This window comes from Alexandromys fortis, unplaced genomic scaffold (genome assembly GCF_014885135.2).
Source record: "Alexandromys fortis isolate MF-2015 unplaced genomic scaffold, M_Fortis_MF-2015_v1.1 scaffold_94, whole genome shotgun sequence".
In the NCBI taxonomy this organism is placed as follows: Eukaryota; Metazoa; Chordata; class Mammalia; order Rodentia; family Cricetidae; genus Alexandromys; species Alexandromys fortis.
Window position 1 is genome coordinate 5,410,701 of NW_026067979.1, and position 72,089 is coordinate 5,482,789.

The window sequence follows — 72,089 nt, forward strand, 5'->3', positions numbered from 1 at the left end:
CAGCAGTCTCATGCATCGTACATTAAATGCATCTCCTAACCATGTCAAGAAGCCAGGTTGAGTAGTTGCCTTCTGCATATTCAAGTTTGATTTGTGTAAACACACTTCATTATGTTGGCACAGTGATGAACTAGGTGAAGGTGCATTTCTCAGAATGTAGTCCCTAAATTAAGCAACATCTGACTCTGTTTTCCTTTATGTTGACTTATGTTTTCCCTTATAATAGCTTTCAAGATAAAGTCGTGGGTTTTGATGTTTGATAACCTGTATTTAAACGCTGGCTTTGCCAACTGCTTGGGAGAAATTACTCTCAATGCTTTGAAATGGTGGCATAACAGACTAACTAACGATGTATAAAATTAATGCTACCTCTCACAGTTGTCACAAAGGTTCACTGAAGTAATGAACAATGTTCTTATAATACAATGCTTGCTATAGTTACCACTTAATTAACTATAGCTACTATTAATACATACTCCACGCCTTCACCTTCTCTGATTTGGTCCTAAAGACTTAGGTGAGGTAGACCAAAGAGTAGACCAATGCCAACACTACATATTTGAGAAGTGTTTCCATTGACACCCATGTCTTCTTTTAAGACAACGTATATTTTCAAATTTAATTTTTATGAGAATTTCTTGCATTGCTGCTGTATTTATACCACTTCTATCCATCCAGCTCCTCTTGTGACCCTTCCATCCCCTCTCCACAAATTCATGACCTCTTCTTTAAGAATATTATATCCTGTTGAGTCCATTAGGTGTTGCTCATGTGTATGTGTGTTTAGGACTAACCACAGGATTAGACAACTCATCAGGAGGTTCATCCCCGAAGAAGACCGATTCCCCCATTCTAAGTAGCTTACGTTAATTGTCTGTAGTTCATTATCTAGGGATAGGGCCTCATGAAATTTTTCTCCATTCACACTGGAAAGTCAACTTGTGGGGGTTTTATTATGTTTACATTGAAATGTCGTGGGTGTTCTTCCCTGTCATATATAGAAGACACAAGCTCCCAGCAAATGTTCCAGTCCTTGGGCTCTTCTGACATCTGCTCCCTCTTCTGAGATACTCACTGAGCAGCTGTATTGCAGATGTACCGTATTGCATCTACCCCACAGTCAGTTCTTCTTTTCATTTTGGCCAGCTGTGGATTTCTGTAGTGGCTCCTATCGGCTGCTAAAAGAAGCTTCTTTGGGGAGCAATCTGTGTGTGCAAGGATAAGTGTTAAAATGACGTTAGAAATTCTCCTGGTTTGTAAAAGTAGCAGTGGTACATTCCCCTCCAGGTCCCAGGTCCTCTCCCACCATTGGTAGTTGGCTGGCTTACATTACCATGCATGAATTCCTTCCGATTGAGTCAGCCTTCAGTCCAGCTGGACTTCTGCTGATTACTCCCAAGAAATGTGCCTCTGTTGTATCCTTATGGGTATCGTCCCATGCTGGTTATTGTGGTTCGTAGGTTTTGCAGCTAGATAGGGCTGTTGACTTCTTTTCCACCTTGGCAGTATGAATAGCACTTTAGATACTAAGAGAGCTAGTCCTCAGGGAAGGTAGCTTCTAGATTAAATAAGAAAAAAAAAAAGAAGTCAACTTATCTTTATTTGTAGATGATATTACATTTTATATATAAAAGAACTTGTTATCTAAAAAGCCACACCAGAAAACTTCTAGAAATGATCAACACTTTCAGTAAAGTGATAGGATACAAGCCAGCTTACAAAAATCAGTAACTTTCCTACATACCAGTGATAAACACACTGACAAAGATATCCTGAAAACATTCCTATCACAATAGCCTCCAAACTTTCAAGTACCAAATTATAGCTAAATTATCCATTTATCTCTCCCAAACTAAAAAAAATTAGCAAACTTCATAAACTACTATTAAAGGGAGAAAATTGACCTTCATCCGAATGGTGATTGCAGCACAAACACCCGCGAGCACACACACACACACACACAAACACACATAAAAAAACACACACAAACACATGTGCGCATATGCATGTGCAGTGTGTGCAGTGTGGGGAGTACCATGGTTAATTTTCGTCTTCTAGAATATGAATTTTTATCAAAAGAAGCAAATTCAATCACGTAAGTTAATTCCACACTAGATGTCAGCTAACAAATAGAACACACGCAGCTAGAAGAGCACAATAAAAGGAAAACATTCTAGCTGATAATTTTATTTCAAGTTTGTTCATAACAAAATTATAGCAACAGTTCATTTGCCAGAATCGAAAACCTAGTCCTTATTTTTCCAAGGTTTGAAGAAAAGCACGGAGCAGCGTGATAACCCGAGGAGGTCTACAGAGCTGCTACATAAGAGGTCTGAGCACTTTGGGCAAGGGATGGGGACAGCACTAAACATTCAGCTGGGCACTAGGGACACAGCAACGAAAGGTCCCAGCAGCAGGACAGAGAGGAGAGCAGAACCCAGAACTATAATTCTATTTATTAAAATGTTGTGTAGAAACAGCTTTAAAGATAAGAAAAAGAAAGGGAAATAGACAGTGGAGGAGAAAAGTGAGCAAAAAAAAAATGCCTATAAAATCCAACATTTAATAAACAAAGCTCTCTAAGTGGCCATGAGAGACATTTCTAAAAAAACTAAAGAAAGCCCTGATTAAAGAAGTAAAGGGACAATGGTGACAGTGTTATACCAAACAGAAAACCCAGTATCAGTAAAGATCCAGAAATTAGCTTTTAAAGAACCAGATGGAACTTTGATAATTAAAGGTACAATAATAGAAATAAAATTTTTACTAGAGGAATTCATCAGTAAATTTGAACTGGCAAAGAAAACGTTGTCCTGGGCCAAGAGACATCGCTCAGCTGATAAGAGCACTTGGTGCTCTCTCACAGGGCCAGAATTCAGTTCCCAGCACCCACACAGGGCAGCTCAGAACTACCTATAACTCTATCTAATACCCTCTTCGGAGCCATGTGAGCACCTGCGAACACTTAGCAACACACAGATTAAAAAAAAATCTCAATGAAGAGATAGCTCTATTGAGGTCATAGAATCCTAAAAGCAGACAGGAAAAGGAATGGATAGAGAACCAGACCTCAGAAAAACCTAGGATAGAATTATGCAACAGCATTCCCCCGGGCTAAGTGGTATAAATGTAGAGTCCTCTAATCTATCATTGTACAAATGTCGAAAGCTAAAGAAAGAAGGGAATCTTGAGTGACGAGAGAAAATGGCTTATCACTTGAATAGCGATGCAAATAAGGTGTCTTCTTATGAGATCAAAAATTATGAGAAGACAATGGAATGATAACCTGTTCAAAGAAAAGAAAAAGATCTGCCAGTCAAAAATTCCATGTCCAGAGAAATGATATTTTAAAAAATCAAAGCGAGACAAAAAAATTTCCAGATTCCTATACACTGAGTAAAACTGTTATTTCCTATCATTTTGTAAGCATCAAACATTCTCAAGACTCGGGGCATGCAGGCTCTGAATGTAATGTGATTAAAAATAAAAGAGTATCAATAAAGCTGACTATGTACCTGAGACAATATAAACATATTCCTTCTCCTTTCCTATTTTTATTGATTTAAGAAGCAGCTGCATTGAACAACATTGCAGTTTATATTATTAGGCCTATTAATAGAGAAATGAGATGCAGTCACAAAGAGGCACAAAGGACCTAGATGGGATTAAGTTGTATCCAAACAGGAAACAACTCTACATGCTAAGTTGAACTCAGACGAACAGAAGACCTGCAGAAATGATGAAGGGGAAGGTTACCATGACAACGCCTGTGGCTATGCACACGCCGCCATTCTTCTGCCAGCGTATTCAAAGGGCATTAAGCTATATAACCAAATAACTACAAAAGTGTTTTACTGAGAATGCCACATCCATAGACATAAAACCTGCAAAAGTAATATCATAAGACAAAGGTTAGCTAGAAGTAACATTTCTACATTATACCTGAATTAAATTGTTTTTACATACAAAGTTGGTTTTAATCAGCTATACTATATGTAAGAGCTAATGCTACTTAAAATATTCCTTTAATCCAAAAGAAGTCAGTGAAGAAAGTGGAAAATAAAGACATGAGAACAAGAAGATAGAAGAAAAACTGACAGATATATTCCAACCACATTGATATGAAATTAATATAGGCTTTAACAGAATGAATGAACAAAACAAGCCCCAGGATGTGCTGCCTGCAGGAGACATACTTCAGACTTTAAGCCAGTGGTTCTCAACCTTCCTAATGCTGTCCCCCTGTAATACAGCTCCTCATGCTACGGTGACTCACGGCCATAAAATTATTTTCATTGCTACTTCATAACTGTGACTTTACTACAGTTACAAATCATAATGCAAATATCTTATACGCAGGATATCTGATTGAGAATCACTCCTTTAGACCAAATGCTTTCATTCTAAATTTTGCAAAGAGTATGCTGTTAGCATCTCTTCAACTTTTTTTTTTTTAGAAAGTAATGTTTAAATGAGCAGAGGCAGGATGATCTCTGAGCATGCAAGGCCAGCCTTGTCTACATAGAGAGTTCAGGACAGACAGGACTATGCAGAAAGACCCGGTCTCAAAAACAAGAAAAAGAAAAAAAAAAGTGATGTCTGAGCAATTAGACAAGAGAAGAAAGCAAAAACATCTCCAGGTTGATAAAGAGGCATCAGTTGCCTTTAGTCACAGTGTGACTTCGTATATAAAGCCTAGGGAGGCCATATAAAAACAATTAAAACTAATGCAAAATTCAGCAAATTTGAGGGTATAGGTTTAGCACAGAAAAACGCACAATTTATTTCTATACATTTGTCATTAACAACCAAAAACTAAAATTTAGAGAGTTCAATTTTCAACAGTATCAAAAGGAATACTAAATAAATTTAAGAAAATACATAAACTTTTGGCCTTGAAAATCATAAGCATCATCAAAACAAAATCTAAATGAATTATAAACCCTTGATGCTTATAAATCAAAATACTCAATTTTTATTTGCATGACTTTTAATCCTAAAAGTATTTTTGAATCATATCTTAGTATGTAACATACAGTTGTAACATAGATAGTTTATGTAGATTTGCAATGCTGTTTAATATTCCTCTTACTGTAACATTGTTATTAAGTCCTTGAGAATTGAATACTTACATACAATGTGTTTTGGTCACATTTACCGTCTACTCCTTCCTCCTAACTCCTAGTTCCCCCCTCACCCTTAATCCCTTGCCATCTCGATGTCTTTGGTATCTTTTTGTTTTTGGTCTCCAAGTCCAATCTGTGTTGCCCATACACTCAGGTCTGGTGCCACCCACTGGAGTATGGCTGCCTTTCCAGAGGATGCACTCTTTAAAAAAACCAAATCCCTCTCCCTTAGCAACCAATCTCAGCTAGGGATGTGGACTCCCAAGCTCCTCCCCCATTCCATGCTAGAATGTTTACCGAGGTCTTGTGCAGCCATCACCGTTTCTGTGAGTTCGAGTGCATCAGTTTTACCATGGCAGAAGACCTTGTCACCCCAGTCTGTCCTACCTCTGGCTCCTACACCTGTCTGCCTCCTCTTCCTCAACATTTCCTGAGCTTTGGAGGCAAGCAAAAACACTCAATATTCAAGATAGCAATACTCACCAAGCTGATTTACAGATTTGGTAGACTCCTTGTGTGAACCTCACCTAATTTCTCTATGTAGTTTTCCAGTTACTTCTAAAATTAATGCATAATTTTTATAGGTGCAGAAAATTCAAAACAATATTGAAAAAGATGAAGTATTTAGAAAGACTAATACACCCTCATTTAAATACTACAAAACAATGGTGCCTAAGATCAATAGAGTAAAACTGATAGGATTAGAAATAAACTTGTTTCTGTGGCCAAATTATGTTAAATATGAACACAAAGATCACCTTCTGTAAGAAAGAATAGCATTTTCAACAAGAGGTACTGGGACAACCCGCTAGACAAATGCAAAGAAATGAAGTTGGATTCTGACTTTATATCACATAAACATTAGCTCAAAATGGATCAAATCTAAATTTAAAAGCTAAAACTGTAAAATGGAGAGAAAAGAGTGAATCTTTATGAGCTTCAGTTAAAAAAAATGGATTTCAAAAACATTTATCTTCCTCATTTTTAAACATGTGTCTATGTGTTTGTATATGTATGTGTACATACACACATACATACATATACATGTACATGCATGTGAGTATAGGTGACCAAGAAGGCTAGAGGAACCAGATTCCTCTGGAGCTGGAGTTATAGGCAATTGTGAGCCACCCAACACAGATTCAGGTTCTCTGCAAGAATAATGACTAAGATTAAGGGACAGAGCACGCACAAGAAAAGCATGTGATACACAAATATGGGAGGGGTGGGTGCTATGTAACTGGCCTATAACGGGTTGTCATTCATGAACACAAGACTTTTGTGCTTTGAACCCAACACCAGCTATTTAGCCCACATCCAATCACAGGAATGCCCTTCTTTTTCTTATAAACTGTCTCTATTTCTATCACCATCCTTGTATTCCTAGTCCAATTCCCTATCCCAGAAATTGTACCTGGAAATCTCAGTGGGAGCCCTCTGGACTCTCACTCATGCCTATAACAGTGAGAAAAGTAAGTGGGAATAGATAAGAATTATGGGGTTTCTTTGTGAGGTGACATAATTGCTCTAAAATTGACAATAATGATGATGACTACATGTATTATGAATGTACTGAAAACCAGCTGGATTCACTTCCTGTGACTTTCACAAATGAATACCACAAACAGACTAGGTGGTTTGGTATCTTTTTTTTTTTTTCATTTTTTTTTTATTTTATTGAGAATAAGAAAAAAAAAGTTTCCGCCTCCTCCCAGCCTCCCATTTCCCTCCCCCACCCCCCACACTTCTCCCCACCCCCCACTCTACTCCCCCACCCCCCACTCCTCTCCCCCTCCCTCTCCTATCCAAAGAGCAGTCATGGTTCCCTGCCCTGTGGAAAGTCCAAGGTCCTCCCCCCTCCGTCCATGTCTAGGAAGGTGAACATCCAAACTGGCTAGGCTCCCACCAAGCCAGAACATGAAGTAGGATCAAAACCCCTTGCCATTGACCTTGGCTTCTCATCAGTCCTCATTGTTCGCCATGATCAGAGAGTCCGGTTTTATCCCATGCTGTTTCAGTCACAGTCCAGCTGGCTTTGGTGAGCTCCCAATAGATCAGCCCCACTGTCTCAGTGGGTGGGTGCACCCCCCGTGGTCCTGACATCCTTGCTTAAATAATAGGGATCTTGGAAGGATCCCCAAGGCCAAGGTCAAGCTGGTAAGAGCTGGCTTTCTCTTTCTGACTTGCACGAGGCTATCCTCTGGCTGTTTCGCCTTCCCATGGCCACTGTTCTCTGTAAACACAGAAAACTCTTCTCAGAACACATTAATGATACTGGATCAGGGCCCAGCCCTCCTGGCCTCATTTGAACACAATCACTTCTCTAAAGACCTGCACCCAAATACATGTTGAGGTCCTGGCATAAATTTGGGGAGATACACGATACCCCATGATATCATCAGCTCATGATACACTAGAACTGTAAACTCTAAACTGAGCAGATTGTATTATGTATATCTCATTAAATATGTTTTCAAGTAGCATATGAAAGCTCTAACATGATAAAACGTTTTCTCAGAGTCACAATTAAATACATTAGAGAAACGTCAGTCTGTTTCTTTGAAAGCCAACCCCGGGTATTATGGGGTATTTATAATGAGATGTGCAGGTGATGGTACATGGAGCTCCTTTATCCCCCCAGAGAGGAAGGAAGAGGCCCTGCCATGGTACTGCAATTGGGCGTCAGCATATCACCTGAAATCACCATTTTGTTTCATAGGTCAATTGACACTTTCGCTGTTGCCATTTTATTTCACTGTAAGTTTTTACTATTTGAGAATTTCATGTGTGTCTAGACACATGGTCACATTCACCCCTGATTTGCTTCCTCAAATTCCTCTCCTCATAAGCACATGCCCCAACTACGTCATGTCTTCCTTTTCATCATTCTTTTATTTGTTAATAAATAAAATAAATAGTAAGTCCACTTAGGACTGTCTATATGTGAATGGAGGTGGGGCTCTCCGCTAAAGTGCAGGATGCTTACACCCTCAATGAAGAATGACTCTCCCGCCTCCAGCTGCTATCAACTGCCAATAACAACTCCAACTGCCTCAGTAAGGGGTAAGCTGCTCCTCTAATGCCCCAGGGGAAAGAACCTATGTGAGCTACATAAAGAACAGTGAAGACAGATGAGAGAGGGCAGTGAGATTAACCCCAGCATAGAGAGCAGAGGAGAGGGCTAGGAAAAACACTATAAAGACTTGGGTTCTGAGTAGGCTGAAGACCCTTTGCAAATTCATGAGAATAGTGGCAAAGTCCTTTTTTACTTTCCAGGTGCCCTCTGGCTGATGCTCTGAACTGGGAAAGGGTGGAGCATGTCCACTAGTGAAGGAAAAGCTGGTGAAGATTGGATCTGGATTTTATTTCTAAATGATTTAACAGCATATATGTGTATAATGTGTATGGGTCAAATCTATCCCCCATTCCCTCCCTGCCAATTCCTATCTCCCTACCGACTTTCCCTCCCAACAACTTTCATTTTTAAAATAGGAATAAACCGGTGTGCATAGTAAGGCATGAGGAGGAAACAAGATTGGTATAATATAGCAGAACCACAGCCTATCATACCAAGGCATTGGGAAGAGAATACTTCAAATTAATAACTAATGATAAAACAATCAAATCATAATGCTTAGAAATTCTAAGCTAATCTAACAAGAGGTAGACAAAGTATTTTAAAGTGATTGTCACCAGAGCGATTAGGGATAAGAGGAAGACATTTCCCGTTAGGAACTCCCTCACTTTGCTTTTTAAGTCACGTGAATGTCTTGCATCCATAGGCTTGTTTGTTGTTGCTTTGAAAGGATCCACGCAGGTGACACTTACCTCTGGATTTATTGTTGAGTTGGGGAGTTATTCAAATGCAGTAAATTATGAGGGAAGAAGAGCAATCCACCTGTTGGGGAAGTCCAAGTAAAGTACTTTCAGATGGCGAAGGGCCTAGTTAAATGAAGAGTCAACTAGAAGGGGCATTTAAAGAAACTCGATGGGTTAGTATAATGTCCTGTTTATTAAATGTTTCTCTTGAGTGCAGTAGAGTTGTCTTGGCTACTAGACACACTGCGCTAACTTCAGCCCTTGGCTATAGTGAATTATTGATGCCCAGAGCCTTACACTGTAAATGCTAAAGCTGAAACGACCACTAAGTCAGATTCTTCCACAGCAAAAAGATTAGAGAAGAATGACCAGCTACACTTGTGTGAAGAACCAAGTTGGAGGTCAGTAAGGGTCTGTGGTAGCAGGAACTGAGGGAGGTTTGCCTGGTGCCAATGGGGTGGAAATATTGGAAAGAGGAAGAACAGAGACCCAGGAAATGTGGCGGATGTGTGCACTGACTGCAAACGACACGACAATTGAGAAGCTTGGGGGGGGAGTGACAAATTATAGGGAGGTGGGAGAGGAGATGTTAGGGGACAGCGGAAGGAAGGAAGGGTTCAGCACGGATAAACTCAAATAACCACAGGCTGCAGGAGGGTAATATGAAAGAATGGACTGGAAAGACAAGGGAACCCAGAACTTCTATTCTGGAAAGACAATGGTCCTCTTAGAAGGAGCTGCCCTTCCACACCTCCAGCAATCAGTGCCACATGGTGCCCAGTGTTCTCATACCTGATGGCTTCCGGGAAGGACCCGGATATGTACTGGGATGTGTGAGTATGAATTTAACACATATAACACATACGCCTTAAAGTCATAATCAAATCTATTGTATACACATCATCCTCCCCCCCAAAAAAAATAATGTCTGGTTTCAAGGTAATAGCTATTATTTTCCATTTCATATTCCTATAAATCAAATTACATCCAATAACAAACAAATCATATTACACATCATCATAAACTTCCGTTTTCTGGCCTTCAGTAGTGTAGTATATTCTGCTCATTTCAATTACCAGATTCTACAAGAACCAAATAGATTAATTTGTGGCAGTACCACACGTGAAGACGCACTTTGTTATAAAGTTGTCTTTGAGAGATTTTCACTAAAATCAATGGCATGTCACATACACAAGAATACGTATTATAGCTCACTACATAGTGGATATACTTGGCAGTGCATTCTACATATATCCATGTGGCTGTCAGTCAATGGCAGCTCAAGAATGGATGGTATGGAGGGTGTTAATCAAGGCATGTAGTTTAGGCAGCTGCTAAATTTCTTTCTGTCCCTTATTTTGTATGCTTGCAAACAGTTTTGACTTATCATAGTCGGCCCAGGCTGGGTGAGTGGTGATCTAGATCTCCCTATCGGGAACAAAGGAAGCATGTTAATCTGTACTGTCTCTGTGGCTTTAAGGACTCCCTGGAAACAGTTACATTTCAGATGTTTCAGATAGGGACCACAGTGTGGGGTCATCTACTGGTCTGAAACAGTGTAAACGGCATTCCTGAAACCCAGAAGGATCAACCAAAGATGGGATTAATGGAAGTTAGTAGAAACTGGGATTAAAGCCAGATAATGGTCTCCAGGAATTTGAAAGGGGACAGAAATAAATCTTGTGCAAAAATTTCCTTATGGAATATACCCACAACTCTTCATGCAGTCCGCAGTCTCATTTCCAGGAAGTCGTGCTTTGAGCTTAATGGATCTTATGGTAGAGTTTCACACACAGCACACAGAGCTGTCTCAAATATGAGTTTATTATTATTTGTTTGCTGTAGTTCGTTTATAGGGTACAGAGCAGCGGTAGTGACTCAAGGTTCAGAAGAAAAAGGGTCAAAGACCAGTTGAGAAAAGGTTTTGGAGGCTACATTAGTTGAAGGACAAATGAAAGGATTTTAATAAATAATATTAACAATCTACGTTAACTATGGCATGTAATCTCACTGTCTCTGTGCAATCACATAGTGAGCAACACAAAGCTGGGACCCATAGATTCATTTTTCGTTCATTCCAGTGTGAGAATTTATACACCTGGTAGAGTCTTTGGAATCTGCTTTTAATTAATGATCTATGTTCCCCAGGAAGGAAGGGAATCTAAGTTCTGCATGTCACTGCTTCTGAACCTTGCACATGGATGGTTTCTTTGAGACAACATCAGCCAAGGCAAGGACAAGGAGACTTCCCTGGGAAAGTGACATCTCCTCAATACGCAACCATAAACTCCTAGACAGACACCACCAGTGAAGCCAAGGGTATGAGCTCTACTTTGTGCACCCTGAAAACAACAGCTGATGCCTGATGCGGGCAGGAGAGGTCTGGAAGTGGGTGTGGGGGGATAAGGGAGCTGCATTTTTGCTAGTGGGAATATTCTCTGAGTGAGGCACAGATACCCACAAATAATATATGATTGGTCCCCCAAAAGCACAGGGAAGTTCTTTTAAGCTTTGGTAAGAAATGGAACTCAGTAACTTTGATTCTAATTTTCTAATTATTTCTGGATGACAGCGCAAAAAAAAAAAAAGTCCTAGTTAGCTTAGATGAAATCTCCTTTGTGAGTCTGCCTCCTTGAAAATTCTTAAGCTTTTCACCTCAGAATCACAAAGTACAAAGAAAGCTAGCATTAAATGAACACATGCCAATCTGCTATGTACTGGGCATTTTGTTTGTATTGAGCTCACAATTGTTCATGATTTCCTTGCCCACCTCTTTTCCTATTACATTGCCCTCTCAGTCAATCTTTATCCCCATAAGCCAGAAACATTTAAAAGATATCAATAGCCAGACAGTTGCACAATGAGTGTTTTGAGTTCTTATCATTGTTATTGTTCCAAGTTTAGAGCTTCATGATGGCCTCCTGAAGCTCACGTTGGGGTTACATCTAACACATGAAACAACTCATGGTCACAGAAATTCTAGTAAATATCTTAGAGGAAACAGAAATCCAAGTAGAAGGGGTCCTGGACAAGAAGCCCCAGCTTTTTGCTTCCAGAGTATTTACAAGTGAACCTACTAGCAAGAATCTAGGAACATGAGGGCTGCATCTCAGCCTGCTAAAGAATTCTAAAGGCCTTTCTCTTTGCATCTATTTTTAATGATCACTGCTGAGTACCACATGGCAAATAAGGATCTTAATAGTCTCCCAGATGAAGGGATCTATGTGCTCTCCTAAGCAGCCCAAGACGGAGGGAGGGTACTTGGCAGCCTAAGGCACAATGTAAGGATTGATGATGGTTATTTATGAAGATGAGAAAATGCTTTTTAAAAAATACTTGCATCTTCACTGAAACTTAACTGTAGCATTCCTAGAGCATAATATGGTATTACTGTGCATGTTCCCATTGAGCAAGGTCAAAAGTGGGGCTCTCTATCCTCAAAACGGACCACAAAGGAAGAGAATAGAACAGTGGCTACCAGAAATTAGAGTGGGTGGAATAGAGGGAGGAATATAGAAGAGAGGCACAGAAATACAGCTAGATGAGATTAAGTTCTATTGTTATGTAACAGAATAATTAGCATTTAAAGATCTTTACTTAGAATATACTGTCAAAATGTGGTGTGACAGAAACTGGTAATGGCCTACTTCTCATCCTTTGTTCCTTTGTCTTCAAGCAAAAGAGAGATTCAGCTCAGCTGAGGGCATCACTAAACACTGATTTAATGCGATTTTCTGGAGTCACCTTAAAATAAGGGTGTCCAAGTAACTAACTTCCAAGTAAGGCCTTCATGGTCATTCAGTCAGCTCCTTTCCTTTTTTCTCTTTATGCCTTCTCTTCCTGTCAGGAATGTAGACATGATAACGGGTTAGAATAGCTATCTTGCACCTTGAAGATTAGGTCACATGTTCTTGATGGTAATACCTGTGTCTAGGACCTAAGTGACACCACAGAACAGCTGTAACAACGGCAGGAAGTCGACCCCCAGAATGACTGCACTTGAGAGAAAAGCCTTCCATGCTGTTATACCTTCCTTCAGATGTCTGTTGTGCACGCCTAAACGTCATCTCTGTTTATCCTCTGTAAGAAAGGATAAACAAAAGCAGGACAAAAGTGTTTTATCAAGGTGTGAAACAAAGAACATAGCATGTAAAATCTATGACTATCAGAGCAGACCAGGTACATTGTGGGGGTTGGAGGGACAGGGTCTAGGAGGGGACTGTGGGAGATCTATGATTCCTGAGTTGACTGGGAAGACTTCTTACTATAGGAAGCTGAAAAAAATCCAGTAAATTACCACTGTACTTCCAAATACTTTGTGCTCAAGGTAATTATTAAACAGCATTATTTATCAATATGATTTTCTAAATCTGGGGGTAAAACAATTGCCCCTTGTCAAGAGTTCGTAGGTAGTTTCTGAATCTACGTCATAAGAAGTGACTTGAAACCGAAGGACAGGCTCCTGCAAGGAGCAGGGAGGGAACTGAAATGGTTTTCAAAGAGCTTGGCTCTGCCCTCCTAATTATTCTTAATCCACTAAAGAGCTGGAAACATCTTACACATGCTAATTAATTAAGCCCCCTACCAGTCCGTTGATGAGTCCAGGAAGTGGCCCCAGTGTTCCATGTTAGGACCGCTAAAGAGCAGCGCAGGGGGCTGAAATACAGGCCCCTCTAGCTGGGTGAAGAGAAAACTCCAGAAAGGTCAGCAAGGCAGCAAGATGCACGAAGGGAGCTCTAAGGACAGCGGGGAGTTGAAGATGCCAAGAACACGGTCTGCACGAAGTCTGAAACCATACTATGTTATCCTAAGTGCCATTTCCATCTCTCCCTCACAGTGGAGAGATGCCCGCCATTGCGCCTTCCTCTCGAAACTCCTTATCTGCCAGGCTTCTTCCGAGTTTGACCTGTGTGGTTTTCCGTTACCTCTTAACACATCCACTTAACAGAGATGATCATCTCATGCTTTGCGTTCTGGTTTCTTGCCTCCCACATTACAATCGGCCGCATCATTTGAACTGGCCTAAGCGATTTTGACTGCAAATAAAAGACAGCTCAGCTGACGTGGTTTGAAGGGGATTTGTTGTGTCTGGTTCACTTATCTGAAGAGTTTAAAGACAGTTCCACTTTGGGCATTGTTTTAGAGTACTGTCTATAGTTATTTGGCTGCTGTCCTCATTTATTTATTTGCTCTTTTCTATGGCAGATTCATATCATAATAACCAAGTGTCACTGTATCCATGGGGTGTGTGGGAGAAGCTGCAGATAAATCACAGCACCAAGAGAGTCAGTGTGTCTTCACCCGGAAGTCTGTTAACAAGAGTTCCCGGAAACCGTCTGCAAAGACTGGTTGGTTAGAACTAATTTGAGTGGAGACGTTGAAATGCCACAGCCCAGAAGTTAATTATGACTCATCTTGGTCTAGCTTTAGCCACCTCAACAGCCATTCTTTCCCACCTCTGTGTCTGAACTAACATCCTGTGACTAATAGATAAAAAAAAAAAAAAAAAAAAAAAAAAAAAAAACCTTTTGGAATCTTGGAATCTACCATCTTAGCAAGCCACTAGCTTCCGCCAGCCCCAAAAGCTAAGAATGCCATCAGACAGCATCAGAACCGCGTCTCTGATGTACCCACTGATGTATTTTTAAATTTGCCTTGATTTCTTGGTTCTGTAAAGCTAGAAAACTCCCTGAAACTATTTCCACACTAGAACATGGAATTCGAGGTAAACTAGATCTACATTTCCAGACCATGACCTCTCAAAATTGAATAAACTATCTCTTACTTCCCATGGAGATAATAGTCGTGTGTGTGCACGCATGCCTGTTTCATTAAAAGTCAAATGTCCTGAGCTTCATAGTGAAAGGAAACTAGGTTAAAACCTTTGTCCTGTTAGTGGTGCTGACTTCAAACACAGTGTCATGCAGTGACAGAAGTTTATCCGTTTATGTGTGTGTGTGTGTGCATATATACATATATATATCTATGTATATGCATACATGGACACAAGAAAATTAACATTTTTTTTTATTTAAAGAACACATAACGCCGGGCGGTGGTGGCGCACGCCTTTAATCCCAGCACTTGGGAGGCAGAGGCAGGTGGATCTCTGTGAGTTCGAGACCAGCCTGGTCTACAAGAGCTAGTTCCAGAACAGGCTCCAAAAACCACAGAGAAACCCTGTCTCGGAAAAAAAAAAAAAAAAAAAAAAAAAAGAACACATAACTAGGAATTTTCGGCAGAAACATTTTCTTTTTGGATGTCAGTGATACACATTTTTTTTTTATTTTGGTATCACTAAAGTGTATCCTCTACATCAGAAGTTTAACTTGCCAGCTAAAACTCTATTCCTATCAAGACTGAACAGAAGAACAGCTCCTTTCTAATACCTTTAGAGCAGTGGCAAAGGACAATGGGAAACATTCATATTGGTGCTGAAACTCCCACTTGAAAATGACACTCGGAGGTTTCACGCACAGCTTAACGTGCCGAGAAATCCATCGCCTAACCTCGTCAGTAAGATAAGAAGTAAAATCCTGCTGTAGGAAAACCCAGATGGAATGAGTGCGAAGTTTCATCAGCAGAGAATAACCTGCTTCAAATGCCATGTGCTGAATGCCATAATCTGGCAGGCACATCCCTGGATTAGAGATGGGAGACAGGATTCGACACTCTTGGGTATTTTTCAATCAAGCCAACCTCTCTAAGTGAGAATGGGATGAGTCACGCCAACACCACATGCTGGCGCTCACCTACTTACACATGGGGTGGGCTATAGTCTCATTTGACAGATGCTGAAAAGTATCTTACCACTTAAAGGGTAGTACCTGTTCAACTCCACTGGGGCCAAATTGGAAGGCAAGCCCTGTAAACTGATTCTGAATCATTGTACAGACTTTGAAGTTGGTGTCCTCCCATCTAAAAATAATTTCCTCACCTACCTCATTTGACCAACGATCTTAACTAACATAGGTGAAGACTCACTGTTCGTAGGCACTGATCAACCATAAAGTAACTCCCAGGTTTAAAATGTGAAAAGCAGGGCAGGAAAAGCACACTTTATCTGGAGAAATCATCCACTCTCCTACAAGTCTCCCCCGGACGCACACTATAAAAACATCCTGAATATTAGTCTGTGTACCGACAAAAGGATCTAATTGTGTTCATAGACGAACCAAGAAACTCACAAATTTATCTCGTGTGAAAACCCATGGATGAATAGAAAATAAAGACAAACTGCAAAGAGGCCGGAGAGAGGCTCAAAGGTTTTGTATATACACTGTTCCTGCAGAGGATCTGGGTACAATTGCCAGCACCCACATCAGGTGGCTCACCTCCTGCCTGTAACTCCAATTCCAGAAGATCTAATGCCCTCTGACCTCCACAGGTACCTGCACTACATGCACGCAGTCACACACATACATACAATTTTTAATCTAAAAATTAAAATATCAAATTAAGCTGTAAAGATGTCTTAATAAACCAGAAATTTGTTACTTTAAGTATTTTTTATTTTTAAGATTATAATGTAATTTTATCCTTTCTCCCTTCCCTTTCCTCCCTCCAAACCCTCCCATGTTCCCCCTCCTTGATCTCTTTCAAACGCATTGTATATTTTTTCATTAATTGTTTAATATATATACACATATATTACATATTTACATTCTCTGTGTGTTACTTGTGTAAATATATGCTTTCTGGGCTGATCCTTTGTTACTAAATAACCAATCGGTATGCTCCTCCCTTCCTTGGTGGCCTCAAGTTCTTTGTCTAGGCTAAGACCTTAAAAACTTACCTCTTACCACACTAGCCTGTTTACTGACGTCATCATTCGGGGGAGTCTTTTTAGGCAGCCATACTGGTGAGACTTCATTGATATATCTTCTGATATTTCTAGGAGACTCAAACTCATTTTTTAAGAAATTTAAGTATCAAAAAATATGCTAAGTAAACCAGATTTACAACATATATTTACCAAAAGAACTAAAGAATTATAAATATCATGCCTGGATGTTTAATTACATATTTTATTGTGGTCTAGTAAACTATTAAGCATTATATATGTAATATTCTTCCTTTTATATATGTGGGAATAAAGAAGATTTGGGTTTTTATTTGTTTTTTTTTAATCTATGCTTATGATATTGCCTACTTTTCTGCATCATGTATATATTTTATACTAAGAGACGAAGCATTAAAATTCTGTTTTTTAGAGAAATAACCCTCCCAAACTCAAGGCAGAGAAGCAACAGATGACGTTGCCATCTGCAGATGTAATAAACTCATGAGTGTTCTGCCCATTAGACGTGGCTGTCTTTGTATATGATTAAATTCACATGTTATGATGGAGGTGGGTCTTGTATCTTATCTGTTGATTTCATTGGTTAATAATAAAGAAACTGCCTCGGCCCTCATAGGACAGAAAATTAGGTAGGCGGAGTAGACAGAGGAGAATGCTGGGAAAAAGAAGCTGAGTCAACAGAGTCGCCATGATTCTCCCGCTCCAGACAGACGCAGGTTAAGATCCTCCCTGGTAAGCCAGCTCGTGGGCTACACAGAATATTAGAAATGGGTTAGAACAATATGTAAGAGCTAGCCAAGAAGAAGCTGGACCTAGCCGGGCCAGGCAGTGTTTGAAAGAATACAGTTTCCGTGTAATTATTTCGGGCATAAGCTAGCCATGCGGGCGGCCGGGTGCCGGGGACGCAGCCCCGCCGCTCCTATTTCAACAATGTTACCCAAGCCATAGTGGTTTGTGGGAACCAAGCAATAATTACAACAAAAAGTGTCTAAAGAACTGAAAACTTCTACTTAAGAATGGTCAGTGCGACTCTAATTCAGCCCATTAAGAAGGATTTAACTTTAGTCAATCTTATTAGAGTAAAGAAGAATTTTACCCAGACAGAAGATGCTCATTTATCAAAATGTTCCAGCGTGGTGCTCAAAATGCCAGATTCTTTTCATTTTGATCCTACATGGTTCTAGATACCGTCTGTCTGAGTTATCCCTTTTGTCAAGAAGCAATGCCCCATGCCAATGCCATGTGCCACTTTTATTGACTGGTGATGTTCTCACTGAACGTGATGAGGTCAATATTCTGGTTTCTAAACCCAGTGTGTGGGGGGGGGGGCGGGGAATTTAATCAGTGCCATTTAATTTGCTAAACTGATTCCAAGCAAGTCCCAATTCACCCCATGATGTAGAGGGTAGGGAAATGGCTCCTTTTCTCCTTGTTATGGCTTCCACTTCATCTCCACCTGCAGTTTCTCAGTCCCAACAGATGTGCTATCCAACACCTGTGAAATTTCATGCTTGACTCTCCTAAGTCTATGTTCAGTGGAGCCTGTGTCTAGTATCTTCCCTAAAACGCTTGACTTAGCACTGGAGGCAGAACTGTAGGAACAGGCCTCCTCCACAGTGTGGCCATGCTTTGCCCTGTTTCAGTGATAAATCCCTTCACGTATGAATATCCTCGGCACATCTTTCACTCTACACGTTGTTCCTGCCTGTAGCTATTGTTTCTGAAAATGAGGAATGCAAACTGCAAAAAAAAAAAAAAAATCACTGCAACTTTACTTTTCTAATTCTCTTTTCACAAGACTGAGTACTTACTGAGTGCAGAAGAAAAATTTTTGTCTGAATTTCTCATGGGTGTGGTTTGTGGTACATGTTACATGCACATTTAACTTTTTATGTGAATTATTTTCCTATGTATACCTAAATAACAGATACAACCCAGGTAACCTAATGTTTTTTATTGTTTTTCTATATCCAATAATGAAAATATCGAACAATTCAAAACAAAATTTTATATAAACCAAAAATAAAGTGATCTCAAATAAAATCAGACTTGAATCCTGAATGCCAAACTCATCACTGAAAAGATGAAACTCTCACCAGCTTCCTATCCTGGTCTAATTTAATGAATCTATTTAAGAAACATCCTTAAATGTCACTTGGAAAATTGAATCTGTGACTAAGACTTCTTGCTGAAGCATACACCGATATCAGAAATGAGACCTGGACTTCTCAACATTTGTCCAGATGCCAAATCCTCAGCTGTCTGTGAGGATAGCTGAGCTTGCTGCAGCTTTCTCCCCCAAGAAATGTACAAAAAAAAAAAAAAATGTGGCAGCGAAAAGCACCAAGGCCCTGAGAATGCTTACTCAAAAATGCCTTTTTAAGAAAACATGAAGTGAATAAAAAAAAAAAAAACAAGTCTGAAATGTAGATACCTCCACATGAGTGGCAAAAGAAATCCGGGCCTCACAGCACTTCTGACGAAATTTCAGTCTGCTCTTCCTACCTGGTACACAGAAGCGTATTTTTCCTTATTTCATTACTTGTTTGAAATTTTTATACAGTGTGTTTTGAACATACTCACTCCAGTCTTCACTTCCCTGCCCACCTAGCGTTGTGTCAGCTAATGTCTGTGTGTGTGTGTGTGTGTGTGTGTGTGTGTGTGTGTGTGTGTGTTATTCGGGTGCTCATATGCTCTTAGATGTATGGCGTTCTACTGGAGCAGGGTAGATCTACCAGAGGCCATAACCTTAAGCTTTCCGACTCTCCTTCTCTTAGCAGCTCCTCTTGCTGTCCAGTAACTTCTCAGATGGGGCAGAACTTCATGCTCACCTCCCCCTCCGTGCTGGGCTAGCATCTGGCTTCAACTTATGCATGTCTCCTGTATGCTTTCACAATCCCCGTGAATTCACATCTATAACTGCCCTGTGGTGTCCAGAAAACACTGTTTTAGGACCATCCACTATCTTTTCTTCTTCCAATGGTTCTGACCACTCTTCCTGAAAGATCTATGAGCCTCAGCAAAAGGGGTATGGTATAGATGTTCCATTTAGGGCTGAGCCTTCCATAGTGTCTCATTCTCTACACCTTGACTAGCTGTGGATCTCTGTTAGTCACCATCTACTGCAAAGAGACATTTCTCTGCTGGGAGCTGAGAGGTACACTAATCCATAGATAGAACTATTAGTCATTAGGAGTCAATTTCATACTATGACCATTTAGTAAAATAAAAGTTAGTAGTGGTTATTTCCTAGGCCTATGATCTTTCTACCACAGGCTTCTGACTCCTATAATGGTGCTGAGTATGACTTTCAACTTGTAGAGTGGGCCTGAAATCCAATAAGAAAGTAGTTGGTCATGCCACTATTGGCCAGTAAGCATGTCTTGCCAGACCAGTCTTTACTGTACCTCACAATGTTTGTAGCTCAGTGACACTGATGATTCCTTTGCTCCTCTGGTAACATGATAACACCATTCAGCACTAGAAAACTAACCACTAGTGATAAACTTCTAGGTTGATTTTTGGGTTTTGTTCATGTTCTGACTCAATTATGTAGCTTTTTTTTTTCAACAGGAAAACCTTACCATCAAGTTCTGGAGGATAGCCAAGTGCATTGACAATTGTCTGAAAAGTTTGGCTTCCTATGGGACCTCACTGGCTAACAACTCCAAAAGAGATAACCTATTCCTGGCACTGAGAGCTTTGTAAGACTAATAAGTAAGTGTGAAATTAAAATGCACATTTGTATTTCCACAAATAATGACAGAATCTCATAGCTGTGAAAATACCATAAGAAATTTGAACTTGGATCTGGAGAACAAGAAACATACCACTACAAATATCCACAAAGAGGAACATTGTGGGACAATAAGGAGTTAGTTCTCCACAGTGGGCTAAAGGTTTTTAGCTATCTGGTACAGTCCATGAAGGCTAGATCTCAATGGGGACTGATAGAATGTCAGGCACTATAACAGATGTCAGTGTATAGGGACTTTCCATTGTCCCATAAAGAGTCCAAGTAGGTCTATTAAACTCCAATAGAATAAAACAAACCAAATACAGACGAGGTTAGGGCCTCAGATATTAGGATATTAGAATTCACTGGCAGCTCTGAATATGATAGACACTGTAATAAGCCTAGAAAACTAAGGCACAGATGCACTGAACACTTGAAAATCCTGGCCAGTGTACACAAACAATGGCCATTCACATAGCTCCGTTTCATGCTACAAAGTATTTTCACTGAATTCCTGCTACAGTGAAAGGCTAGCTCTGAACAGGGCAGACACAGCTGGGAGCAGATCCTAGAAGGAGGGAAGGCTCTACTAACAACATCTACTGCATGAGAGAGGCTTACAATGTGCCAGGGTTTGCACTGGGCCTTCATGTCCATCGTCCTTCATTGCCAACATTATTTACTGAGAACATATTATGTTCTCTATATGTGTTTGTCCTGGATGTATTTTTGCCTTATGTTACTCCTCAAAATATCTGTGTGTGATATGTACTTTAAATTCCTATTATTAGATTACAATCTGTGAATTGATGTGGGATTCCCCTCTGTACGCTATGAATATGTTTACCATTGGTTATTAAGCTGTTTCGGCCGATGGCTTAGTAGAGAAAAGCCAGGCAGGAAATCCAAACAGAGATATAGAAAGAAAGTAGGTGGAGTCAAGGAGATGCCTTGTAGCTGCCTAAGGAGAAAGATGCCAGGTGCCATCCAGAACCTTAGTGATAGGCCACAGCCTTGTGGTAATTTGTAGATTAATAGAAATGGGTTAATTTAAGATACAAGAGTTAGCTAGAAATATTCATAAACTATTGGCCAAACAGTGTTGTAATTAATATAGTTTCTGTGTGATTATTTGTGTCCAGGCAACTGAGGAAACAAATAACCAGTCTCCCGTTACAGTGACTAACTTAGCCTATCCACAATTCAGTAACTTGCTCCCAGGTCACACTGAAAGTAGCTGTCAGAGCTAGGAATGCTATCCTTATTTCTCAAGTCTAAAACCTTAATCACTGCCTCATGATCTCATTTAACTCATAGGAGTAGCTCTTGCTACAATTTACAGCTGATTTAGTAGACTCATAGTGGTTTCTTGGCGTGCAGCTCCTTCTAGCCTCTTTATCTTATTGGCCCAGTAAATCTGGCCCTGGGTGAACTATTAGCAAGTGGCCACAGCACATGAGAGATGTGATTCCACAACATGAGTGTCAAAAAGTGAGTTATTGTTTGGGAGTTCCTTATGTACTGTCCCATGGCTCTCCATCTTTCCCCTGGCTACTTCTTTCTTTTGCTGATGGAGAGTTACATCTAGAACACTGCTTTTTTTTTTCCTTCTAACATCTGATGTTGCCTTTTCATTGCTGGACACTGAATAGCAAAAGAAATAAGTCTGGATACAGAGAGATGTCCCAGGCACTCAGAGGTTTTTGGGAATTAGATGCAGCAAATGAACCTCTCAATCCAGGTAGTAACCGAACAGTCCCTATGTCTGCTCCTCCATTGCTGTCTTGAGTCACTTCAACAACGCAGAGAAAGTCCTTTGCTGGCACAAGTCCTCACAGCAGCTATTAGAGATGCTCACTCTAAGCCACAGTAAGCTACTGGCCTGCTGTGTAGAAGAGTTAAGGTTTAACCAGGGAAATGAAAAGGGTAGATTGTAGTGAGCCATCACCAACCCATGACACCCTCAACTGGACTTTATGTGAAGGAAGGCAAGAAGGAAGGGGTGCAAGAGTTAAAGGGCAAAGAGTTACTGCCGTCTTCAGAATGAATAAATGCTGGACTGCTCACTGAGGCTACTATGTCAGCTCACTTTGTCATTTCTCAATGTACCCAATGTCAGACAAAGCACAAACCCTATGGGCTGTTCAAGGTCTTGCAGTAGAAATAATGGCAGCGCCATTTTACAGGGACTCTAGGGCATGGCACAGATGAAACATTTATGGCCTCATTTCATTCTACACAGGGTGCTACCTAACAATGGTATAAGAGGTGACCCACTGACAAGAACCATAGTCATTCTATCTAGGTAGCCTACTCCTATGTGGGTAGCCACTTTGGTTTACCTGTTTATCCTTTCTTTCTCTTTTGTTTGTGTTAGTTTAAATTTTTTTTGCAAAATTGTGTATTCTCTTTCAGCATGTGCCCTATATACAAAGAAACAGAGCTTCAGAAAAATTGCCTACTTCTTCCCTGCCATGGTTTTAGCCAGCTGAAGAATCTACCTCAGAAGTAATTTTGGCTGTCAGCTATAGTTTGAAGTTCAACACGCATGCAACAGTGGGTCATTGTAGCGTCTAGACTCAGGACTTGGTGGAGCTGAGTTAACATATGTGAAAAATTTCCTGAACCTTGCAGGTAGAAGGAAGGACATTCCCCTAATGCATGTACCACCCATGCCTGAATATGGAGGTTTTCATAGAGAATTCAGTAGGTTTTCTTAATTGCTTCTAGGAAAAGGAGGATCTGAAACACGTACTTGTAGAAATGTTGTCAGATAAAACACAAGATCCCAACTGAATTCTTTCTCCACACAATGAAGATATTTTATTGTGGGCATGTCCTCCAGGCTATTTAGTTGTGTGACCCATATTGTTTGACTCTTATTATTATTATTAGCTAAGTCATAGGGAGTTGTTGAACTATGACCCCTTGTCTTATGAAGAGAAGTTGCCCTTGGACCTGAGAGGTTCCTGTACTAATATATATTCAAATAATAATGTTGACCTATAGCTTTCATAGTAGGGTGGACAGTTCCTTGAACCTTTTTTTTAACTTAGCAAATATAAAATATCAGTGTTCTTTTACCTTTCAATGTTTTGATTGATTTATAATATTCTCTTATGGGTTTCCACATTATTCATTTTTCCTTCACATAAAACATTTTAACTATTTGTATTTAGTTTAATTAGGACCATCAGTGCGACCATTGGATTGGGGCTATGCACTGAAGTCTGATAGGACCAGTAGTGGATATCAAACTGAATTTAATGGTGCCCTCTTTCCCTGTCTATCCATAGGCAACAGTTCAGTAGTGAGGAGTGGAGCTCCCTGGACAGCCTCCTCCATCCATGGCTAGCAGTCAAAAAAGTCACTTTTGTGTGGGTCCAGTGAAATCACATGCAGTTATTTAAAATGTGTGATTACTATGGTGATATATTGCCCAGTAAACGCCATTTCACAGCCCTTCTTTTCTTCGGACTCTTACATTCTTTCTGTTCTCTCTTTCACGCTATTTCCCGGGGCCTAGGATAGCATGGTATACATGTCTTATTTAGGGCTGAGCACTCAACCATCACTTATCCTCAGGACCTTTTGCAGCCCTGAGTTTGTATTCATTGCAGGTCACTGGAAAGAGAAACTTCTCTGATTAAGGCCAGGAGTGGTAATTGTCTATTAATAGAAGCCATCATGTTTAGTGAGTCATTGGATGCTCTATCAATTTAGCTACACAACCACATTAAGTTCCTACCTAGGATCCATAAGCTCCCCTGCATGGACTGTTGAATGATTTTACACTACAAGTGTGGATTCCCTCCCATGAATTGGGCCTTCCATCTAAGGGGAAAACAGTTGTTGTTTACCCTACCAACTGTCCTCTGTCATGCCACTATTGCACAACTTGCTTGGTGGGCTGCAACTGCATTTCAAGTGTTCACAGCTGGGTAAGGCCAAGACTTGTTCACCGGGACAATCAGCATAGGCATTTGACACTGTGAAAACTTCTTGGCAGGGAGGAGCCTTACAGCTTGATTCCAGTTTTATTTTTCTATATCACGTGACTTAGTTATGGCTTCCATAACTGTGATAAAACAGCATGGCCAACAGCAATTATGGGGAGAAGAGTCAGCCTGAAGTGGGTAAAGCCTTGAGTGAGTGTGCATTTGAATGTGGGCGTGTCCACGTCAAGGACACTCACAGCCTCTGACCCACAGGACAACTGACAAGGTTGTTATCCATATAGCTCAAGCTCCATGGGAGTGGCAAGGCTTTTCTTGGGTGTCCAAGTATGAGTGTTTATGAACAGCTGATCACTTGTCCAAAGACCATCAACTGTGACTTCCTTCTCCCAGATGTTTATAGCCTGAACCCGCTGGACTGCGGAGACCTCATACCAGGACTAGCTAGCTCTTCCCACTGTGCCCTGACTAATAAACCCTCTGAGGTTCCAGATTGTAGCATTAAGAGAACCCCACCTGATCCCAGATCCACTGCACATGTGTCTAAGTGTCTGTTCTTCCTTCACTCAATCCCACCATTACTAGGCATGGTTCTGGGACCAAGCTGCGCAGGAAATAGCAGGCAACTTGGGGAGGAAAGAATTTATTTCAGTTCACAACTCAAAGGTCACACTCCATCACTGAAGGATGGCCAAGCAGGAGAGTGAAGCAGGAACCTGAAGGCCGAAACTGAAGCAGAAGCAATGGAGACGTGCTGCTTACTGACTTGGCCAGCTCAGTTCACATTCTTGTACCGTCCAGGACCACCTGCCCAGGGGTGTCAGGGGCCCAGCTGGACCCTCCTACATCAATCATTAATCAAAAACATGCCCAATAGACTTGGCTACAGGACAGTTTCATGGATGCATTTTATCAAGCAAGATCACTTCTTCTCAAATGTGTCTAGATTGGTGCCAAGCTGACAAAACCAGGACATTATGCAGCTACGATATGTGGTATCTCAGCAATAGGTGCTCATCACCTAATTCCAGTGGACAACCAAGGGCAAAGGCAAGCACTTGCATTGTTTGGGAGGACTCCAGTGACTCTCTTGACCAATAAGAACTTGTGAGGATCTATCACATAGCTTTCACTGTAGGTTTTTTTTTTTTTTACCATTACTTCAAGAGAAGTTTTTTCCAACCATGAAAATATATTCTTTCCAAATTAGTTGTGTTACAATATAGTAGGCTGCAAGTGTTCTTTCTATACTACCTTAATTTTCCTTAACCCTCCTCCCTGTCTGTCACATTGCTTCCCCTTTGCCACCACCTCTCCTTATGACACATAGACCTACCCACCCCCATTGTCACCGCCATTCCCCCTCTCTTCCTTCACATTACCTACACTTTACTATCCCCCTTCCTGAAGACACCAAATATAGCCAATGTCTAGATTTATGGTGCCCATGAGAATTCTTAAGTTGAATGTACAAAATCAGAAATTTAAAGCTAGGATGCACACACGAGAGAGAACATGTAATTTTTTTTTTTAGATCTCAGTTACTTCATTCAGTACATCTTGTCTAGTTTTGTAAACGTACCTGTAAATTTTCTAATTTCATTTTTGCTTTAAATTTTTCATACATGAGTAGTGTAGTTATCCCCTTCTATCCTCCAAATCCTTCTGTGCCCCCAAACTCCTTCTCAAATCATTACTTCTTTTTCTGTAATTATTGTTACATACATATGTGCATATATATACACACATATACACATATTCATATATATGCTTATATATGAACAGAGCAGCAATAAATATAAATGATAAGTATCTCAGTAGTAGGCTATAAAGCCTTCTGGATGCATTCCGAGAGGGAAATGGCTGGATCATCAGTTGGTTCTATTTGAGGAATTTATTTGATTTCCACAGTGACTATACTAGTTTGCACATTTCAATCCTTTCATCCCTACATCCTTTCAATATTTGTTATCATATGATTTCTTGATGCCAGCCATTTTTTTGTCTAGGGTGGATGAAATTTCAAAGTAATTTGATTTTCACCTCCTTAATGGCTAACAATGTTGAACATTTTTTAAATGTTTATTGGCTGTTACGATTTCTTTCGTTCAGATTTGATGCCCATTTTAGGACTGGGTTGTTTGTTTTCATGATGTCTTGTGTTTCAAACTCTTCGTATTTTTCCTAGACTTTAATCCTCTGTTTATTAAACAGCTGGTGTCAATTTTCTGTCATTCTGAAGGCTGCCTCTTCACCATTTGACAGAAGCTTTCACTTTCAGGAGGTGCCGTTTGTCAATTGTTTGTATTATTTCCTGAGCAACCAGAGTCCTATTTATAAAACCCTTGCCTACATGTATGTCCTGCAACATGTTCCCGACATTCTCTTCTACCACTTTCAAAGTTTCAGATTTTGCATTGAGTGGACTGTTGTGTTTCTGATTACATTGGGATTTCTTCAGTTTTAGCATGATGTGTATCATTGTTTTGTCTTATATATCCTTTATTATATGAGGTATGTTCCCTCTACCTCTATTCTCTTCATGGCTTTTGTCAGGAAGGGATGCTGGGTTTTGAAACAGAACTTTTCTGTGTCTATTGGGATTGTCATGTGATTTTTGTTTCCAAATCCATATTTATTGATTTGTACACATTGGAGCATCCCTCTATCTTTATTTTTATCCCTGTAACTTCATCATATTAGGCTTCAAGTATTGTGTTGAGAATTTTTAGATCTACATTTAACAGGAATATGTCCTTATGAAATGCTCTTTGTCATTGTGTCTTTATCTGCTTGGTCAGTAAAGGAACACTAGCTTTACAGAAATAATTTGTAAGTGCTCCTTCTAGTTCTATTTATTGTAAAGATTTGAGGAACATTGACTGAAAGTCTTCTTTAAACTTCTGGTGGATTCTGATGTGAATCTAAGCAGACACAGAGTTTTTCAGTATTGAGAATTTGCATTGCTGTTTTAATATCATTGCTCATTATAGATTTTATTAATTACTGACCATCTTGGTTGTTCTGACCATCTTGGATCATATGTATCCTGAAATTCACTAATTTCATCTAGGTTTTCCCATTTAGTGGAATGTAGATGTTTAAAACCTCTATTTATATTCTGGGTTTCTTTTACATCTGTTGTGATATTTCTCTGCTTAGACCAATTTTATTAATTTAGGTCTTCCCTCTTACTTAGTTAGTTGGCTAAGGTTTTATTAATCTTCTTTCAATTTTTAAAGAAGCACTGTTTGTTTCATTAGTTCCTTGCATTGTTTTGCCTGATCGGTTGGTTCTTGTTTGCTTCCAATTCATTAATTCCTTCCCAGTTTTACTTCTTTCCCTCTGTTGCTTTTAGATGTGGCTTGTTCTTATTTTCCCAAATTCATGTTGTGAATCATTAAATTATTTATTTGGGCTTTTTCTGATTTTTAAATGTAGGCACTGAAAGCTTTACATTTTTTTTCTAGGACTCCTTCCACTGTATCTCAGAGGTTTGTGTATATTGTGTTTTTATTTTTAGTTAGTTTCAAGAATGTTTTAAACATTGTTTAACTTTTTTAAAAAGTATTTTATTTTTATGGGTGTTTTGGCTCCATGTACATCTTTGCACCAAGGGCACGTCTGGTGGCTGAGCCTCTGAAATTACAGACAAATAGGTCCTGGGAATCAAACCTGCGTCCTCTGGAAAAACTGCCAGTGCTCTTAACAGCTGAGCCATCTCTGTAGCCCTATATTTAATTCCAATAGTTTTTATTTTCTCTTTATTTCTTCGGGAATCCATTAATCAATCAAAAATATGTTCCTCAATCTCTATGAGTCTGTGTATTTCCTAGAATTTCTTTTGTTATTAAGTTCAAATACACATGAATGCAGAGATCTTTCCCAAAAAGGAAGATAAAATTTGGTACTACAAGAAGAAAGATGAGATTCTCAGTGGATTAAAAGTGACCATGTAGTATAGCATGGTAGAAAGATATGGTTCTAAGTAAATGTTTCACCCAAATAGCATTCCTATTATTTCTAATATTATTTATGCATTCATTAAACCCCCTCATGTTAAATAATTTACTTAAACATAGGCTGCATTCTACACCCAGCTGCTTTCACACTGAGATTTGTATTTTCAACCTGTTAAACTAGAACTCGGCTATAATATTGAATTTGACTCCTATTTTACATAAGGAGTTTGGGGGTTATAAGGAGACAGCACAATGTAAGGAGGATGTGGATGGGAACAGGATGAAGCCTCCCTCACTATAGCAATGGTACCACCATCGCTAAGACCCAGTCTGAGAGACAAAACGCCACACCGCTGCCCGCAACAGCAAGTTTATAGAGTATGTGTTGGAACAATTCTTATTCTGAGACGAAAACAGACTCTGTCCAGAATAATTATCCAAAATGTCACTGGCCCAGAGGGAGAACTTTCATGATTCCTTGCTGTCAGCTGTGGCCTAGGTCCTGCAAACACAATGCGAGCAGTAAGAACTCCGTGACCTGGAAAGAGGTCTGGGAAGGCGCAGGAGCCATCTAGTGGCGGCTCCATCCTGCGTCTTTACCACTAAGGAGCAGGGCAGCGGAAACTCCTAGCAAATTCACCTTACCGTTTGGTCTCCAGCTGGAAAACATAACACGGATAAAACTGAGGGTTTGAGTTGACTTTAACCGTTTCCAGATATTGACAAAAGTTACCTCTTAACTGGGCGGACTCAGAAGGCGAGAGAAGAAAGAAATGTGAGACCCTCTAAGGAAAGAGCAGTCTCTGCTGGCCATTTAACCAGAGCTTATTCCCGTTGGGGGCTGTAGCCTCCTTACTCTTTGCAGAGAGGTAACTGAGCTCCTGGAAGATGGACGGCTGTGACTGATTTTATAAAATTAGTAAGATCTGCCCTCTATTGGCTTGGAAACTACACTGCCCCTAATTCAATTCGATTGTTCTTGCATTTTGTTTGCTTCCAATGGTTGAGATGCCTCCCCGTCCCCCAATAAAACCCCACTGTCCCACAGCCTAACGTCAGAATGCAATGATAAGAGAGAAATTTGAAAAATCACCTGGTCTGTCTTTTTTTCATAACTCAGACCTTCAGACGCTGTACCAGACTCTAGTGTCGATGCTTAACCTCCATGTAAGGACAGAAGAGAACATCGAAATCACAAAAACTTCTTCCCGTGACTGATAAAACAGCCCCTTTAAAAGGCAAGTTATCAGGGGCAACCACAGAAGAAAGGGGCAAAATTTGAGCCAAAATCTTTTAGAATGGATAACTATGAAAAGAAAGAGACTCTAGTATGATTAATGTGGCCTGTTATGCCAGCTCCATATCTCAACAGCAGAGCCTAGCAACAAAATACCGAGAATTCAAAAATAATTTTAATAATAAAGACTATAAAAAGGCATACTCAGTTGCCAACTCAGCATCTTGATAAAGGAAAGGGAAAATGGGTCCAGAAAGGGGAGGTGGGGTGTGACCAGGTAGAACCACTACACCCTTACTGAGATGCTGAGCAGGGCTACTCCTTGTTACACGAGAGCAACATGGAAAGAAATGATATAGAAGTTTGCAAACCGGCTACTGCAAACATGGTGACTTAGCAGCTAGAAGAAGGAAGGGACTGGGGAAGCTCTCAGGAAGCAAAGAGAACCCAAGTGTGAAACTCAGTTTCTTTTAAACATATTAATAACAGAGAAAAATTTATTAAAATGTGAATCTAGGGCTGAAGAGATGCTCCGTGGCTAAAATCACTTCTTGTTCTTGAAAGGACCTAAGTTCAGGTCCCAGGACCCAATGGTGGTTCACAACCATCATTGTAACTCCATTCTAGGGGATTCAGCATCCTCTTCTGACCTCTGTAGAAAGCAGGCATTCAGTGAGGTGCATGCATACATGTATAAAAGTATGAATCTAAGCAAGACCTCTAGGAAGATTATAAAACATTGACTTCCATGAGGAGACTGCCAGTTTAAGAGACTAGATTGAAACACACACACACACACACACACACACAAAATGGTTTCAAGTAACAAGTGATAAATGGCAAAGAAACGAAAGGTGAATCTGAAAGTACCAGGGACAATGACAGTAAGTACAGAAAAAAAAAAGCCAGAGGAACTAGCGTCAAGATAAAAGATGCAAAGAAAAAAAATGTATAAGGCCCCTTGGCATGCTTAGTAGAATGTAAGGAAAGTCAAGAGGGAATTTAAAGACATAAGCTAAGGAAACAATCCTGGAAAGAAGAATGGGGTTCACAGATGTCCATGCATCTGTATCTAAGTGATAGCATGCTTTCCTCAATCCTCAATAATGAAAAACACAAACGCAAAAGACGCTACACCTGATAACAACAGCAGCCATCAAACTGACACTGAATGATCACAGCTGAGCGATTTCCTGGCTAAACAATTAGTGTTGGGCATCAAGATTCAAACGAGTGCTGGGAACTGCAGCAATCAACTGCTTGAAAAAGAAACCAAAAACACACACTGGAGGAAAGACAGCATCTTCGACAAACAGCGCTGGGAAAATGGAAAGGCCACATGTAGAAGAATGAAATTAGATCCATATCTAATCACCCCGCCTTGCATGGAAGTCAGCTCTAAGTGGGTCAAAGTCTTCAGTGGGAAACCACTAGAAGAAAATATTGAGATGCTTATAAGATATTGGTGTAGGAAAGGAGTTTCTGAATGAACTCTATGTGCTCACGAATTAATTCTGACATTTAACAAATGGAAATTCATAATGAAATGATTCTGCCCAGCTAAGGAAACACTCAGTTAACTAAAGAGGAAGCCCACAGAGTGGGGGAGATTTTTACTAGCTGCACATCTGACAGACTATTAATATCCAGAATACCATAAATAAATAAATAAATAAATAAATAAATAAATAATCAAGAAACAACCCTACAAAAAAGGAATAAGTGGGCTATGAATCGGAACAGAGTTCTGAAAAGAAGTAATGAAAATGGGCAAGAAATATATTTTAAAAAACACTCAATGTCCATAGCAATTAGGGAAATGCAAATCAAAACTACTTTGAGATTTCTTCTTATCCCAGCTAGAAAGGTTAAGATCAAGAAAAATGTCATACTTAGGTTTCTCTTGCTGTAATAAAGCATCATGAACATAGGCAGTGGAGAAGCCTTGATGAGTGAAGTCCTGATTGAACGTGTATTTTAACATGGGCACAGCCATGTCTAAGATGTCCAAGACCTCAGGCCCAGAGGACAATTGGGAAAAGTCATTACTTCTATGGCTCAGACTAAAAAGAAAAACGGCAAGGGTTTTGGTCAGTACCCAATCCCCTAGAATTGATAGGAGAAGTGGACACAGCCCCCATCCCTAACCCAGTTTTCTCCAAATTATTCTTAACGGTAGGCCCTATGCCTAGCAATAGATGGCAAACAGAAATGAACTCAGTGGTTTCTTTGGAGGTTCCTTGTCCATAATATTGTCAGGGATTTTATTTATTTATTTTTAAATTTTATCTTTTTTTCCTCTCTATTTACCCTGCAGGTTCTTTTGCATATATATCATGGCTCCCAGTTTAGTATTTTTTTATGGGATACCTGAGTGTGCAAACGAGTAGGCTTTGGTGTCTGTATCTCTTGTGTCTTGGGTTCTTTTCCTTCTGTTTGTTTGTTTTGTCCCATTCTGGTGTGTTAGTTTGGGTTTTGTCTTACCTTATTCTACTTTATTTTCCTTTACAAGTCTGTTTTCTAATGAGAGACAGAAAGAGGTGGGTGGTTCTGGTTGGGAGGGGAGGTAGGAAGGAACTGGGAGAAGAGGGAGAGGAAACTGTCATCGGGATATATTATGTGAGAAAAAGTCTGTTTTTAATAAAAGGGAAGAAGGAAGGAAGGAAAAGAAAGGAAAGGGAGAAAGAGGAAAGGAAGGAGGGAGGGAAGGGAGGGAGGAAAAAGAAGAATCAAGATAAAACTTTAGACATGGGTACCAAAAACACAAATCAGCCACTAGAGGGAGAAGCCAGGCATTTTCAAATAGCTGCCTTGGCTTTGGCGATGCCCAGAGACAAGGCAGAGAGGCTCCAGGCTGGGAGAATCAGAGTGACAGTGAATACTATGTCACTCAAAGGTGTCATTGAGAACAGAGATAAAAGGCTGCTTCCTGACATGAGGGCACTTGGGAAATATATTCCCATGAACTCTTTTAAAAACCAAGGCAAGGTAAAACTACCTGACAATTCTATTTGAGAAAACCGAGCAAGACTGTGTGCCTTTAATATCACAGCTGAGGGGAATCCTGAAGGGACATAATAGTCACATCCACAAATCCTAACAAAGTGAAAATAATAGAACACAATGTGGAGCGAGAAAACTCCCGGCAGCTCTCCTGTATCCGTGCCTAGGTCAGTACACTGCAAGCTGTGGTCCAAAGCTCACCCATCACCCCTTCCTGACAACTAAATTCTGGACTACAGCGCTGGTCCATTGATGCTCTATCTCTAATGCTTTCACCCTGCAAGGGCAGAGAAGCATGGCTGTGAGCAAGATATTTTATTCCACAGAACTGTAAACCTTTGCTAACCTGTGTTTTATAGCGCTGACACAATTCATACATTTAAAATCAAAACAACTTTTAAATTATCTTAGCAATGTTAGTAACATTTTAACTACAGAGGGATTCACACTGTGTTTTATATGATGCATGTATGTAGGGTCTCTGGCATCATGCCTTAACACACGCTCTTCAACTTAAAAAGTAAGACTTGGAATGGTTTTTATTAATGCTTTTTTTCTCTTAAGTATTTCCTTAATATTGGTTTGTTGGGAAGCACTTTTTTTTTCCTCTTGTGTATTTCCTGAATAGTGTTCTCATTAGAAGCACGTATAAGCTTTCAGAAAAAAAAATACCCTTAGAGACCGTTTTATGTCATCTTAAACCTTCTTTCTAGAGAATACTTACTCAGCTGGCAGAACGCTCCCTTGTGCCCCTTTCTTTCATCAAGAAAAATACCCGTAAGTATTTGAAAACCTGATTGGAGGATCTCAGCACTTCCTTTTGCCATGGGGTTGAATGGGGACATATACAGAGTGTCAGTGGGAATGTAAATTAGTCAGTGGGAATGGACATGAGATAGAGAGCCCTCGCATTAAATACAATTGATATGTCATCCAGCTATCCCATACCAAAGACCATCTAAATCAGCGTTCTATACTTATTACTATACTATTACTAATAGACTAGACATGCAGTCAGCTTAGCTGTCCATTGACTGACTGCGGGATAAAGAAAATGGATATATATATATATATATATACATATATATATATATATATATAATGGAGTTTCATTCAGTCATAAAGAAGAAAGAAATTATGTTAGATGGACAAAACTGGAGACCATGTTAAGTGAACTAAGCCAGATTTAAAAAGACAAACACATGCAGAATTCAGAATTTAAGTGTGTGTGTGTATGTGTGTATGTGTGTGTGTGTGTGTGTAACACGAAAGTCAAAAAGAACTATTTAGAAAGGTAGAAGGGAGCAGTGACACACAAGGGTGACCACGAATCCTGACATTACATGATACGTACATATAAAAGCATCATAAAGGCAGAGTGAGGTGGCTGGTAAAAAGTACTTGTTTCGCAAACCTGGCGAGTTGAGTTCAAGTCCCTGAAAACACTGTGGAAAGAAAGAACTGTCCAAAGTTGTTCTGACCTTCCCACGCACACACATAAACTATTTTAAACATCACAGTAAGATCCATGATTTTGCACAATAGACATATGATTGAGGTAAATGGAACCAAGTGGGGAGAAGAGGGGAAGAGAAGAGAGGGAAGGATGGGGAGAAGCCCTGGGAAGATACATCTACTCTCCCTTTAGGTCATCAAATGCGAGTTTAAAAGGACATGGCCAGCAGGGGGCACCCTCCCCAGTGTTTATGACCTCCTATGCCTAGCCAGTCCTGCAGATACAAGTGCAGGAATGACAGAAAACAATGGCACTCTGGTTCTCCATCCCTTCCTGCTCTCTGCCAATCTGTCAGATCACTGCCTTCAGTGGCTTCCCATCACATTCAGAACGGATTCTAAAAGCCGGGAGGACCCTGCATGACCTTGCTCCTGCCTATTTCATTCCATATTCTACATAGAACTATGCACGACTGTTTCGTGACCATGTAGCCACCGCCAGCAGCACGCTGAGACTGGGACCACATCTGAGTCTTTTCCCTTGCTACTTCCTGTTCTGACCTCTCTGTGCTAAGAAATCTTGCTCACCGCATCATCCAGGTTTACTGCATCTCTTCAGAGACAGCTTCCCTGACAACCCCATTCAAAACATTACCCACTTACTTTACTATCAGAGCCCTGTGTCTTATTATTCTTGTACTTCTCATAGTCTGCAATTGTTTTATTTGCTTAATTGTTTTTACCCCTATCTCTCCCGGTAGGGCCTAAATCCCCGTGGTGGCAGGAATCCACCCGTATTCTCTAGCATCTCATCTCCAGTATCTATCCCAGCAATTGGCGTTTAGTAGGTGCTCAGCAAATATTTATCAGTGAATGAGTGGACTTACAAAAATATGAGTACTGGATATTACATCAAGACCACCACAGAAAGAGTGGGGATATAAGGCCTTGTTGGGAGCTAAATTCTACCTGTATTATTTGTTGAAGCTTTAGCATGGCTGTGTTTGAAGATTAATGTAATTAAGATATAAAGAAGTTAGGTTCGTAAGATACAAGTCTTACGAAGGGGAAAAAGGAATGTATACACACAGGAATGGATGCCAATGTACGCAGGGTCCATGTACGCACCTAGCAACACACGCAGGTCTGAAAATTCAGGGATGAGCTCATGAAGACACGAAGAACTTTGACACCTCTATCTTCCAGAATCATGAAGAAATACATTCCGCTTATGTAAGCCACTTGCTCAGGCTGCTAAAATATATTGTCATGGCAGACCAAACAAACTAATATAGCTCTTGATAAATTAAAACTATTAATCAAAACAACGTCATATGTGAAGGAAATATCGTTAGGCAGTGAGGTGACTCAAAATGGCCAGAGTGTTGAAAACAACCCTACTGAAATAGGAGAATTTGAGAAGTTAAATGCTAAGATATTAAAAACAGGGATGCTAACATAATTTGTGGGGCCCAGTACAAAAATCAAAATACAGTTCTCTTATAGGGGAGAATATGCTAAAGTGCCGCTAATTATAAAACGTGAATCTTTGTCTTCCATTCTCCATGGCTCCTTAGTTATCCTGGTGTTTGTTTATGCTGTCTGATGTTGATCTCCAAAAAGTTAAAAATTGAGATTATCAAGATGAATTTTATCATTCATCCTTGTACCTCTTGGGAACTCCCCCTACTTCTCAGGTAAAATCCACGTGCACCCAGGACGCCTAAGAGGTCGTTTCACAGGGGAGAGACCAGTTGGGCACTTTGAAGAAGTGATTAGGGAGGAAGGTGGAGGCAACAGAGGGATCACTGAGCCCAATCGGAAGCTTGGATTCAAATGATCAACTCTGATAGGAAGTGAGCTGAAACTCGTTCTGAAACACCGAGTCTCCTTGCCCTTTCCTGAAACAAGGGGATTGGGTGTGATGATTCCCAAGGGTTCACACTCTTCTAAAAATAACCAGCACAAACAAAACTCTGGCCGGGGTGGTAGAAACAGAGCTCTGGAGTCATGTGGGATTGTCTAGCCGTGAATAAGAAACCAAAGCCTCTCTGACAGCACTCCGGGGGTTGGTCAGCTTTGCACACAGGTTTTTAATGTCCCCTCTCTCAAGCTAAAGTGAGGGAGAGGAAGGAGCAGGGACCACGAACATCATTCTATTCCTTACCTTCCCCACCGGCTGGCGTGAGTGACATCTCTTCCCTTATTCCTGTCTAGTTCAGTTTGGGCTGATCAAAGGTAATAATGCCAGAGCACGATCTTGGATGATTTGAGGCCTCTCTGAGTTTTTAATCACTGCTGTTGTTTTTGACTCCTTTCTGGCCTCTGACCATCTTAAGTCTCTGGAACATTTATGGGAACAGACGGGCTGTAGTGATTGCGTGTCAGAGACAGTAAGTTGGCGGCGGGAGCAGCCAACACTGAACTAGGGCTCAGATGCTGACAAACCATGTGACTTCCAGGCCCTTCTTCCTGAAGTTATTGGGCTGAGTCTTTTATCTCAGGTATCAGCAGCAACCTGTTGTTCAAACAGACAAACTTCACCTCTATTGGGAAATCCTACTGTTGACTTGGAATCAGCCCTTTCTGCTAGTCTTACCAGTCCCAATATTGTTGGCCGTACCTATCCCTCCAACACAGTGATGGGTCAGCTCTAAGAACAGGAATAAGTCAAGCTGCTGAGAAGGCCTGAGACATATAATAGGGCTTCTCAGAGAGAAAGGTTGCCTGGTTGTTTGGAAGGTGGGGTTATGTGAGGCTTGTCATTTTATGAAAATGAGGCTGAGTCGGCCTTAGAGAAGGCAGCAAGCACTGGGGAAAGCAGGATGAGTAGAAGACAGAGGCCCCAGAACCCTGCCTCTGTGATGTAGAAGACAGAGGCCCCAGAACCCTGCCTCTGTGATGTAGAAGACAGAGGCCCCAGAACCCTGCCTCTGTGATGTTCTCTGACCCTTCGGAGCAAACTCTGTCTGAAGCTGAAAATCACTCCTTGACTTTAACCAAAGACTTTCTTCATTTAGCTTAGTTTAAACTGGGCTTTTTGTCATGTGCAAGGATAATAATTCTACCATATTTTGTCTTTGTTGTCTTCAGTTTTCACCACTGTAAGATGAATATCTAGTGCATCCCAATTATCTTGTGTCTGTATAACTACCTGGAATGAGTGGACATCATTCCAGGACGAAGGAAGACACTTCTCCAAATGCTAAGGATGACGTTCTTTATCCGGTGAGCATCAGATTTCACATGTGATATATGTCTTACTGATCTTCAATACAGTAATAATCGTTATTTGTATGTTCCAATTCTATGTTTCTAGCTGAGGTCTCTGCTGAAGCTCAGGTTAAACCCTGGCAACTTCCAAGTAGGTTCTCTGCAGTCATTAACATAGTGCACCCCAAACTGAACCTGGGTCTTTTGCCTTCAACCCTTTGTCATGTTCCCTGTTGAAAGAGGTCCACCCTTCACCAGTGTCTCTAAGTTGCCCCTCCTTTACCTCCCTGTTTCTTCACAGCCCATACCATCTTCTAGCCCAGTCAGGCCTGTGAGCCAAACCTCTCTCCTATTTGTGTGTTCCTCTCTGACTCTGCTGCACTTCTGCACTAGGGCTCCCATCACTCGACCATATCTAAACATTATTGCCTGTTCTGAATGTAGTTCCCTCCTGTTGAAATAAGAGCGGCGGGGCTGCGTCCCCAACACCCCGGCCGCTTGGCTAGCTCATGCCCGAAATAACAACACACAAACTATATTCATTTAAGAACTGCTTGGCCCATGAACTCTAACCCTTACAGGCTAATTCTCGCACCTGGACTAGCCCATTTCTAATAATGTGTGTAAGCACCCCAAGGTGCGCTTACCGGGAAGATTCTAGCCTCCGTCCATCCTGGGAGAGTGGAGCATGGTGTCTGTGTTCCGGAGAGCAGAGTCTCTCCAGGAGCAGAGCAGAGTCTGACCTCACTTCCTCTTCCGCCCAGAATTCTATTCTGTTTATTCCACCCACCTATGCTTTAACCTATGAGGCCAAGCAGTGTGTTTATTACTTAACCAATGAAATCAACAGATTGATATATGACACTCCCACATCACCCTCCCCTTGTCCATTAGGACCTAGAAGGGGTAGTAGCTCTGCTGTTACAGCCCCCTGAGTAACCATAGGTCCCTTTGTTATTTCCCCTTTGAAATAAGCCTTTTCTAACCTACTTCAATGTGCTAACCCCAGCCCAGGCTCACTTCTCCCCAAAGCAGACTCCTGTATTAGCTCCTTCCTTGTCTCGCCTTCATCCCTGGACTTCTGTTCATGTAACTAGAGAGGGCATAAATGAGAACTGGCAAGTCCATTGGGAGGAGGGAGCATGCCCAGAGTTGTAAGAAGACCTAAAAATTAGAGATACAAGTATTTCAGATCATTTTAAATATGAGGGCCATCTCCTCTTTGTCTGTGGTTTTGAGGCCTACTTGTCCAGGGTAGAGTAATAGGAAAACCATCTGTTAGGGACCAAGTCAGACACCTACAAATACACACCTAAGCCGGCCCAGCTAGAGGTGGGTTTCTCTGCCTGAGATGTCACGTTGCATAACACATTACAACTGAGCATGGGCTTTCGTCCCCTAGGGGCCTGACAGATGTTGAGCAATCAATACATGTTTCAGAAAAGATTGATCTACAATTTTCTCCTCTTCAAAGGCAGTGAAGTAGGCAGCCCAGAGTTTTTCATCTTTACATTACAAGAAAGGAAACCAGGGCCCAAAGAAGAAGGTTTCCTGGTTCAAATGCCCAGTGACTGTGGATGCTCAAACCAGAATCCAGGTGTGTTGAACACCAACACCTTCAAGGGGAAGCTGACAACTGTGTCAGAAAAGAAAGAGAGCTTCGTGGGGGCATTTGGGGTTGGAGCTTGCATTTAAGTACCTTTTCAGCCTCTAGGATCCTACCCTAGCTTTCCATGATCACTCAGGACATGGTGAGAGCTGAGCTGCCAGTGGAGAAAGGTAGGTGGAAGTTCAGGCTGCTGACCAGCAGGGAATTGAGCAAAGGGAACAAGAGAAAGGCTTTCCGGTGCCAGGACTCTAGGGACATGTTTGTTGACTTTTTGCTCCACATTAACGACATCCAACTAGGCTTTGAAGCTAACTCTTGGATTGAAAGGTTCCAGGGGGTGGGTTGAGAAGTTCACGACCTGGTTGCTGAGCATACCCAAACAACAGAAAAAATCCACAACAGCCCTAGGAAAATGCCAGAATTACACAGAAAGTGGGGAGGGAACTATAGAGAAAACAGAACTGTGAGGGAAATAGGAAAAGAGCAACATGAATTTAAAAGAAAAACAACAACAACAAGAGAGGCTGCCCAGTAGGCAGCAGCAGCAATAGCAATGGCATCAACAAGCCTTGAAGGTGTTGAAGGCACCTTCACAACACCCTACCAGACCAACCAGGCGAAGACCAAAGGAACCAATTCCCAACAGCATCTCTGAAAACATGGTTCTGAGTCTTTGCCGCCTTGTTCATAGGCAGCGGTTGCTCCTTGCCTGTCTGCTCTGCTCCCCAACAGAGTCCTTAGCGCTGGTGGATATCTTGCTCTAACCCAATAATTCTTCTGATTTTGTCTGATATCAGTATGTTTCTCCTTACCCTCTGGCTAAACTCTAAGACTTAAAACTTTTCTCCAGAGAAAGCCTTCTGACCCTGTTTGCACCCCAGGATCGGGTCCTATGCCCCTCACGTATGTGCCCATAGTAACATAGACCTTTTCCAGTGCTCACCACTTGCTCCGCAAAGGGCATGTGCAGAGCATCCTCAGCTACACTGACACGAAGCACGAAGCAGAGAGTCCAGCATTGACAATGTGTCAGTTAGGTATCTATTGGACAAATAAAACAGAGAACTGGTCAAAGTCTCAAAAATAGCTTTCTCACTCACCAAACAAAGGAGAGGAAGGAAAATAATCACATATGGGGAATTTGAGTAAAGATATTATTTTAAGAGAAAAAGAAACCCAGGGAAACAAATAGCTTTCCATCTAAGGGTCATCAAGACATAGATTACCCCCTTGGTAATTGTGCGGTTATAATTGTCACTGCTGAGCCTTTTGGGAAAAGGATTAGAGAGATTTCCTTCCTTAAAAATAAACAAAGAAAGCCAAAAGCTACCAAACACTTATATACCTCCCAAGCACTCAAGCTCAACTGACTGTCTAAACAGAACAGAGGGCTGATGGAGTGGGACAGCGTGATCTAAAGGGACAACTTTTTGTCACCCAAATGAGTAGCTGAAATGCAAGAGTGCAGGTTACTTGTGTCGGTGTCCCAGAAGATTCCCAAGTCCACGTAGGAGTATTTGGGTTTGTGAAGTCTTCTAATTAAATATCCCCAGTTGCTTAGCACTTTTTGTAGACACCGATGAATCGAAAGAGCAGCTGTATGTGACCCAGAGAGCCAGTAATGAACTGTTGCACCCGGAAACCTGACTTCCTGGATGTCCGTTAGGTATACACATGTCAACATCAACCTGCACTCCAAGGTCTCCAAACAGTGTGATTTGCCCACAAAAAGTGATCGATATATTGATCACTACATGACTAGCCAGCGACATGAGGAGCAATTATTGACACTCAACTCTAGAGGAGGACCCATTAACTATGCAATATATGTCTGCAGTTCTACATTTCTGCCACGAGATGGCGATGTTTGTTTTATTCTGCCACGGTAAACATGGAACCATGCAATCTCACATTAAGAGTTTTATAGACACTTAAACTTAGGTGCCCCATAAATATGAGTGCTGTGCCTCCTTTCACACTGTCCTTTCTATCTCTCCTCACTTCTTACCCTTGCCAACTCTGGATACAACTAAAGTCATCAGAAGGGCATGCTTTCCCTTAATGTGAGAAAAACTTTATTAAGAAAAGCTTGGATGAACACTGTGGGGAATAATGGCAGATATCCAGACAGCTAGTGGCAAATGGCCCTTTAACCCAAATACAACCTCATATATTTGCTTCTATACTAAGGCACAGAGATAATGACTTTGGACACAATGGTTATGGAAGGCACTGGGGTCTTCTAAGAGCAATTCATGAACCCAATGAACATTGAAGCGTGCGTCAGAATTCATGGCAGATAAAGGCAGTAAGCACTCATTCATCCAACAACCGTTTGCCTGGACCCAAGCACGAGTGCACTGTCCATCACCTGAGATACACTAGTGAGTGGAACGCTGCCCCGAAGAGTTCCAAACAGGGGACGCGATAGATGATTAAAAAGTGCGCTGAAATTCCCAGTTTTTGGTGAGCAGGAAGGAAAGCTATCTGCTGAGATCTGTGCTGTTGTGTTGAAAAAGAGGGACCGCACTTCCGGCTCAGAGGGTGGTCTAGGTGGTCCTCCGTGAGGAGGCAGCATTACAACCAATGGAAGGGTGAGAAGAAGCCAGACCCACAAGGGAGACTGGGAAAGAAAGGGATGAGCCAGGAGTGAGAGCCAAAGAGTTCCCTCGCAGAACTACATCCCCACTCCAAGAACAGAACAAGACCTCACATTTACAAAGCTGCTGCTGCGGGAGGTTGGGAAACCTCCCAGGACATTTGAATTATAACACTTTCTTCTTATATCACGATAACATGACAGGAAAACAGAAAAAAAAAGTGATTAAGCAACTGGGCTTCGAAGATGCCTCCGCTGCCTACAGAAGCCCCAGCCAGCCTGCTTAACCCTTCGTGTGCTGCAGCGTCGTTGGTGAAGGCAAACACTTGGGCTTCATCTGCTTTGAGGCATTCACCCGCAAAGCTCCAAAGACAAGAGAAAGAAGTGTTTGTGTCCTGAGCGACAGAGAGAACAGATGTGAGCATGAGGGGCCCCTCCAGATCCCATAGCTGTGCTCTCACGTGCCCTAAACACGGTAGCAGCAAGTCCGTGTGTAGAGATTGGAAAGTTGATGGCGAGACTTTCGTCTTGGAGTACACAGATCCTGGCATCTTGCCAACAGTAGCTGCTGAAGAGAATCATAATGACCAAGGCTTGAGTGGCTTGCTGGCAAGCGTGTGGTCTTAGAGACTGAAACGGTATGGATGTGATGGATGCCGTGGAGCATTTTGACTTTAGAAATGACAAAAGTTACATGACCACCCTTGTCCTCTGAGGACAATGACTATTTTTATCTCAGCCATCAGACCTGTTCCTTTTTAGCTCAGGCTCACCCCCTACCCTACCAGCTTAGACATCCTCCACTCTGTTTGTTCCCACTGCAGGCGAGTCCCTGTTCTCCTTATTCACCTCCAAGTCTCGTTGGATTTCAAAGTCAAGTTTACAATGATGGATAAAAATGAAATAACAGAAAAGAAAATGGTGGAAGCCGAGGTCAAAGAGACAGCAGCATCCAATAAGGAAGGAGGACCCCAGACTTTACCAATTTTTAGGGTTTTTTTTTTCCTTGCAACATGGTCTCATGGAGCCCAGGATAACCTTGAACTCCCTGTGTAGGGGTGGGGGGATAACCTTGCACTTCTGACCCCTTACCCTAACTGCCAAATGCTAGGACTACAAACCCAGACTACCACATTTGGTTTATGCAGTGCCGGGATCAAAGCCACGGTTTCCTGGATCGTAGGCAAGCATGTTTCCTACTGAACTACATCGGCAGCCCACGCCACTTTCAAACTTTACCTTAAAGCTCCGTGTTTTCCAAACAATTGCCAGACCCGCCACAACCTCAGCATCTTCATTCCTTCAGGACTATCATTTCCTTATTTTATCAACACATAGTTAATTTTTACTAAATATATTTTAATGGATACAATATTGGTACCACCATATCTGTGGAGGGGAAAACAGCATTGGATTAAAAGCAGATAATCATAAAAATTAACCCATGCATAATAAAATGCAAAATATCTCCAAACCTTTTCTTGAGTGGCTTAAATGTTGTCTTAGGTTTATTTTTGCTGTGATAAAACACCATGACCAAAAAGCAAGTTGGGGAGTGGTTATTTGGATTACACTTCCATTCCGCTGTTCATCACTGAAGGAAAATCAGGACAGGAACTCAAACAGAGCAGGAACCTAAAGGCAGGAGCTGATACAGAGACCATGGAAGGGTGCTTCTTACTGACTTGCTCCCCATAGCTTGCTCAGCCTGCCTTCTCATATTACCCAGGACCACCAGCCCAGGGATGGCATCACCTCCAATGGGCCGGGCCCTTGCCCATCACTGATTATGCTAATGCCTTACAGCTGGATCTTACGAAGGCATCTTCTCCATTGAGGTTCCTCCTTTCAGGAAATAAGTTTGTGTGTCAAGTTGACAAGAAACTACCCAGCGGTCATGTTATCCTTGAAGATGCAGAATGGTTAGCAGTGGAAGTTGAACTGAAAGATTTGAAATCTCACAGCAGAGATGAGACTGTGTTTAAGACATCTGTGTTGGAAACACTTCCATTTTTATCTCAGGAAAAAACCTACCAATAATCCTAGTGGTCAAAAAGAAATGAGGGGACATTTTTAGACAAAAGCTTATACTCCAAGGGCTTTCCATTGTAGAGTTACTCGAAGCCAAATTTGACAGCTCTGGAGAGGAGCGAACTACCGTGCAAGAACTCAGGGGCTGGTTAAGAACAACACGCTAACTGAATTTCCAAGTTTGGTGCTCTTTCCTTCAGCTGGAGGAGGACTGCTTAGCTACTTGGCAGTTGGTGAAGAAAGAGATTTGGATGAATCTCCTGAAAATAAGGAACTGGCTCATAACTCCTGACTGGGGGAAGCCACAATACAAGCATAACAGAATCCTTTGTTCTTTTGATGAATTCATAGCTGACAGCTCAGAAGACAGAGAGGTAAACTCAAGCATTCATCTCCTGGAGTGGTTTGGTCTTTCATTTTCCCATTCTATAAATATTCCTGAAGCACCTGGGAAGCAGGTGATGCTGTGTCGAACTCAAACCGTAGTAATGGAGCTACCACTCGACTCTGAATAGCTAGCAGTCCCCAAGAAGGAAAGAGGATGCCGGAGCCTACAGTTCCCACCTGACAGGGAACCCACCAACCCCCTCTGCTTTGTAGATGTAATGGAGGAATGTGGGGAGCCTGTGGTCAGTCTTTAGAGACTTAACCGAGTGACTGGGCACTACACACTTGTTATTATATGTATAGGATCATTGGGACAGAGAGGGATATATCTTCTTTTCTAAAAGCTGGGGGAAAATAATTTTAAATACTGTGAAAACTAAGGAAAATAAATGTCTGTGGAAAGGATACAATCTGAAGGCCCTAGTGGGTGACCCCTAGATGTCAGAGAGTATAAGATTTTCTAGGGCTAATTATCAGGTAACACAATGTCGTCATAAAATTGTGCTATAGAGCATGTGCTGGCTGAGTTTTGTCAACTTGACAGAAACCTAGAAATATCTGGGAAGAGGGAATCTTAATTGAGAAAATACCTCAATAACACAAGTCCACAGGGCATTTTATGGATTAATGATTGATATGAGAAGGCCCAGTTCCCTGTAGGCAGTGCCAGCCCAGACTTGTGATCCCAGTTGATATAAAAAGTCAAGCTGAGCAAGTCATGTAGACCAAGCCAGTAAGCCCCACTCCTCCATGGCTTCTACTTTGCTCTGGCCTCCAGGCTCCTGCCTTGGATTTTTGGCCTGACTTCTTGAATATGTGGAGTGGGACCTGAGAGTTCTAAGATGAAATAAACAATTTCTCCCCCAGGCTGCTTTTGGTCACAGTGTTTTATGATGGCAATTGAAAGCCCGCTAAGACAGAGCATGATTAAAAGAACTGTCTGAAGACAAAGTACAAACGGAACTCAAAAGCAGAGAGGTAACAGCCCCACAGAGGGAGTAAGTGAGTCTCAAACATTATTCTCTAGGGTAATAAAAATATCACAACTTAAAATTTTAAATAAAAACCCAGAAGGAAAACCAAGCAACTATTAAATGAACATTTACAAGTTAATGCAGAAGCTATTTCTGACCACACATTAAGGAACTCAATGACCTCAGTAAGGAAGGGACAGAGGTCACACAGTAGGCTGTTCAGAGAACCCATTGATGAAGCCAGCACTAAGCATCAGCAGCTTCCAGGCAGCATTTCCAAGATGTACATCGCTAGCCCTTACCCAGGTATTCGTAACAGAAATTTCTTAGATTGAGCACCGTACAGCCAAATTTCAAAATATCTCTTTAGTGAGTTCGTCACTGAGCCCTTCCTGAAGACCTCTGCTTCTGCTGTAAGGTTCCACATTGATAAATGCAACAAATACAGTTCCTTTGCTCTGTCTGTGTCCCCCCCTCCCCCAATTTCAAGTGACCTGAGATTCCAGGTCACTCTGAGAGTATGTGCAGCAAGGTCCCACCCAGGCCCACTGTGCCCTCAGCCCAGTACAACCTTACCCAGGGGGGAAACTTCCCTCTGTTCTCTTCAGAGCAGACACATTTTTATCATTTACACAAAGGTGCTCTGTGCAGAAAAAGCCTGCAGAGTTCATAGGAATGGATTCATTTCCAAACCACTCCTCCCCAAACACCGAGCAAAATTTCTATAACCTTTATGTCAGCAGAGACTGGATGGAAAAGGCCAACAGTTAGGTCAAATCTGTTTGGAACGGAGGATGGGATTCATATGCAACGAAGTTATAAAATCAAGGAAGCTTACCTACATTTTTTTGAGACTTACAACTCAAACGTCCTATCAGACACATCTGTGAGAATGCCTCAGCATTCAGCTTTTTCAGAAATATTATTTCACAGCAAAGGAACCCGGCAAGCTGCCCCTACGATTTCAGTTATTGTTGCCACAGGACCGATTTAACTGAGCTTCAAATCTGCTCCGCCTGCTACCTCTAACCGTCCCTGAATCCCTCCTGGGGGATTTGCTTTAACACTAATCTACAGGCACGAGCAACAAACCTTGACTTAAACTGCCTCTGTCTGGAAGAAGACGCCCAAAGAATGCGACGTTCTTTGAATGCTTGACATATATTTCAAAACCAAGGAATCCTTCAACGTGTTCTTCACTTTCTTGGTACCTTCTCTTTTGAATTGTGGTGATTTTTTTTTTCATTCAAGATTCTAGTAAAAAGCAATTTGCACCTGTTTTCTATATCTGTGAAATGGGAAGGAGGTGGTAACTAGGGGTCTGTAGCAGGCTTTTTCATTCCGACAACAAACCAGTTTCCAAGTCATGACTTGGAAACATAAGATTAGTTACAAATGTTTAGCCTTATCTTATGCTTGTAGCTTGCTAATTCTTATATACTTAACCTGTTTCTCTCTATCTATGTTTTGTCTCAAGGCTTTTTAACCTTTTTTGTTTTCTTTCTACATATCTTACTTTCACTGCTTCTGGTTGCCTGGCTTCTTGCCCCGGGCGTGTCCCTCTCTTTCTCCCTTGTTCTCTTCCCCTCCTTCCCTCTCCCCTCTTCTTTCCTCCTATTTATTCTCTCTGCCTGCCAACCCCTTCTCTTCCTCCCCTGCCTATGTATTGGCCGTTTGTATTAGACTAATCAGGTGCCTTAAGCAGTCAAGGTGAAGCAAATGCAACACATCTTTCTATGATTAAACGTACATCCTTACATCGTTAAACAAACACAGCATACTGACAGGTGTAAGATGATATCTCAAAGTAGTTTTGATTTGCATTTCCCTGATCGTTAAGGAGGTTGAGCATAACCTTAAGTGTCTTTTAGCCATTTGAACTTCTTCTGTTGAGAATTCTCTGTTCAGATAAGTGCCCCATTTTTTAATTGGGTTAATTAGCATTTTAAGGTCTAGTTTCTTGAGTTCTTTATATATTTTGGAGATCAGACCTTTGTCTGTTGCGGGGGTGGTGAAGATCTTCTCCCAGTCAGTGGGTTGCCTTTTTGTCTTAGTGACAGTGTCCTTTGCTTTGCAGAAGCTTCTCAGTTTCAGTAGGTCCCATTTATTCAATGTTGCCCTTAATGTCTGTGCTGCTGGGGTTATACATAGGAAGCGATCGCCTGTGCCCATCTGTTGTAGGGTACTTCCCACTTTCTCTTCTATCAGGTTCAGTGTGTTCAGACTGATATTGAGGTCTTTGATCCTTTTGGACTTGAGTTTTGTGCATGGTGATAGATATGGGTCTATTTTCATTCTTCTACAGGTTGACATCCAGTTGTGCCAGCACCATTTGTTGAAGATGCTTTCTTTCTTCCATTGTATACTTTTAGCTCCTTTATCGAACATGAGGTGTTCATAGGTTTGTGGGTTGAAATCTGGATCTTCTATACGATTCCATTGGTCAACTTCTCTGTTTTTATGCCAATACCAAGCTGTTTTCAATACTGAAGCTCTGTAATAGAGTTTGAAGTCAGGGATGGTAATGCCTCCCGAAGTTCCTTTATTGTATAAGATTGTTTTGGCAATCCTGGGTTTTTTGTTTTTCCATATAAAGTTGATTATTGTCCTCTCAAGATCTGTGAAGAATTTTGATGGGACCTTGATGGGGATTGCATTGAATCTGTAAATTGCCTTTGGTAGAATTGTCATTTTTACTATGTTGAAATAGGAGCGGCGGGGCTGTGTCCCCAACACCCCGGCCGCTTGGCTAGCTCATGCCCGAAATAACAACACACAAACTGTATTCATTTAAAGAACTGCTTGGCCCATGAACTCTAGCCCTTACAGGCTAATTCTCGCACCTGGACTAGCCCATTTCTAATGATGTGTGTAAGCACCCCAAGGTGCGCTTACCGGGAAGATTCTAGCCTCCGTCCATCGTGGATCTGAGCTTCATGCGTCTGCTTCAGAGTGCAGAGCTATCTCCAGTATTTCTAAAATTAATGACTCCATAAAAACTTACACAGAGGTCATTAAAAAGAGAAATATCTGCACTTTGTGAACCAGACATGCAGTCCAAAATAAAATGAGGGGAAAACTGCTGGGCTCTGCAAGAGGAGGTAATCTCAGCAGATTTGGCTTTGTAGTCAGCAAGTTAAAGACATCCATGTAGCTGGATTCTGTTCTTGTGGACAGTGGGAAATAATGAGCCCTTTCGACTAGGACACTTTGTGCCATATGCATTTGTTGGTTAACAAAAGCTTTTGCATCCAGTGCTTTGTTTGTTCTTACTCTGATCTTGAGAGATAAGTAAAAAGTGATTATTGAAATCAATTTGCAAAGACATTGAGATACATCAGATCGGGTGATGTGGTTGGTTGTCACCAAACTTCCATTGTCCTTCTATGAACCCCTCATTTTCAGCCCACGGGCTTTTAGAAGCTGTGACAATACTATCCATCATGGTGAGGGTGCGGCCTGTGAATCACAGCGTTGGACTCTAGGTTTCACAAATTCCATCAAGGATAGGCTTGTATCTTCAACTGGAGCTGCAGGAAGACTGATGTTGGTTGGTAGGACAAGATGTACGTTGTATCTATTACCTTCATGTCTTAGAACAAAGTGAACAGCAGAGAACAGAACAACGAGAAAGGAAGCCTTATTCCAAGTGAAATCATTGTTCCTCAGTCTAGGCAGCAGCTGGCTTTTCTTTTCATCATAAATTGACTCGAGTTGGGTTGTTGGTACCTGCAAGATCATTCAAGATGCTTGTGGTGCCTATGGCCCATGACTTCACTTTTGGTGTGAGTGACAGCTTTCTGTATCCGTGTGTCTTATCAACTGGAAACCTCCTTATGCAAAGAGAGAAGCAAAAGGATGGAAATGAAGCCAATTCCTGTTTTCACATCGGAAAACTCCTAGTTGTTAATCAGCCAATGGACTGCAGACTCCTGGCTCAAGTGCGCTTTCTTTTCCCCACACAACCCACCGTGGCCAGAGTGTGGGTAAAGGTGAAGTCAGGTGGGTGACAAGGCACAGGATATGACCACAGAGGTGAGCTAATGGAAAAGATAAAGACTCAGCGAACTGTTCTGCTGCATCTGCGAGTCTCAGAGACCTAAAAATTCCCAGAAAGGGGAAGATAGTACAACTTCTCATTTAAATTTTATGATCATTTAAAAACTTCTAAGGTCTGTGCCACTTCTTTGACTAACTCATGAGATTTTTTTTTTACTGAATTAAAAAACAAATTGCCTCCAGTCATACCAGTAAGTTGTTCCGAGTTAATGAAAAAAATAAATAAATAAAAATGCTCTTAAGGAATAAGTGATCTATTCACACCAAGTGAAAACCAAATAACGTCATGGAACTTCTTGGTGCAAAATTCTTGCAACGATAAGAATAGAAACTCTGGGATGGAAAACTGAGGTCCAGGGGAACGCAGCCAAGTGGAACTCCAGCAGGCCTCACAGGGTAAGTGCAAGGGGATTTGTTTCTACCTAGAACAGCTTCTTCACGCTTTTATTCCATTTAAAGGCTAGCTGTTTTCCAATTTTACTTATATTTGATAAATAACTTCATGTTGTTTTTGTTTAATACAATCATAATATGAGCGATTTATTCCTACTTTTATTTTTACGTATGTAAATAATATTTTAATAAAATAAATAGGTTAACATTATGGATCGTGATAAGTAAATTTTTCTTTTAAGGAGTTAGTCAGTGTCTTAAGCATGAAAGCCAAAATAGTATAGTGTGTGTTCCCTGCCCTCTTGCTTATGGTGTTCACTCTAGGATACCTTTCTTTAAAAAGAATCTTGTTAAATTCAGACTGACATGCAAAAAAAATACCTATTTAATAATACAACTCAGTGAGCTTATATATTAAATATCATGTATTAAAAAGACAGTGCATAATTTATTCCATGAACATCTATCTCCTGCACAAGTTCCCTTCTATATGCTCTATGCACATATACAACAATCACACTTAGCATATGCCCTACTCTTTTAGTAAATTTTAAGTATCTAATATCATTAATCTAGGCACCATACTGTGCCGTACATCTTTAAGACTCTTTCCTTCTGGATACCAAAGCCTCATACCCTTTGACCACAATGATTTACCTCTCTCCCCAGCCACAGCCCACCACCATTGACTCTCTGTTTCTAGGCGTTTGACTCTTTGAGACTTATCATGTAAGTAGCATTATGTTATGTGTGTCCTTCTGTGTCTGTGTGATTTCACTTGGTATGTCCACCAGGTATATTTATGTTGCCACAGAAGACAAAGGTTTCTCCTTTTAAAAGGACTTACATTCTCTGTACGTATATGCCACGGATGTACGTACCCTGTCAGACATTTGGGTGCTTTGTCGTCTTGACTACCATGGACAGTGTTGCAATGACCACGGAAGTGCAAATGTCTTTTCAAGATCCCGATTCCAAATTCTTTGGATGTGTGCCCGGAAGTGTGATTTCCCTACTCATGTGGCAGTTCTATTTTAATTTTCTGAGGAAACTTTATATTGTTTTGGCAATTTGCTATCCCAACAATAACATACAAAGGTTCATTTTCTGAGTATATTTTCAAGCGCTTATCTCTTAAAAATAAAAACGTAACAATTATAGTACAAGGTGAAGGCAGTCTCTCCTTGTGGTTGAGCATCTCTCTGCATACCTACTAACCATTTGCATATCTAGATTTTCTAGAGAAATATCTGTCCACTCCTTTGCCCCTTTAAATTCATAATGTTGTTGACTTTTCCTATGGAGCAGGGACTCCTTGCATAATTATTGCTTCTGTGGTTTATGACTGTGACCTCCTTTTTTGTAGGATGCATTTTCCTTTAGTTGGTCACTTTGTTTGCTTCACAGAAGCATTTTAACATCATTTTACTTGTTCATTTTTGCCACCTTTATTTTTTTCTCCTATATTCCAGAAACCACTGCCATACCCAATCTCTAGAAACTTCCCCTACTTTTAACTTTCAAGAGTTCTATGTTGTCAGCCATTGCTCAAGTATTTAATCCCTTTGAGTTGATTCTCACGTATAGTGGGGTTCACCTTCATTCTTTCACATGAGCCTGACTTACCTTCCCCAATTCCTTTGCTGGTGAGACATTGTTTATTCCTATCACTCTTGCTAAAGTTTAGTTCATTGTGTGTGCTTGGACCTACTTCTCTCTATTTTGTTCCAATGTGTTTTGTGTCTGTTTTTATTTGTAAGTTAAAAACCTTACTAGCAGAACTTCATTATGACTAATAGTTGGTTTGGCTATTCAAAGTCTTTCAAGGCTAATTCTATGTTTTAGATTAGATTCTTTTGCTTATGTGGAGAAAATGTCATTGGGACTTTGATAGGGAGAGTCTGGATAGTAGTGTGCACACCGTTGTGTTTGTCTTCTCGGTCTCAGAACATAGGACCATCCATTTCTTTGTGCTTATTTCCTCTTATCAGTATCAAACTTGTCATATATAATCCTTGATTAATTTTGATATTTCACTGCCTTAATTTTTTCTTTTTTTTCACTGCCTTAATTTTTAAGTGAGATTTTTAAAAATCCTCTTGAGACTTTCCTTGTTAGTTCATACGGGCTGATTGTGAGTCAAGTGTGTTTGTTTAACTCTTTGATTTATTTTCTACTCATGATATGAAATCTGCAGAGTTAATTTTACTTCTTCCTTTCATGCTTGGGTATGTTTTCTTTCCTTTTCTAATGATTCTAGCTCCAGATTCCAGTAAGTCACTGGATAGATGGTGAGGATGTTTATGTCTGACTTCTTTCTGATCTTAGAGGAAAACCTTTCTGCTTTTCACCATTTTGTGATATTAGCTGGAGTAAGATTACTGCAGTAAGGTTGGTTCCTTCTGTGCTTAATTTGTATCCAATGAATTCTGGGAAGCATTTCATGAGTACCTGAGAAGAAGGTATAGTCTGTGACAGTTGGTTGTGGTGTCCTGTAAATGCTTTTTAGTCCACATGGTCTGTGGTATTATTCATGCCTACTGCTTCCACACCGACTTTCTGCCTGCTCTATCTGTTATCGCAAGCAGAATAAAAGAGTCTCATGCTACCCTTCTATTAATGTTTAATATTTATTATTTAATATCCATTGCTATTTATTTTTTAAATATATAATAGTTATTATATCCATTTATTATTTAATGTGTGTTATTTTTTTATATACTTATGTGCTCCCACACTGGGTATATACATATTTATAATTGTTAAAATTCCTCTTGAACTGACACTTTTATTATTACTATGTAATGATCTTGACTTGAAGTCTTTGATGTTTGCTATAAGAATGGCCTCATCTCTCTTTCACTTACCATTTGCTTGCAATATCTTTACTACCCAACTTTCAAGCTGTGTATGTCCATAAACCAAAAAACATTTATATTATTTACCTTCTTCAACACTCCATCAGTCTAACTTTACAGTAACTTTTCATTCCTTTACTTTTAAACTCTTTTGTAATGACACTTAGAACAGACATTATGCAGGCTCTTTGTTTGAATATGTGTAAGAACTTGATTGCCATCTGATGGGTTTGGGGGAAATAATTGCATTCTGCATGCTCTGGCCTGACCAATCGATTGGTGAATTCATAATACAACAGCATAATCAAGAGGAGGTGGGGTATGTACTCTCCCTTTCAGCAAATACTGTATGCACTATAGTCTGGAGAAAAGAGAAGCAATTTTGGATGTGATACTTATTTTACACTCAAAAAGGTTCAGTGGTGTGTGTTGGGGGGGGCACGTGGACAGGATAAAGCTGAGTTTAAAATCTGTCTTCTCTACTTCTTACTCCGCCGCCACCACATTTTTGGACATTTGCCTGCACACTGACTTTGTTCTGCCGTCATGAATCCTGTTAGAGTATTCCTTGACTCTTTATGTCTTTGCAGTGCTGATTTCTCTTCTTTCCTTTCATCCTTTATTCTTGCTGATGGTATCTAATTAAAGCACTAATTGTTCTCCACTGGCTCACTCAAGTTTCTACCAAGAATCACCTCCACCATCATCAGAGAACCTATTAGCAGTAGACGATGATCAACACAGAGACCAAAGTAGAGAGAACAACTGTGGGATGCTCAGACCTAAATGGGACAACTGCATCACACCTTCTCTCAAGGCCCAAGGATTACTGAGAACAGGGGACAGAATGAGTATAAGAGGCAGAAGAAGTAGAAGGATACAAGAAAACAGTGTCTTCCAGGCACATCGGGGCAGCTGGACGTAGTTGCTCATAGAGGCTGTGGTAGCTTCTAGAGGATGGCACAAGTTCAAGCCAGAACAAATGCCAGCATGGTGAGGAGAGGTGAGCATGAAGTGCCACCCCTGTCTTAGGAGCAACCAGCAAGTAATAGCTGCTGAGAGAAAGAGGGTCCTTAAGAGTGTAGGCCCCTAATAAGTCAAATGTCCTCCAGTGGAAGGCCACACATACAAGAATAGATAGGCAGCAAAAGTCGACTAGGGATGACTTTTTAAAAAGCAATTTAAAAGTGAAGAGGACACAAAGTAGGATGAGTAAAGAAGGACGGATGTTTGTAGTAGAAGCTTGAGAGAGAAGGAATATGACCAAAATATACAAAGTTATCAAATAAGTAGCAAAAAAAATTGGGGAGAGGAATTAACTGTTTGATGAACTGATATACAGATGGAAGACTTTCTTCGTAAATCACTGATGTTTTTAGTGAGTCTTTATAGCTTCATATTTGACTGTTTCCCCCAGTATCTTCTGTAAACTGTGAAATGTATAAGAAATGGGAGCTGGTACACATAGCTCAGTCTTCTGCTCTGCTACCCAGCACATTTCCCATATCGAGTCAGCAACTGATTGATGATCGACTCTTTACCCTCTTCTTCTTTTACACACAAATGAAAGTGCAGAGAAGGGAAGTGACCAGTTTTTCAAAGTCTTGGGGCTGTTTCCTGGTCTCTTCGTAGTAGGGGTTGCCAGTATGTCTCTGTGGGAGTTAAGATGAGCTACCACACTGGAGCAGGAACGAGATGGAGTTGGAGAGGGGAAGGGAGCCTGCAGAAACTGGGTCAGGACTAATAAGTCTCCTAAGCTGTCTAATGGCCTTTTGTTGCCAAGTCTGTGAGTACAGACCTCAATAGGGATGGACAAGACTCTTGAGAAAGAACTGACTTGCAAGGCAGAAAACCTGGATTTCAGCCAGTGCACACCCCTCTATATGGGCCCGGACCAGGCCCGCTGTCTTTCTGGACTCCAAATCTAGTAATAAAGTAAAACAAATAAAAATAACAATACATATTCACATGTTCATTAGACCCTTACTATGTATGTCCTAGGCACTATAGTAAAAGCTGTATATTTTATAAACAAAAATACCTACCTAGTAAGTTATAGAGCCAGGAACCCTCCCTAACAGGGCTTCTTACACTTATTATATTCAAGACTCTTTGGCGGAAAAATTCTCGCTTAACATCTGGCTTATATGTATATATAATAAACATACAAATCAAGCATGTACTGATAATAAATAACATAAAACAGTTCAAAATAATTATTTGGTAGACCTATAATTTTATCATTTATTAGAGATCCAAACAAATTTTCACTCTTTGATGAGATGGATGTACATATTAATTTTCATATAAAAAATTAAATCTTAGCAGGGAAGTGTTGGTGCATGGCTTTAATCCCACCATTTTGGGAGGCAGAGGCAGGTGGATCTCTATGGGTTCCAGACTAGCCTGGTCTACAGACTGTGTTCCAGGAAAGTGGTAGCTACGCAGAGAACACTTATCTTGAAAAAAAAAAAAAAACAAATAAACAAAGATTAAATCTTGACTTGAGTATATGGTGTGCTACAGAATTTCCACATTTTTAGAACTGATCTATATTTTGACTTTAAAATTGCAATGCTGAGACTGCTACTTTGCATAAATAGCCCATTACAGACTACATATTTAAGACCATTTCAGAAATTATTAAAAATTCTGTCCTAATCCCACACCAGAATTCATGTAATTTTTAAATGAAACTCAAGTTAACAATTCAAACAGAATTATGCAAACATCCTTTGAAATATAGACACTGAGAAAAGGCAATAAGAAAGCATGAAGTCTTTGTTTTCCGTAATTAAAGCTTCGTGTTTCTTTAAAAACAGAAAGCACTCTAGGTACGGTAACCACACTGCAGTTTACAACACTCAAGGTCTCAAATCTAAGCCAACCTACTTCAGGCAAGGATCATTGGCTCGTGGTATCACAGCACATGGTACAAAGTGCACACAAAGGGCTTTCAGAACCAAGGCCACGCGGAAGCCACGATGCAGCGTGGATGAGCACCCCACCTGCACTTATCACGTCCTTGGCTTCCCATCACTCTTTGTATATCCCCATGCCTTATATTGCTGCCAAACTTTTGTGACCTTCACATTTGGCTTTATGGTCACACACACAGGATCACAACTCACAGCTCAGGAAACTGGCCCTTAGAATGCTGGTTCAGACTCTCTAAATTCCAACTTAGCTACAAAAACATCAAAGGAGTTTCTGTCACAAAGTGTTAGTGTCTGCCACTATCTCAAAATATATAAGCAAATCAACTTAAAATCAGAACACCTTTATTTTGGCTCATAGTTTCTGTCCACTGTCTGTTAGTATCACTGTTTGGGGATCTGAGGCAAACATGGTGAGGTCCATGTCAACAAAGCCACTTGACTTTGGGGAATATTATTTTCAGGTGTGTGACTTGTTTGCGCTGCATTTGTTTAACTCTATGAAGCTATGTTTCTGTACCTGTCTAAAACACCTGATGGTCTAATAAAGAGATGAAATGGCCAATAGCAAGGCAGAAGTAAGGATAGGCAAGCTGACAGGCAAGAGTATAAAGAGAAGGAGAACCGAGAACCAGGAGAGCGAGGATCAATTGAGAGAACAAGAAGAGGAGGACGCGAGGGGCCAGCTACACAGCCAACCATGGAGAAAGAAGCAAAGAAAGGCATACAGAAAGAGAGAATGTTAAAAATCCAGAGACAGAGGGTAGTCGGGTTAATTTAGGTTAAGAAAAGCTGGCAAGAAGCAAGGCATGCTAAGGCCAGACATTCATAACTCAGAATAAGCCTCCATGTGTGATTTATTTGGGAGCTAGGTGATGGGCCCCTCAAAAAGTCAAAAGAGTAAAACATCACACAACAGCAGGATGTAGCCAGGGTCCCAATGCCCCTTTCAAAAACAGTACACCTCAGCTACTTAGCTTCCATTCATCCTCAGCTCCTAGAGATTCCACCACTTGCCAATGGCACTGTCAATAGGGACCAAACTTTCAAGACAGGGACATTTTGGAGACTGTTATAGCTAGGGTTTATATTGCTGTGAAGAGATACCATGAACATTGCAACTCTTCTAATGGAAAAACATTTTATTTGGGCGGCTTACAGTTTCAGAGGTTTAGTCCACTATCATCATGGTGCGACATGGTGGTGTGCAGGCAGACATGGTGCTGGAGAAGTAGCCAAGTGCCCTACATCTGACTTGCAGGCAACAGGAAGTGGTCTGAAACTCTGGGTGTGGCTGAAGCATGTATGAGACCTCAAAGCCCACCTCCACAGTGATGCATTTCCCCCAACAAGGCCACACCCACTCCAACAAGGCTACAACTCCTGATAGTACCACTCCCTTTGGGGGCATTTTCTTTCACACCACCACAGAGACATTGACAATTCAAACGATAGTCCCCAGTAAGCACTGTGCATCTAGAACTTACTATAGAGCAATGCTGTCTTTAAAGGTATAACTTTGTACAGAGATTTCTTCCAACTGCAGAGAATTTCCCACTTAGGAGGCCAAGTCCACACATGTAAAAAACACGAATCATCTGGGATTCTCAATGTGATGTGGTGGATGTTACTTTAAAAAAATACCTTCAATATGCAAAAAGTCTTCCTTGTTGGAGCTGGCATTTCATCACTCATCTTTCGTTATTATTAATCATGTCAGCAACTTAGCAGAGTGGTTTCATTCTTATCTTATTCCTTCAACACAGTTGCCTGATTTAGACAGGGATACAGTAAGCACTTGGCAATAATTAATGCTGTTGGTATCTGCATTCCAGACGCCCTTCTTTGGCATTTTCCCATCTCTGCAGTGTGGCTTGGCCACAGACAGAGGTGAGTTTGTGATGTGGAAGTCCCCTCTGCATGCTGCGAATATGTTTTATTACCATTGGCTAATAAAGAAGCTACTTTGGCCTATAGCAGGGCAAAATAGAGCTGGGCTGGAAGAAAGAAAGAGAGAGAGAAAGAGAGAGAGAGAGAGAGAGAGAGAGAGAGAGAGAGAGAGAGAGAGAGAGAGAGAGAGAAAAGGCAGAGCCAGAGAGATGACATGTAGTTGCCAAAGAAGAAAGATGCCAGGATAGAACTTACCAGGTAAGCCACAGCCTCCTGGCAATACACAGATTAATAGAAATGGGTTAATTTAAGATGTAAGAGTTAGTTAATAGAAGCTTGAACTAATAGGCCAAACAGTGTTGTAATTAATATAGATTATATGTGATTATTTGGGTCTGGGTGGCCTGAAAACAAAAGAGCAGTTGCTGACTCCAAGTTTGTGTGAATCACTAGGCGATAAAGACCCTGACTTCCTTGGCCCAGCTGCTTCAAGACATACTAAATGCTCATAGCTAAAGTGTCACGAGTCTCTCTTCCCTTCTGACTTTACTACTTCCAGGCTCCAGTTTCTGAAACATCTCCACCTGAAACCACTCCTTATTTCAGAGGCAGCTGTGCTACCCAGAGAGCTGGCTAAACATTGCTTCCCTGGTGTGTATGTAGATGCTTTGGGAGGGTTTGTCATTTGGATCAGTGCATGGCATAACACAGATTACACTCTCCAGGGGCAGTACAGACCCCCATAGAGGGCTTCGTAAGACAAAGAGATATGAGTGCATGAATTCACCCTGCCTGTCTGAGGAGCTGCTCTATCAATCTCCCCATTCACTTCAGGGCAGTCAGGAAGAAAAAAGAACATTTCTGATTCTCAAGACTTTAGGTCAAAATTAGAATCCATGCCATTGGCTCTCATGTCTTTAAACACGGCCATCTTGCCTATGTAGGATGTTTGCATCAAATCATAGGACTTCCCCCATCTCCATAATAATTACGTAAGCCGATATGTTATAAATATTGTATATCTGTCTGTCTTCTCACCTGTCTGTCTATCCCTTGGCTCTAGAGAAGCTTGTCTAACACAGACATGCTATTCCCTTTGGTCATCATGAATGGGAAGGTTTTGGATACATCACTCAGCCTTTTGCAGACTCTTCTTTGCCTCCACCCCTCAGATTCATCCCAGTGATCATCATTTGGTTGTTACCATCTTCTCTGTGGACTTCATCATCTACAAAACAGGCAGCTGGACGAGCTCATTTGAACCCTCTGAAGCTGTGATGAAAGCTTGAGGTCTTGAGCTGTTTGAAATGTCCGCATCATTGTGCCCCTCGCAGAAAACCCTGCTCCCTGCCAGGGACTCTAAAAGGCAAATGTTCCTTAATGTCTTGCCCATTGTGTCTTTTCCTTCCTTCTATTTTGTTTGTGTTTCTTGGAGATGGAGAAGATAGTACGGAGGAGGTGGGGTGGGTGCCTGCCTCATTGTTGGTCTTGCCATGCACTCACAAGGGGAAGAGAGTTCAAGTGGTTGGGGACACTGAAAACTCCAAGCTGCCCCACCCTTTCCCACCTTCGAGTCCAAATTACAGGGTGGTTTCCAGATAAATGTCCCGATTGACTGGCATTCACCCAGGGTCCCACACAGCCTTCTTTCTGGGTACTTTCTCACAGATTTCTCAGGTACCAAAACGCAATTATGCCTCTGCCTCCTAGTGCTGGGATAAAGGCACTGCCCAGCTACCTTGCTTTCTTATATATGTGCATGACTTTGTGTGACTGTATAAAATCTAGGGCCCACAAGTGAAAGAAATATGCTATTTATCTTTCTGAGACTGGATTAATGCAATTGTCTTGTCTTTGATGACAGAAAATGCAAAGCCATTTCTGTGTGTTCTGATAGTCTGCAAAATAGCTCTGTCTGGATCCCATGGTCCACACACCGACAGTCAGACTCTCTGGGCCCCATGGGCACTATACACATGGACAGCCAGACTGTCTGTGCCCCATGGGCACTGCACATATGGATGATCAGACTGTTAGAGGCCTTTAGGCACTGCACACACAGGTGGTCAGACTGAGGCCCAGAGGCACTGGGCACACGAATGGTCAGACTGTCTGAAATCTGTAGACACTACACACATGGACAGACTAAGGTAGATAAGCACTACACGTATGGGCAGATCATCTGAGGTTCATGCGTATTGCACACGCCTAGGGTCAGACTACCTGGAATAGGGCTGCAAAACAGCTGTAAGCTAATACAGTTCAGAACTCTCTCTCTCTCCCTCTCTCTCTCTCTCTCTCTGTGTGTGTGTGTGTGTGTATGTGTGTAGAAATATATTATTTAATAAAACCCTCCTCTTTTTTTCTTAATACAACATTAGATAAACCCCATGGCATGAAGCCATAAAAGGACAGCCATCCTGGGTATAACTGAGTTTTCAAACAGTTCCTTGGCAAAGAATCACAGTATACATCTGTAACATTTCGGGCTTCTTGAGTTAATATTTTGCCCCACCAAACTTGACAATGATCCCCCCCCATATGTTCCTGCATCTCTATCCTTGGTCAACCTGAAACCGCCTCTGCTTCTTGCTGTAACTGGGCTCTGCCTATGCTCTTGCTTTACGCTGCTCTTCAAAGCAAACCTGACTTTCTGATGCTTACCTTATCTTGGCCAAAGCGCTAAGATTTGTGATACCATGCATCAATTGATTAAAATACGCCAGTCGGTATTTAGCCGAGTATCCTCACGCTGTCAACATCTCTACCACTAGCATGCTGACCATAGCTTTGAAAGCACTTGTTTAACAAATTAAATGTTCTAAATTTTAAGAAAAAGTTGCCTTCCACTGTTAGCTCCTACAATTCTGGTCTTTAGTAGAGTATAATTTAGCATCTAATTTAGCCTAGAGTTTGTGATATTTGTTTTAAGTTAAACACAGCACTATGCAATCCTGTTCTATAAAGAGCCCTATGAATTCTAGGAAATTTGCCAGGCCTTATGATTTCTAGGAATCAGTGGACTTCACAAACAAAATGGTCAATTTGTCTCGTTCAACTCAGCCTTCCTAATATGGGCCTCTGGTTCAATTTGTATGCTGCCTTTTCTCTTTTATGTATTTGTTCATAGATGTAGTTGTGTATGCTTTGTTTATGCAAAAGACTCTGGCCAGTTATTTTTGAAAAGGCACAGCCATTAAATAATCCTATAAATATTTATTACATATCTGTCACGTGTCAAGTGCTAGCGAAGATGTGGGAAGCCAACAGCACTGAACACTGACAGCCTTAGGTTCCTGCATATTAGTAAGACAGGCAACCAGGAAGATGCTCACAATGCTTGTGTGACATGCTGACATGCTATACTAAGGATTTTCTCATCTTTTCTATTGAAAAACTTAAAGAGGAAAAGGCTTGTATTTGGAACATGTGTAAAATTACACTCGGTCAATCACACAGCAGAAAGAGATAGTTCTTTATCTTTCCAAAAGAAGTATACTTTCTGATATCCAATTAATTTGGATTTAGCACTCTAGCTCCCTTCCTCCTCTGAGGCAAATGAGAGGAATCTGGAATCTGAACTGCACAGGACTCTGCAGTCCTGCTCGGTGACAGGATGGGCAGAAGGAAACACAATCAATGATGTCATTCTCTGGGCTGTGCTTTAGAACCGCCCTGGTAGTGGTCCCAGACTCTGGGCATCTCTCCTCAGACAACCCCTACCTCCTGAACACATCAGTGTTTGAAGGCATCATGCCCCACTTCCTCTGTGTCTCCACTATGACCTTTGACCATAAAGTGGCTACTGTCTAGGAGCTTCACAGCCTGACTACAGTCCATCCAGTCACCGGACATTTCTATTCTTTCCTCTCTGTTTTTGTCCTTGGGGTCTCGCAGCATGCTAAGGTGGTCAAAGTTCCTAACTTTCTCCCCAGCACTCCCTGTCACCTCCTCAAGCATGGCTTCTCTTGTGCTGTCCAGCCACGCTGGCAGCATCAGTCTGAGCTTTACCAGTACAGTGTGTACAACCTCCCCATGCTGCCTTCTGCTCCACAGTTTCATTAAGGTTTCACACTTCCATGTGACCCTACTTTCATTCCAGATTTTGAGTGGCCCACTCCTGTTGTAGAATATTATTTTAAGGTGTTTTATTTTTGTTTATGCTGTGGAATATTTGTCTAATGATGTGAAGATGTGCTGCTTTTGTTTATGCTGCAATTAATTCTATGAAGCTTGATTCTTTGCCTGTCTAAAACACCTGATGGTCCTAATAAAGAACTGAACAGCCAATAGCAAGGCAGGAAAAAAAAGATAGGCAGGGCTGGCAGGCAGAGAGTATAAATAGAAAGAGAAATCTGGAAGGAAGCAAGATAGAACAAGAAGAGGAGGACATCAGGGGCCAGCCATCCAGCCACCCACGGAATAAGAGTGAACATAAGATATACAGAAGTAAGAAAAAGAAAATGCCAAAAGGCAAAAGTTAGATGGGATAAGTTAAGTTAAGAAAAAATGACTAGAAATAAGCCAAACTAAGGTTATAAGTAAGATGTTTATAAGTAAGAAGCCCCCATGTGTGATTTATTTGAGAGCTGGGTGGAAGACCCCCCAAAAGAGTAAGATAACAACCATGATGTGGGTTTTCCCCTCTGTATGCTGTGATTACCATTAATTAATAAAGAACTACTTTGAGACTATAGCAGAGCAGGGAAGAACAGAAGTAGGTGGGCAAAACTAAACAGAATGCTGGGAGAAAGAAGGCAGAGGCAGAGAGAAGCTGTGTAGCCCCACCAAAGACAGATGCTGGGAACATTAACCCATAAGCCACAGCCACGTGGCGATACACAGATTACTAGAAATGTTTAAATTGAGATGTAAGAGTCAGCCAATAAGAAACTAGAGCTAAGAGGCCAAGCAGTTATTTAATAAATACAGTTTCTGTGTGATTATTTTGGTTCTGGGAGACCAGAACAAACAAGCAGCCTCCTTACAACAAAACCAACAACATTTTGGCATTTCAAGGAGGGGCTAGAGTAAAAGAAAATCCAACAATACCCCTATCCTGTCTTGCAAGAATTCTCTTTCCTTCATGTCCTCTTCCTTCCTTAACTCATAGCACTGTGGGTTTCCTTGATTGGTTTCTTATATGAAAGCCCTAATTTGAGAAATCGTTCCCTGCCTCATATTGTCTCCTTGGTAGTCAGTAGTGCTGCTGTCTGGCTGTGCACTCTTAAACTATGGGTATAAAAACTCCAGGAACTAGTAGGGATCTACTTAGAATAAAAACAACCTGCTTCATATTTTTTAAAAATTTATTCCCATAAATCAAAACTATCAAAGCTGTTTCCACTGAGATCCGAGCCACCCAAGTCATCTACCAGTGCTTTTGCCTTTGAAAACTTTAAAGAAAATACAGAGATGAATTCATACTTGTTGAGTGTCTTCAAGGCCAAAGCATAGTTCTGGGTGTTTCATAGTCTCCGTCTCCTCTAGTCTTCCATGGAGATATGACTCTCTTCTTACAGAGAAAGGAGTAGAGTCTAATAAGATATTATATCATTTTTCTTAAATGGTGAGGGTAAAAGTGTTGACAGAATTTACAACTGGGTCTTTCTGCTCTCAAAACTTGATTGCCTTCTCCTTTTCCACAGTGAGCAAAGCATGCGTCATTCAATAGCGGACTAATGTGTTTTGTCCTGTACATGCTGTTTATAGCATCTGATGTCCTTTGAAAAAATCAATGCTGTAATGCATTTGTGAACGTTTTCCTGCTTTGGGAATAAGCATCATGTACCAGCCGTGGATATCCATGGTGGCTGACAGCTGTACCATTGCTTTCTAATCATCTCTGGGTCCTGCTGGCTTGATGTGGCATCTATAGTTACTGAAAAGTACCAACAGCAAGATTGAGAAAATTAAGCCTGCTGTAACAGCCTGTTCCACACAATGAACAACAGAACTTCATGTTGAAGAAAGGATCCTGCCTGTGCATATAAACACAGGCCCCCTCCCCCTCCCGCAGTGGCTCCAGCTCAGAAGAGAGGCTGCCAAGTCGCAGCAGGGTCAGAGCTCCCTTCTGAGCATAAAGAAGCCTCTGCAGCATGCAGAAGAGCATCTCAGCTGACATTTTGGCAACTGAGCCACGAGAGTCCTGAGAGGTGAGAGTTCAGGAATTAAATATAACTTTCCTACCAGTAATAGCCACTTAAGCCCTCCTGGAAAGGCTGTGACACAGAACCTCCCAACAAAAGTCACAGAATCCATGAAGTAAATCCTATGGACTTGGGATCTAGGACAAGATAACCAATCTTGAACTACTTAGTGAACAACATGCATGTTTCCAAAAGAAAGAAGAATCTGGTACTCATTATGGCAATATTGGGAAAGCCCTGAAATCATAACGATGTTCTTCACATATAAGTGGGAGTCAAAATGTTAATGGGTGAATATTTTGTGAAATTTGCCTTTTGGTAATTTATATATGGTGTATATACAAATATAGATATAGTTCCCCACTTGTATGACTATGTGTGGGTGAGTGTGTAGGGGCAGCATGAGTTAAAAAAAAAAAAAAAAAACGGTGAACCAGGATCCAGACTAGAAGCATAATCCTGCCTTTCTAGCAAAACATGGCACTTACTAAACTCTTCTGCAACTCAGATTTCCCAGACTTAAAGCAAAAAAAATGGCAAGTTTCCTGTTTGTCAATTAGCATATAAGCATAAGACCTGCTATGTTCTTGCGGTACACGAATAAATTCAGTTCTCCAGGTGTCTTAGTGTTCTGTTGCTGTGAAGAGACACCAGGACCATAGCAACTCTTACAAAACAAACTATTTAGCTGGGACCTTGCTTTCGGTTCCAGAGCTTCAGTCCATTGTCCTCACGGCAGGAGGCACAGTGGCATGCAGAGAGACCTGGTGTGGCTGAAGTAGCTGAGAGCTCTCCATCACGATCTGCAGGCAGCTTTGAACCCCAAAATGCATACCAAGTGACATGCTTCTTCCAGTAAGGCCACACCTACTCCCACAAGGCCATACTTCTTCATACCTCTCAAATAGTGGCACTCCCTGGTGACCGATCATTCATATATATGAGCCTATGGGGGCCATTCTTATTCAAACCACCGCAAGGTTCTATTCATGCCATGCCACATGCCACCTGTTGTAGGCAGAATAAAATAACCATGTTATAATGCCTCTGGTTAACAGTAGAAGCCACAAAAGACAGAGACTGACCTTTTGATGCTCCTCATTGTGTCCCTGCACCTGGTTCAGTACAATCTACTAGTTTTGGAAGGGAGAGCAAGATGACGAAATGCATCAAGCTGTGGAGAACTTATTTGTTATGAAATACTTCAATGACATGCTAGTATGATAAATGCTTTATGGTTTTCTCTGCTTCAGAACCTACCTTCTGCGTCTTTCCTCAACTTCCTCTACATACAGCATTTCCTAAGACTTGCTGTGTTGCGTTCTTTGGTATAGATATTCTAAGCTGTATGCAGAGCTAGTGAATATATCTCTGATTCATCATGGTTTTTATAAGCCATGCACCCAACAGTAGTTCAAATATTTAGGATATAAACGTGTAAATAGTTGGTCTTATTAATATCTATAGATTTTCATCACTTCTTCCCATTCCACCTACATTACTAGCTCTTTCTATGTCCAAATTAGTGTTCATAATTTCGTAGGACCATCATAACAAATTATGACAAATCAAGGGATCAAAAAATAACAAAATTGAATCCTGTCACAGTACAGGAGCTAGACACGCAAAGCCAAGGCTGTCAACAGAAGTGGCTTATCTTGGAGGCTCTGCAACCCTGGCACTTGGAAACTGTTGACCCCCCCCCCAAAAAAAAGAGAGGCTAGCCTGGACTACATAGAGACTTAAGTACACTCTAAGCGACATGGTGAGACCCTATCCCAAAATGTCAAGGGCTATAGGCACAGCCTAGTGTTAGAATGCTTGCCTATATGGCATGCGTAAAGTGTTTGCATCTCAGTGCGAACTGACTGACTATATAAAAGGAAATAAAGGAAGAAAGTACTTTTTTTTTAACATAAGTACAAGAAATTGAAAGATATGCTGTTAATTGTGAGGTAAAGACAGAGTAGAACCCTGTGCATAAAGTGGCAAAATAAAAATAAAATGCCCAAGGATTTACATAATTATGACTGGAAGCTGCCAAGAAAGGGCTGACATTGGTTGCAGAGGACTAGTTGGCCAGAGGCCATGGGAGGGACTCCAAAACATTTTGTACCTTTTGAAGCTTGGACACTGAGAATATTTTGTCTGTCATCATTCGTTGATATATTTTATCATTTCTTCATTGATTCACTCTTAGAATTTTTAAGTTATTTGAAATGGGAAGTTATGAATATGAGTTGTTGCTACTCCTTCCTGGAATCTACTAACAAGACAGACAATGACTTTTCTAATCATAAGTCGGCAAGGAGCCAAAGAAGAAAATAGAAGGTAAACTTGGATTCACGGTTTCAACATTTTGGATGGAGGGAGAAAATATAGAACACTTTACCCCAGATTTGGGGGTCTCTGGATTTCTGAGAGTGGAAAATAGGATAGAACCAAACTGCAGGGAGATTTTACAAAACAACAACGGTGTAGTCCATTCAGAGTGGACAAAGTAAACCATAGATGCTTCATTAAAAACTGAAACTGCTTGGCTCTGGGGAATAAAGGGGATACAGAAGTAGAACAGAACTTTTTTATTGTGTGCAGAAGTTCATTGTGACAGTATATATTTTATCGCTTTATAAATACCTTTTATTGCTTAAAATGATTGAGCTTTCAGTGACAAGAATGAACGGTGTAAAACTGTAAACGAACAAAATTGACCCAGAAAGTAACAGACGGATGTAAACTGACTAGTGACCGAAGGATGAAGCTGGAAAAAAGCTAACATAATTATTCTTCTTATTCCTATCGCAGCTAAGTTTTTTCAGATTTTCATCAAAGACTGCTTTTAAAGAAGAAAATTCTTTGAAATTTCAGAGGGGGCAGTGAATATGAGTGAAGTACATTCTAGTCATGTGTCAATAATAGAAATTATTGAACATTAAGTGACTCATTTGATTATGGCTTAGTCTAATTAGAATTTAAGAAAGATAATTCATCCACATGGTAAGAGATCATTCTCTGATGAAGAGTTAGTCCTACTTTTTCAAAAGCGGAAAACCACCGAGAAGAAACAAAAGTAAAAATCTTGAAAAAGTTTTTTTTTTTTTTTTGGTTTTTCAAGACAGTTTTTCTGCATACCCCTGGCTCTCCTGGAACTCACTTTGTATACCAGGTTGACCTCAAACTCAGAGATCCATCCGCCTGGTTCTGGAATTAAAGGTGTGTGCCACTACCACCCTGTGAAAAAGACTTTTAATGTAATTCTCTATCAACCTTTCTCAGAAACTAGACTGTATCAGTAATAAAAGGAAAAGTGAAACATGTTCTGTCTTCCAGAAACTCATATGGTTGCTATATTTCAATTTCTGAAAACCTAGAAGAAATTATTTAACATTCAATGAACATTTAATGCCTACCCTTCAAAAAAAAATGTCTGTTGAAATCAGGCACTCAATGAGCAAATGGCTTTGGAATGTTTGTCGCCAGAGAGACGTTCTTGAATAGCTTATTGGATCAACATGGATAAGATGGTAGCCATGAACTCATGATCATGGCTGCGACCACAGTGCTTTACATATCTCCAAGACATTCTGTATGGTAAAACTAGAAGCCTCACCTAGTAAATGACCAGAAAGTCCTCAGCTCTAGGGAAAATAGATGGGTCATGTGCTAGGTGATGAAGGGAAAAAAAATCTCTTTTGGGAGCTGACATTCCGGGACTGGGAAAGGCACCTGTGAGGGAAGAAAACAAATGGTCCAGAACAATATCTTGTGTGATGGTGGCAAGATGGTAGGAAATCCCCCAGTCATTCCCAAGTTGAGGAATAAAGGCAGTCATCAGAATTAAAGCTATGCAATCTATAGCTTCAAATGCCCAAACTACAAAAGCCATAAAGACATGAAGATAAAATGAGGCTCGGAGGGGAAACATAAACATAAGGATCATAACTAAATTGAATTCTGGTACATTGAGAATGGCAGCCAGAAGTGACGAGCATGAGTTGATAGATTTAAAATCTAGTTTTGTTTCTCCGTCAGCGCTACATGTGTTTGTACTTTTTAAAAAAGAAGACTATCTTTTGTGCTCCCAAAATATTCACTTTCGCTGAATCATAGGAGACACGTCCTGACTGCAAAAATTTCCAAAGGAACTCACACGAGGTTTTCTTCTCATCGGTGGGTCTGCAAATGTTCCTTTATGCTGGACCGAAAAAGGATTTATAAAAAAGACAGCCTCATACACATAGGCAGTACTAAGTGAGCTCAGAGGACTTCTAAAAGAACACAGGAAGTCCGGAAGCAAAAGTGCTGAGGGCAAGAGGGGGAGGAAATAGCCAGGAGGGAATGAGGGAGTGGACTTGATTGAAACACATTATATGCATGTATGAAATTCTCAAACAATTAAGATGTGAAGGGAAAAAGGACACACTCAACAAACCTCTTTTCATCAAATGCCAATGACAGCGAACAACAGTGATACTTTGTTTCCCCTGGAAAAATCCATGATATTAATGAGTCTTTATAATTGGAAGATCGTATAGAAATCTAGTCTAGTGGATTTTAAGCTCCATTTCGGAGTGCCGCTTCTCGGCTAATGAGATGACAAAGCGAGCGGGCTGGTGCAATTCCTTTCTCCCTCCTCCCACACTCCACCCTGGAACTCCAAACACACAAATAATTCAATCAGAGCAACAGTGCTGAAATATCTGATTCAACTCTGGTGTTTCCAAGCATGGCTGCACAGTCACGATGAGGAGGCCAGAGAGGAGAGTCTGAGGCCCCACATCTCTGACCTACCTACAGAGTCAGTGTCTGACAATGGAGCCCAGCTATTAGCATCAGTAGAAGCCTCCTCCGGTAATTCTGATGCAATCCAAATATGGTAAACCTCTCCATAGAGGACTAGAGAGAGGGCAACATCTAGCCTTTGCTGGAATGCGTTCGGCTGCAGGAGTGTCTTTTCCATAGAAGGCATAAGAATTATGAAATGACAGAATTATGAAAAGCCCATGAAGTCACGCTTCCTTGTGTCATCCAGTACCAAGAAGACTCCTAATTCTCAGGACAAATAAAGTGACCTAGATGTGGGTGGCCACAGCTTCACTGTCATGATTGCCCCCATTCTGTCTTAGCTTGGCTTATCTTGCCACAACGGAAAACAAGATTCACAGTCAATCCACCATAATTCCTCGATTTCCGGTTACAGTCTGTGACCCAAGCCAGTGCAATCATTGTACTTCTTCTAGACTTTCCAAAATGCAAACAAGAACAGAAAAATGCTTCTCTCTGTAGTCATGGAGCTGGATCAATATAAACCTATAGCTGCTGATGGCTATCTTCTACTGCACCGCAGTGGGTATTGTGATGTACTTGATGGGAATGAATGTACCAACATTGCTTCATCTCCGTGCAGTTACACAGTTGAACCTGACGCCAGAGTGCTCCCTAACCGTGGTTATGTCCTCCCTGGATGCAGCCAGCCCCCACCCAATGGCTGGGTTACAGAGATAAACAGGTACTGAGCTCTTCTGCTTCAATTAAAGACAAGTTGAAGACCTATCCCAGGTTCAGACCTCAGGGAATTGGCTAAGGCCATTGTGAGATCACTGCCGCCTATTGTCCCTTTCCACTCCTGCCTGTTCCCTTACTCCTCAGCCAGCCGTCCTTTATAAGGCTGCTCTGAGCAAACCTCCAACCTAGGATCTGCTTTTTCAGATGTCCCAAGCCATGCCTCTCTGCAGGAATCTCATCTGAGGGAGGAAGGGATGGAGCTAACTGAGACAGCAGAGGTGAATAATACCTACATGGAATCCTACAGCATCTTTGCCTCTACATTTCTCTCTTCCCAAATGTCCTAACCTTGTGTAATTACATATGGTTCCAAACAACTCAACGCTCTGCTAATGTGATGTTCAGACCTGAATATAACTCTCCAAGTGTACACCTGGAAGTCTAGCGTACTGGCTGATTTTATAGTCTTCCTACTTCTGTAGTTTAGCCGAAGATTAGATCAGCTTTGTAGCAGCCCAAAAATGTTGTTGCTTTACTGGCGCTTGCATTTCCCAACCACTCCCATATTTCTTTCTGTCAAGGCAGCTCCCTCTCCTTGCATCCAAACATTTCCATGTCTCAAAGAACTGCCTACACTTTATGGCTGGCTGTATTTCTTAGCTATGTGTAAACACATGCGCCTAATATGGGCAGAGTGCTGGGCGACCTGAGAGGTGAAACTCTTGTTTTTGCAGCGTATTGTATGAATATAATATGTGCGTAGAATCTGTATTTTTCTAAAACTGCACACTGTTCAGCCATTCTATGTTCAGATCCCTTGGGAGTTTCCAGAAAACGCCTCTTTCATGATTGCCTTGTGCTCTCATGGTCAATGTGTGGAACTTTTAAACGGAACTAATGTGTATGGTACATGTGACAATTGCTTCAAAGATGTTCTTTGCTTGTGATGAATATCTATGTTGAAAATTGTTGAAGCAGTTGTTTGTTATCAGTGAGAAAATTGGAATGTCTACAAATTTAAAGTTTATGATTTTTTTTCATTTTTATCTCTTTTAAATTTAATTAATTTGTTTATTTCTTCTCTGTTTCCGTTCAAAAAGGAGCCAGCCTACTGTGGGCTAGGCAAGGCAATCCAGTGTAAGGAATAGGTTCCCGAGAGCCAGCCAAAGTGTTATGGACAACAGCCGCTCCCATTGTTAGGAGTCCCACAGGAAGACCAAGCCATACAACTATATGTATGTATATATGTAGAAGGCCTAGGTCGGCCTCATGCAGGCTCCCTGGCTGTTGGTTCAAATTCTATGGGCTGCTGTGAGCCATGTTAGTTGTTTCTGTGTGTTTTCTTGTGACATCTTTGACCCCTTAGGCTCCTACAATCCCTCCCTCTCTTCAGCAGGATTCTTGGAGCTTGGCCTAAAGTTTGGCTGTGGGTCTCTGCATCTGTTTCCATTGGTACTGGATGAAAGCGCTCTGATAAAAATTGGGGTAATCATCAATCTGATCACAGGGGATGGCCAGTTCAGGCTACATAGCCACTATTGCTAGGAGTCTTAGCTGGGGTCATCTTTGAAGATTCCTGGGAGTTTCTCTTGAACTAGATTTATACTACAGGGCTATACTAATTAAAAAACAGCATGGAATTTGCATGAAAACAGACAGGTGGATCGATGACATTGAATCAAAGACCCACACATAAATCCATACACCTATGGATGCCTGATTTTTGACAAAGAAGTCAAAAATATACAATGGGGAAAAAAAAAGAAAGCACCTTCAACAAATGTGCTGGCATAATTAGATGTCAGCATGTAGAAAAATGCAAATGGATCCATGTTGATCATGCCACCCAAAACTCACGTCCAAGTGAATCGAAGATCTCAACATAAATCCAGTTACACTAAACCTGATAGGAGAGAGAATGGGAAATAGCCTTGAATACACTGGTACAGGGGTTGTCTCCCTGAATGGAACCCCAGTAACACAGACACTAAGATTGACAATTAATAAACGGAACCTCATAAAACTGAAAAGCGTCTGTAAGGCAAAGGACACGACTGTTGAAATTAGGAGCGGCGGCAGGGCTGCGTCCCCGGCACCCGGCCGCCCGCATGGCTAGCTTATACCCAGAAATAATTACACGGAAACTGTATTCTTTCAAACACTGCCTGGCCCGGCTAGGTCCAGTTTCTTATTGGCTAGCTCTTACATATTGTTCTAACCCATTTCTAATATTCTGTGTAGCCCATGAGCTGGCTTACCAGAGAGGATCTTAACCTGCGTCTGTCTGGAGTGGGAGCATCATGGCGACTCACTCACTAAGCTTCTTTCTCCCAGAATTCTCTTCTGTTTTCTCCACCCACCTAATTTTCTGTCCTATGAGGGCCGAGGCAGTTTCTTTATTATTACAAGACCCACCTCCATCACACAACCAATAAGACAAAATGACAGCAAAGAGAAAAGATCTTCACCAACCCCACATCTGACAAAAGGCTGGTCTCCAAAATATATAAAGTTTATTAGGTTTTAATTTCTAGCAATGACATGTGTGGAGTTGGGTGGAGGTTTAAGGACCACTTGGTGCCAGGATGCTGGATGCCTCTCCATCTTCCCACCTCTCAGCCACCCACAATGACAGGCACTACAGATCAAACCAAGAACTTTCCCAGAGCTCTACTGATGTTCCATCCCAAGAGGATCTTCTCCAGAGCCCAAATGCTGCTCTGTCTTTCTCTGAGCATCACATCAGACATTTCCCTCCAATTAGCTGGAATATTCTGGAAAATGGAAAACAAGGTAAACTTTGCTTTTCTCTCCGGCCCCAATCACTCTGTTCTCCTAAATGGGCTCAAATCTAAGACCCGAATTTATATAATGGCTGTCAATCAAGCTTCAACTCATTCACAATTCAGTTCTCGAGTCACCTGCCCCATCTCAAAACTTACCCAGTGATTCCAACGATTATCAGCCCGAAGACTGGTCAGGTGTGTAGACGTCTGGGCCCCACATCAGTGAGCACACATTCCTTTACAAAATTTGCATGTAGTCATTGCCTTGGCAGACGGAAGACATGAAAGCCATGTAGATGAAAAGAAGGGGTCAATCTAGGCCTGCGGTATCCATGGGCCATCAACACGACACCTCAATAGCACTGCTAATAAAACACTGACAAATGGAGACATGCCCTGTACCCAGTGACTCATATCATTAAGCTAATCCCACAATGGCTCCACCTTGCTGTTAGAAACAAGAGAGAGGGAGAGGAAAAGTAAATGCCATGTATGTCCATCTGTTTGGTAACCACAACAACCAGTCATAAATGGGAAGTGACAGACAAACGGTTTTGTTTGAAATCGAGACCAGCCCTCTGGCTCCTAAACTATCAGCTGGAGCC

General features: G+C 41.2%; 1 long non-coding RNA gene across 2 annotated transcripts; it reads right to left on the reverse strand.

Annotated features, from left to right (window-relative positions):
* Nucleotides 1–6,927: 6,927 nt before the first annotated feature.
* LOC126511066 (uncharacterized) lies at nucleotides 6,928–36,369 on the reverse strand. Of its 2 annotated transcripts, none has more exons than XR_007594596.1 (3): nucleotides 36,263–36,369; nucleotides 8,955–9,024; nucleotides 6,928–7,359 (listed from the first exon to the last, which is right to left on the reverse strand). It is a non-coding gene; the product is annotated as an uncharacterized lncRNA (long non-coding RNA). The 2 variants fall into 2 exon arrangements; XR_007594597.1 differs by lacking the exon at nucleotides 36,263–36,369 and adding an exon at nucleotides 35,224–35,347.
* Between the last annotated feature and the right edge of the window lie 35,720 nt (nucleotides 36,370–72,089).